This window comes from Panulirus ornatus, chromosome 4 (genome assembly GCF_036320965.1).
Source record: "Panulirus ornatus isolate Po-2019 chromosome 4, ASM3632096v1, whole genome shotgun sequence".
Lineage (NCBI taxonomy): Eukaryota > Metazoa > Arthropoda > Malacostraca > Decapoda > Palinuridae > Panulirus > Panulirus ornatus.
In genome coordinates, this window is record NC_092227.1 from 60,865,904 (window position 1) to 60,926,851 (window position 60,948).

The following is a 60,948-nucleotide window of genomic DNA, read 5'->3' on the forward strand; positions in this document are numbered from 1 at the left end:
ATATATTCACAATGGCTGGGATAGAGCCGCTCTTTTCATGGCCTGCATGAGCTCGGGTGGCGGCTGGATGCGATTGTGGCGCCAAACTGCAGCTCGGGGGAGAGTCCTCTAGCGGCAGGAGCTGACGGTGGTGAAAATAGTGAAGCAGTCCCTTCCCAAGCTGGCAGTCCCTTCCCAAGCTGGCAGTCCCTTCCCAAGCTGGCAGTCCCTTCCCTAGCTGTTTGTGGGGAAGTCTGCTTTGGTGTTCGCCCACACATGTACATACATAGCTATACACTAAAACAGGTAAATAAAAAGACAGACGCACTTAGACTTACACACACACGTGCTTCTGTGGTGTAGTGGTTAGCGTCAATGCCCATGATTGACGCGTGGGTTCGAATCTTGGACGTGCCAGTCAGCCAACAGCTACTCAGACGTTCATTCTCCCCTTGGAGCAGATTGACGAAATGGTACGTGGCTTAGGTTGGTGTGTGTGTGTGTGTGTGTGTGTGTGTGTGTGTGTGTGTGTGTGTATACATAAGATTAAAGACATGTTGAATATATACAAGGTGAAGACGTGGGGATCACAGGTGTAAAACTCTCTCCCCAAACACACAAGTAGTAATCACACAGAGTAATATCACACACTTATGCACAAACACTTCATAATAGTAATTTAATTACATAATTACGCAAAGCATAGAGCTGCTGAGTGCACAGAGTCACCACTCTGCTCAGAGTGGACTGGGGTTAAAACCTAGATAGACAGACTTGGTCCTCTGGTCTGGTCGCCACTGTTACCAAGGCAGAAGTAAACCTATGAGTTTTCCGGCACATTAGCAGACGACATCGCCCAGGGATATTCTCACAGCCATACAAACAACACAACACACCCTCCGTAGCATCACTTCCCTCTGCTGTTTTATGGATGTTATTCTCATAGCCAGAGGTTGGAAAGTTACCGTGAAGTGAGACACACTGTTTATAGGTTAACTTCATTCATTCCTTTACGAGAACAATACAGATTGGTTGGAATTAGATGGGAAAGCTATGTAGTAAGCATGGTGGTTTCAAAGTCCCTGTTTTAGCTGTATTCAAATGTCGATATCTTTATTTTTCTCGGTAACTTAATTTTTCGGCTCGTATTGGCTGCAGCTCACGAACACTAAAAGAAATCGTTTCGTGCCCCCATGTCTCTCGGGTGTCCGGTGTATACACCAAGCATACACCAGCAGTGTCTCAGGAAATGAGAATAGCGTTGATAGGAACCGTATCTTGCCTCACCATCACGGGCCTCCTCACATGGGTAGTGCTATGCAGCTGTCACTCACCTCGACTGGTCTCCCGCACTGCGCGTTAGGAGTGGCCGAACTGAGCGTGTGTGAGGTTGTCCGTCCTTTGCCACACTATTTCTTTTCCCGCCTCTCATCTCAGATTTCATGTTCATCTCCGTTGGTTTCAGTTAAATCTTTACATTTTTTGTTCCCTTTACAAGACTTCAGTTTAAATGATGCTGACTTTCAGCATTTATTTATTTTAGATATTGTATTAGAATTATTTATGATATTCAGATATTTCGAGACTGTCGGTACATAGATGATTAGTAACGTAAGATATGGGATCAAAAATGGTACAATTTACGGATCTGTTGATGATAAAGCTTCATGTTCTGAATCCTAGTGAGGATACATGACTTTCTAAACCAGTAAAATCTGTTGGATAATAAGTACGATAATTAATGGTGTGGGATGTATGATGAGTTCTTACTAGATTAGTGAAAATGGCTAGGCTGTAGTTCATCTATATCAAACGTAAGGTAGTTATAGAGTTCATGACGATCTGATATGCACAAAGGAATCGGAAATCCTTTATTTCTCTTAGATTCTTTTTGGTTACGCTTGTTATACTAAGCCAAGAGCAGTATGATCCTTTTTGAAAATGTTTTCATGCTTCGTCCCGGGTGTTTATTGTTATTGCCATATATACACTCTCTTTCGTAATTCCTCCTAGGCTTTTACTCAACTGCAGTCCTTGACCAACTACAGTATGAGCAGAATGAAGTGATAAAGTTGAAAGTTATTTCTTATATGAATGCACTTACCACACCTTATAATAGGTGACTTCATGTACCTATTAATATGTATGAGAAGGTACAAGATAAAGGACAGAAATCAAATTTATCATACGCTGTTTGTATGACTCAAATGCATCACGTCCCTCAACCTTTCGATCGGACTGGGATGAGCACCATAAACATTTTTACGATCGTCTGTGATCAGAGTAAAGTGGGTATGTGATGCAGCGACGCTGAGCCTTACATCTCTCTGTGCTTGAGCTAGGATGGCTTCGAAATGCATTCCAGATATATGATGGCGACTCGTATGACTATGGGTCGAGTGTTCCTTTTCTTCGCTGGCGGAAGTAGGTATATGGTGACGACTGTATGAGGTCAACACTGGCCAAGAGAGCTGTGTATGGATCATCATTGCCACTGTAAGACTGCTCGAGCAACTTTCCTGTAGGTACGGCCGTAGTATCTATGCTCAAATCGGGTAAAGAGAGAGTTTAATTCCCTCTCAAATTGGAACTGAGTTTCTAGCTTCCATGTTCACTCTGTCAGAGAGGGAAAACTTATATGTGTAAAGACACAAGCCTCAGTCCTCTGGTCCAGGCGCTATCTTTGATGGTAACCCCCGCAGTTGAGCAAAGTTCATACATGCGACATTGAGTTGTCTGAAGACTACCTTCACTTGTAACTAGCGTTGCAGACCACATCACAGTGGTACGCGAGGGTCTTCAAGACGTGTGTACAAGGACGTGTATACGTAGATCATCCCCTCATCTGCGAAGATCAAGTTCTTTGTGCAAAGAATTTCTTGTTTACCCTCTGCTCCCAACACGAATGAAAACCTATCCCACTAACTGAACAGCACGTGTGAAGAGAGAGTTTCGAGTTCAAACTGAAAGAACTTACTCCAAAGGTGGCTGTCAGACAAGAAGTTTGCCGGTAATCTGGGTTTGTGTGTGTTCGTCGAAAATCAGTGAGGAATATGCCAGTGGATCTAACGGTGTTGGACTTCCCAGAGACTCACTACAGCAGTGAGGCGAATTATTCATTGAAGTTGAAACACACTTTAAACAGCATTCAGAGAATTAATGCATTCCAATTTTCATAAATATATTTAGTCATTTGTTGTCAAGATCTAAGGCTGTATTATTTGTTACAAGTGCTATTTTCATTTGTAATGAAGTTATGAGAAAACTCGCTACGGTAAAACACTTTTTTTTTTCTTTCATACGACACTGCATATTATTCATCAATAGATATACAATATACAGATGGAGAGTGTGTTACATGATGACCCATGTAGAGTCCATACTTGCTTCTGTCTTACACGTACGATGACACTACAACATTCAGTTTTATCATTTCATTTGTAACGTTCCCAGGCGCACCGTCCGCTGCTTACCTTATACTGAAATCTCGATCTGGAATGCCTTGTGTATGTTTCTCATAAGCTTGTACTACCGTAGCATACCTTCCGTTGTCTTGTCTTTCTTCCAAGATTCAGTTATTTTGCTCCAACAAACCACTTCCTCCTGTCTTAATGATCATATTCGTATCATAATTGTTATATGTAGAGTGTAATGTGTGACATGTTAAAAATGTCGAACAAATTATATGGAACATACAATATGTTTCATGTCTGATATGGAATATGAGAGGTAATATACACAGAGTTATCTTGTCTAGCATTCTTCCCTTGTGAGACACTTCATCTGTTATATAGTGTCAACCTAGTATACACACTTCCATAATACGTAGCATCATTCGTCTGTCATCTGTACAAATGTGTATCGAGTATCATCATTTCTTTATCAGAGAAATATACGCATAGCTATACATGAGTTTTGAGAAAGACAGATAACAACAGGAGGCCTGACTGACCCACGACTGAGTTGTCTAATAGAAAAAAATCCCTCTCAACTTTGACTTGCGCAGGTGGAGGATGTCGTCCGTATGACACAGGGTTGTGATGGGTGTCAGCGCCTAGTGATGAGAGCGGATGTTCGCGACGGGTGCTGCTCGTGCAGGCCCCTCGCGTCGGAGGTGGTGAATAAGAGGCCACTTGGGAGAGAGCCAGTGATGAGCGGCCCAGCCCGCGGGAGTCACGCTGAGGTCATGTGTAATTTAAGTCTCTGAGGGACGAGTCCTTTAGAAACTTGCTCAGCAAATTTGCTTTGGGAAGCTGGTGTGCATTACTTGATGAGATCATTTCCACACTGACAGGAGGAACTTTATTTTCCCCGTGATTTTACCGTCACGGGAGATATCTCTTAAGTCATAAATACATCGTAAGTTCCTTGTTCATCTCTCATCTCCCGTAATATCACACGAGTTCATAACTGAGTGTTTTGTCCAGTTCCTGAGTTCGTACTCTTGGTCATCTTCGTATGTTTTCTCTCCCAAGACCGGCAGCTTTAACCTCATATTTACTGTTCACCTACATGCAAGCCTTCTGTTGGATGAGATATGAAAAGCACCAACTGTCTGCAGTATTAGAATTTAACATAACATTTACCAGAATTATTACCTCCTTAACGTCTGTGTTTTGTGAGCGGGGGTCAGGGTGGAGGAGAGAAATGGTTTCCAAAGCTTGAAAACATTGCCTTGTGTATGGCTTGGGCTTAAAAGCTTTCGCGATCTTAATTCATTGTATCAAGTCTTCATCTGGATGTAATACGGCGTTACAGTATCACTGTAACAACAGTATTATCAAAAACACAAACACTTAACGTAAGGAGTGAGGTGGCTGGTGTTGGCACGGCAAACAGACGCCAACGGTCGTCACACAGCGAGGGAGGAGGTCCGACACCCACGGCCCAGGAGGGATTAGTGTGAGAATGGATCGTTTCCATATAGAGTGACGAGATGGAGGGGAAGGATGTAAAAACCAGAGAGAGGAATTAGTCGTAGCAAGCGCCGTGGGAGCAGGTCATGGAGGGTGGCGTGAAACCAAGCCTAGCTTGGGTGGGAGGGAGGTTCACAAAATGTCTGGCCCGTTGGAGGTGCGGTATGAGGTCGTGGCTGACTAGCTGGCTGGCTGCTACTGCTGCTGCCGCGCATGTTTTCGTATGACAGAGGTGGCTGGAAGGGTGTAGGAAATGAAAGGTACAACGTGTGTAGTGTTTAGGAACCTACAAGTTAGAGGATATATGTGATGAAATAGCTCCTTGAAGAACGAAAGGATCCGCCGCGAAACGATTAACTTCTGCGCTGCAAAAGGTGGCTTTTCGCTCACACCATAATCACCTGCTGGCAGAGTCCAATAACACCTTATTTTGTTTTTCATACTTGATCGCCACTTCCCATGTCAGCAAGGTAGCCAGTACGGACGAGGAAAGGCCGCATTCGGCCACATACATTCTCCATCTCTCATGTGTAATACACTGAAACCACAGATCCCCATCCACAACCAGGCCCCACAGACCTTTCCATGATTTACCCCAGACGCTTCACATGTCCTGGTTCAGTTCAGTGACAATGTTTCGACCCTTGGATACCACAACCTTCCAATTCACTCTATCCCGTGCACGCCTTTCATTCTCCTGCAAGTTCAGGTCCCTATTACTCTAAATCTTTCTCACTCTATCTCCAATATGGTCTCCTCATTCTCCTAGTTCCCTCTACCTCTGACATATATATCCTCTTTGTTAACCTTTCCTCCCTCATTATCTCCTTATGTCCAGACCATATCAGCACACCCTCTTCAGTTTTCTCTACCACAATCTTTTTAAAACCACATCTCTTTAACATTCTTTTATTACTTACTCTATCAAACAACTTCACACCTCGTATTGTCCTTAAACATCAGATTTCCTCCACATCCACCCTACTCCTCACAGCCTCACCAATAGCCTAGCCCTCGCATCTATTTGATGTTGGGACTACGTGCCACGGTTCAGTCCGTTGACATCACATCGATCCCTATTCAAGACATCGTTCCACTGTACTCTATCATGCGCAATCTTTTCACGCTGCTGCATGTTCAGGCCCCGATCGCATACCAATTATCTCTCTTACCCTTCCTTAACTTAATCGTTCAAACCTCTCACACCACATACCGACCTCAAGCATGTTATTTCCATCACATTCACCCTCCTCACAACCCTATGCCGTGCAACCGTATGATATTGTTGAAATTACCATTCACTCAAACGGACCAATTTTTGTTCTCCGAGATAACGCTATCTCTTCCGACACATTCTTCATCGCTCCCAGAACCTTCGCCCCCTCTCCCACCCTATGACTCACTTCAGCTTCCATGGTTCCATTCGCTGCCAAGTCCATTCCCAGATATCTTAAACACTTCAATTCCTCCAATTTTTTCCATTCAAATTTACATCCCAACTAACCTGTCCCTCAACCCTGTTGAACCCAATAACCTTGTTATTATTCACATTTACTCTCAACTTTCTCGGTTCACACATTTTTCCAGACTCAGTCACCAACTTCTGCAGTTTCTCACTCGAATCAGCCACCAGTGCTGTATCATCGGCAAACAACAACAGACTCACTTCCCAGGCCTTCTTAATCCCAACAGACTGCATACTCGCCCCTCTCTCCAAAACTCTTGCCTTTACCTCCCTTACCACTATCCATAACAAATTCAATAACTATGGTTACGTCGCACTCCATTGTCGCAGACCGACCTTAATTGGGAACCAGTTAATCGTACATATGCCTTGCGTCCTTGATAAAAACTTCTTCCACACCATAAATTCATAAGCCCTTCCACAAAGCATCTCTATCAACCCAATCATAAGCTTCCTCCAGACCCATAAATGCTACATACAAATCCATCTGTTTTTCTAAGTATTTCTCACGCACATTCTTCAATGCAAAAACCTAATCCACATATCCTCTACCACTTCTGAAACCACGCTGCTCCTCCCCAATCTAATGCTCTGTACATACCTTCACTCTCTCAGTCAATACCCTCCCATATAACTTTCCAAGTATACTAAACAAACTTATGCTTCTGTAGTTTGAACACTCACCTTTATCCTCTTTGCCTTTAAACAGTGGCACCACTATACATGCATTCCGTCAATTCTCAAGCACTTCACCATGATCATACATACAATGAATATCCTTACCAGCCAATCAACAACACAGTCACCCCCTTTCTTAATGAATTCAACTGCAGTACTATCCACACCCGCCGCCTTGCTGCATTTCATCTTCCGCAAGGCTTTCGCCACCTTTTCTCTTTTCACCAAACCACTCTACCCGACTCTCTCACATCGCACACCACCCCGACCTAAACCCCCTACATCTGCCACTTTATTATCAAAATACTCACTTCATCTTCTCTTCACTTCATCAATACCTGTTCCCCCTACCTTTAGTCGCTTTCTAGGCCACGCAGGGGAAGTGGGGAATACAGAGGTACAATATGTATATATATATATATATATATATATATATATATATATATATATATATATATATATATATATATATATATATTCGTTAATAATCATTCCACTCGTGATCTATAGATTTTCTGTTACATTTGTCATATAATCCATGATTACGTTTCTTCACCAGAATTCTCTGTATGTAATGTTATCACCAGTGTGATGTGCGCACTCCAGCCTCTTTTTGTCCCGTTGTTAATCCATTTGCGGACTTGAATCCAGGGATTTGTAAAGTCTATCATTTAACGTATTTTATGGTGGTGTTTTCACCCTTTTTTACCGATAAATCATTTCATTTGTGTGTGGTCTTGTTGAAAGATAGAATACTTTGCCTCTTTCGAAGTTAAACGCTGACCTTCGACTTCTATATCACCAGTGAAATCAAAGGTTTGGTTCAAGATTTATCGAACTCGTTGATAAATTATGGTAATACCAGTAATGAATCACCTCTTAACCCTTCTTTTCCTGTCTAGATAAGCTAAGGTCATCCAAACGGATTTCACAGGATTTGTCTCTTAATCCGAGATGTGGTAGTTCGCCACTATAACACTATCTGTTCCATATCTGTCTTCCTACTAACTTAGAACTTATGTCGAACGCTCGACTCATTAGGGGTGAAATTTAGTTCGCCCGTTTTCCTTTTTCTTTACCCTGCTTACTTAGCCTTAGGTCCTGTGTTGTTACTCTATACTTAAGTCTTTTTCTCCATTTATGTTATGAAGCTTAGCATAGTTCACGCTGTGTAGCTTGCCTTTTCATTTTACTGTCGAAGTGTACAACTTTGCACGCATCGATGTGAATTCCACTGCTTGAAAATCAGCCCAGCGAAGAAAGACTCAGAGATCGAGAAGTTCACTAAGAAAGAGCTGACTCTAAGATGTGTTAGTCTGTATGTCTGTCATCATTACTTCGTTCCCAGTTTAGTTGACCAGGTTCATACACTCTCCACAACATCACTCACACACAACCTCAAACTATGTCTAATGTGTTTCAGAGAAACATTAGACTTACTACGTGAACCTCCACGAAACTGCGCCAATTATCCACATCTGTTGGCCCTTATTTTTGAACTATGGTTACCTCTGTGTGTCTATGTAACTCCTCCACACAAGCCTTCTGCGTACTCTGCCCATATTTTCTTTTCTCTTTTTCGCTCACCAAAGCTTTAAGTTCACCTCTGTTTTTTTTTTCTCCCTTGCGTAACTCTACTTTCAACTTAAGCTCCCCCAACACCATTTCCATAAAACTTTGCCTCCAAAGACTTAATCTCATCCACAGTTTCCTCTTTTTCACCGTGGAAACTGATCCTACCGTCTGACCTTCTATCTCTTTCAAAATCTATCACCTTTTTTTATGTATGTTAGCTGAGAGGGCACGGGCAGCTGAGGCCGTGATCAGAGCAATCCCATCAACGATATATATATATATATATATATATATATATATATATATATATATATATATATATATATATATATATTTCAAACCAAACCAGTCGCCATTTCCCGCATTAGCGAGGTAGCGTTAAGAACAGAGGACTGGGCCTTTGAGGGAATACCCTCAACTGGCCCAATTCTCTGTTCCTTCTTTTGGAAAATTAAAAAAAAAAAAACCGAGAGGGGAGGATTTCCAGCCCCCCGCTCCCTCCCCTTTTAGTCGCCTTCTACGACACGCAGGGAATACGTGGGAAGTATTCTTAATCCCCTATCCCCAGGGAATATATATATATATATATATATATATATATATATATATATATATATATATATATATATATATATATATATTTCTATTTATTTTGCTTTGTCGCTGTCTCCCGCGTTAGCGAGGTAGCGCAGGGAAACAGACGAAAGAATGGCCCAACCCACCCACATACACATGTATATGCATACACGTCCACACACGCAAATATACATACCTATACATCTCAACATATACATATATATACACACACATATATATATATATATATATATATATATATATATATATATATATATATATATATATATATATATATATATACCCTAGTTTGAGTCAGGTATCCACTACCTATATTCCAGTCATTTTCAGCAGCCTTTTCCTGTGTCTTCGAAGCAGCCCATCCTTCTACCCTGCTCTTCCTCTGACTTAACTAACAACACAGCATCATCTGCATAAAGCAATTACAGAACCTTCCATTCCGGTTCTCCAGTGTTACGCGCTACACCTCAGTCACCCAGCCTCACTCTCGCCTTACGTATTAGATTACTTTGATGACATCACATAACCATCACACACCCCAACAATTATTTCACATCACTTGTTTATACCACCACTTGCTCCCACACACCATATATTTTTATAACAAAAACTTTAAAAGTATTAAATCGCCTTGCACATACCTTATAGATTCAGAATTTCCTAAATTGCTTTCCTTGTCAAATGCCTTTTCATAATCCATAAATTCTGCAACACTTTCTTTTTCTCGAGTCTGGAGGATGTTTCCAAAATGCATAATGATTGGGACAGTATAATTCAATACAATTTATTCATATTAAGATCGAGATACAATGACCAGAAGTTCGAATCCAGGTTGCAGCAGTCGGTCCACAGTCAACTTATCTGAACACCCTCCCCTTGGTGTCGGTCAATGAAATGGGTACCTGTCTTAGACTAAGGCATATATGTAGAGAGAGAAAACGTCGTTGAGATGGCCTTGATTAGGGCAAACATTTACTCGTGCCGTCTCAGTTAACAAAAATAAAGGACAGTAACAGTCACAGACCATCTGGTGTTCTTTGATATGTCTTTTCCCGACTCATTTCAACTCTTTACCCTTCAACCTGTCTCGCTCAGAGCCAGACGATCCACGTATGTATCATCAAATGTAGCACGTATCTCTCTCTCTCTCTCCCCTTCTTTTCACAGTGGTTACAACCACGAACATTCAGACACTCCAGCCTGGGCTCTCGAGGAAAAATCCTCGCCTGGCTCCATCCTCCTTTTCTTTTAGACCATCATAGAAAATGGAAGGGTTTTCAGCCCCACGCTCCACTCCCTCTCAGTTGCCCTCTACCACACGTAGGAAGTATGTAGGCGGTAACCTTTCTCCTCCATCCCCAGGGATATATAGAAAAATGAACTGATAAAAAGACAAATAAAACTAATCTTTTTTTATATTTGTCATCCTGAGATTCTCGCTGTAGATATTATCTGTCTACGCGCTTTTGGAGAGGCTAAAGCAAATGGCTTGATATTATGCGCTAAATCTTGAGGAGTAACCTGCAGACCAGTTTCTCTAAACATATGACATATCTTCCCGTTGGTATTAAAGTGATTCTACTACTACTTGTGGGATTTGGTTAACAGTATATATATCTTACATCTAACAACGTAAGTACTATCACTGCTTGTAGTGGAGTAGATATTACATATGATCTGTATTGCTTCTAGCGATTACCACACTATTCTACGAGTTTCTTAACATCTATTGCTGTTTGAATTCCTTTGTATTCTTTTGTATATTTGTAAGGTTCCACTGTTATCCTATCATATCCAATAGATTTATTTTTCTCATTTTTTTTTTCAGTTTTAGTTCTTAGTGGATCAAGTTCTCTTAAATTATCATTTTTCTCTCATCCACTGGAATAAGGAAGGTTTCTTTCCTGTTATGTTCATTTGGGAACTCTCGGGACAACATACCCATCGTAGATCGTCTTGACCAAGAGCAGGTTAATTCCAATGCTGTAGTTTAAGTGTCGTCTCCACTCTACGCCACATCATGCTTTCACCACAAGCACTACTGTAATGATTATACTTTGAAAAATTTCATTTACGTTATTCACCAGTGTGTAAGAACAATTGTCACCCCTGCAGTAGTTATTTAAGTGGGTAACAAGATTTCTCACTCGTATCTCTTATTCATTGGAATCGAGAACAATTTACATCCTGTATAACGTCTTCACCAAAGTCTGAGAATATTTCTCAGCCATTTATAGTTTAATTTCTAGATCAGAGGTGGCCAAGAGGCGGCTCTTCAAAAGCTTTTAAATGCGGCTCTTTGAACCACTGAAGAAGCCCACAGCTACCTCCACTGTTATCGTGTAAGGCAAAGCGCTCCACCCTAAGGAATATATGGACGTTTCAGATAACTTCTTGACGATATTCATTCATCATATCCACATGACCCATTTTAGAAAGGGATCTGGTGTTACTCAGGGCTGCTTTTCCAGGGGCTCAGCAACGGAGATAGGACGGACTTCCGTAAGGTGAGAGATTTTTTGACGAGGCTGTGCTCTGATACGTTGTGTGATGCCCATACGACCTCGACAAAGGTGACTTTTCATTTGTGACGTAACATTTAGCAGGCAGAGTCCGAGTTCAGGATATGCAGTGTAATAAGCTCAATTTTTGTTATTCTGGTATGCACAGCAAAATGGCCTTTAAGAAATATCATTCAAAATGAAGTCTGCTAAATGGGACCAACTGTGTGGTTCTTAACGAATTTGGTTCTGGATTCACGCGTCCTGTTCTTGTGTCGACCTGCACCTACCACTGTAGTGGGCTGCCCAAAAAGACTCTAAGTTTAGAGCAGTAGACTCTGTGCTGCTGTAAAAATTCTAAGAGTATGTTCAAATTCTCCAATCTGAAAGTGGAAGGCAAATGTAGAGGAAAGGGAAAGTACGCTGGAGAAAACTTTAGACTTTCGAAGTGAGTGGAGAAAATAAGTACTTTTATATTGACCGTATCAGAAGACGCGAACGTTTCAGATCAAATTTCTAAATCTATGACACCATTCCACTTCCCGAAAGGCTTAGAGTTCTCACCTTAGAAGGTATAAACCTAGAAAAAAAAAAATTACAGGTACAGGTTTTCGCCAGTTTTGCCAAAGTCATCCGAAACGAAGAGCCAAGTTATATTTCATTTTCGAGTTGGATCTAGTGAAATTGTCTCTGGAAGAGAACAGAAACCCAAACTTACAGATCCAGTAATAGTTATAGATTTGACTTCTCTAACAAACATGCTGTTGCTTCATTTCCATAAACTTTGCGTTAAGTTATTGGAGAAAATCAAGGCGTTGTACGAGCGAGTGCATGACATATTTACTGTGGTATATAAACTACGATTGTTTCACAGACAGATGATGAGGCACGGAGAACTCAAACACATACCTTCACTGTCACAGCTTCAAGCCAGAGCCAAACACAATGGCGAGGAGCGCATACCACCGAGCACATACCACGGAGCGCATACCACGGAGCACATACCACGGAGCGTATACCACGGAGCACATACCACGAAGCACATACCACGGAGTGCATACCACGGAGCGCATACTACGTAAGGCATACCATGCAGCTCATACCACGCAGCACATACCACGCAGCTCATACCGCGGAGCTCAGCTAAATATGCTAGTATTCTTAAAGATATTCCGGAGCGTGCTGATGTAACACTCAAAGATTTGTAGCAGAAAAAGACCTCAACAAATCAGACACTTTGACCTGGCCCTTTTAGTGCTGAAGTAGGATGTATGATGCACATACCACGGAGCGCATACCACGGAGCACATACCACGGAGCACATACCACGGAGTGCATACCACGGAGCACATACCACGGAGTGCATACCACGGAGCACATACCACTTAAGGCATACCACGCAGCTCATACCACGGAGCTGCATACCACGCAGCTCATACCGCGGAGCTCAGCTAAATCTCAAATGGATATAAGACAGAGAGAAATCCTTACTTTCTCAAACTTTGTACCATAGGCTAAATACCCCAGTATCAGAAGCGTCGCTCAAAGAGTGATCTCTCTGTAGCGTAACCTGACTTTGCACGTAAAGCTTTTTCAAGATAAAGTAGCTATACTTCTCAGCCCTGTATTGCTTACTCAACAGGAAGTAATGATATTTCTCATCCCTTTACAGCTTATTTGACAGAAAGCAAGAAATTACATTTTCCAAGAAATTACATTTTCTTTGACATGTATATCTAATTCAATACAAAGTGAGAATGTTTCCAGGCTTTGTGGAGCTAACGTAATCAGAAAGTAAGAATATTTCTCATCCCTGCGTAGCTTATTCAGTAGAAAGTAAATATATTTCTCAACACAGCTGATGAAATAGAAAATAATAATAACCCAGCCTTGTATAGCTTATTCAGTGGAAAGTACAGATATTTCTCATAGCTTTTTCAGCAGAAAGTAAATATATTTCCTCACACCCATAACTTCTTCCAACGTACTTCTGAATAGAAGTCTTTCCACATTATCACGCTCAGTTTGTCTCTTATTTCTCCAAGTTCCACGAATTCCTCATAATCTCTGGAGGTCATATCATTTTTCGACAAACTATCTCTCATCTAAATTCCATTTAACTGAGAAATCCTCACATTAGCCTAATTTTCCCCGCCTTTGCGCTCACCAGGAAAGTGCAATTAGGGTTCCACATCTCGCCATTCTCCTCTGTTGCTGAGTGTGTATTCTAGCTCGCCTTGCCACTTATTTCTAGAAACCCACTTAAAGTTTTTACCAGCTTCTTTGTCATCTAAAAAAGTTGTTCTCCAGAATTCCTGAAAAAATTCTAAATTCATACGATTCCACATCAGTTATCACACAGCCAGCCAGTGTCATCCTAGTGTTTTTTTTTTCCGATTTGAACGTAGCAACTGTATTTCTTATATGGTCAAGACGGAATCACTTACTACTACTATACTTGAACAATTCTATCAATAGAAAATCCCTCTTGCTCTGTAATTTGTAGTGAAAACTCAGAGCTTACTATATCATTGCTCAATATGACTTTTTCACTGATCAACTTTGCCATACATTACTCAACAATGCCAAAGTTTATCTTCAATAATCTCTTCAATGATAACAGCTAGGCTGGGACCTCCCTAACCCTTTTGAGCTGGACGGTACGACCGTTGAACACGACGGAACGACCTTTGGATATGAGGTGCGTGACACCTGACCTGACTCGAAAAGGTCAGATCAATGACCAAGCTATCAAACCGAAGGGTCGTTCCTTTGTGTTCAAGGATCGTACCATCGTTCTCAAGAGCTTCACCGAGGAGGTAAAGTTGACGTCAAATACTTGCCTCTCAGGGGAGCTATCTGGGCCAGCTGGGTAGGCAGCAGCCACCACAGGGTTAAGCTGCCCCTGCGTTATCACTCCGGTCATTCCATGAACTGTGGGAGTCACGTCGCCGAGGGTACCAGCCTTAGAAACAGGAAGCCGTAGCTGCTTAATGGTAGTTGACACCCCTACCCCAGATTCGATCACCGTACCTAGTTGACCACAAAGTCAACTCTGACGAGAAATGCACGATGGCATCTTCCTCTTCATTCCTACAGTGATTGTTGAGTCGTCCCTGCCAGCATATTTATCACACTCAAAATCAGTGGTCCTCCTGCTCCACGTATTGGCGTTAGGCTACAACGCGTTCTCCAGCTTTCCCAAATGGCAGTTCAAAATGCGTACACATAGTCATTCGTGCGTAGTAACCTTATCATATTTGCACTCTCAAGATGTTACCTTATTATTTCATTGTCATTTATTTCCATTAAAGGTTTGAAAAAATTTCGACAAATTCATGGTGCAAATATAATCTGTATAATATAATGGCAAATTCTAAGACGAAGTGAAGACAAGTTATGGAATAATTGATATAATAATGATGCGTTGTAGCGTAGGTAGCAGAAACTCATGGTAATATTACCATATTGTTATACAGTAATCAAGATATGGTTATAGAATTCCTTAAGTGTAATGTGTAGTTATGATCGCATGTTGTGATTCTGTACCGGAAAAAAAGATACGCAAACCTGATTATTTGCTCATAAGAATGACATATATGAGTGTTTGATGCAGGGAAAAGAGTAGGTATTATTATTCTATGATTTACATATGCATTCGACAAAGTGGACCTCAGATCATTGCTAGAAAAAGTAGTTCAACAAGATATTAAGGGTAAGATGGGAAGATGGATTACAGAGTTTGTCACTGACCAGAGTTCAAAGTGTGAGCACAAGGAACAATTCCTGAAGATGTCTTGTCTGTGGTGCCACAAGAAACTTTTTCTTTTTACGTTGGAGGCTCCAGTCACGGGGGGGGGGGGGGGGGGAACGAGTCTACATCAAGGCCGAGCCTTAATTGAAATATAGAGAAGTTAATGACACGGAAAATGAGGAGGCCAAAGGGAATTGTTTACGAATTTTGGAGGAAGTGGAAACAAACTCGACCTCGATGCTCTTTGTAAATAATGGTAAACATCGACAGTGAAATAAAGGAAAGCACAGTGAGGAGCTTTGCTAATGACTCTAAAGACAAAAATTCAAGGAAGATGACACTACCAAGCCAAGTGATAAGTGAATTTCGATCACAATTTGATCACAAGAGATAAAAAAAAATCTGTTGAACTAAGATGCCGAAGGAATATATAAGAAGCAAAAGTGAATACTGCTATGTTGTTGTATGGCCACCAACGACACAAAACCTATTAACAGGAACACTTCATGAGCAAAATCGAGGAGATGGAACATACGAACCACCATGGAAGGCTGGAGGAACTGGAACTATATAGTCCAAAAAGAAGACGGAAATTATGTATGATGATCTACGCATGACAACAAATTGAAAGTATAGAATAGAATGTATCAAACCTCTCCACAGGGATGATCTAGAGCTATAGAATATCCAAGAAGACAACGGAATATACTGAAAATAAGTCGGACAAGAATATACGATAAGCCTAAAAATGAACCAGAACGACAGTTCCTTTATACCACCAGATGAAATTGTTTTCTCCATCTCACTCGCTGCTCTCTACATTCAGGTCAACTTCGATCCTGGATGCCATTTCTGTTGCTGCCATCTTGGTCAGGGTAAATCCAGTGTCTCTGTATTTCTTCAGAAACTAAACTAGTCCTTTGATATGTTGGAAAACCACGGCAAGTTATATTTGTCTGGACTGAAGGGTCTCACGATCTATATGGTGACCAGGATGACGCACGACAATAACTTCTTCCAAGAATAATAATTCAGAATGTGGGAGTTCGTAACAGGCTGATATATCCTGGTCACTTTTGACCTTTTGAGTCGTCCCATTCTTCAGCAGGTCTGAGTAAGGTGATCTTGATATCAGGTGTCTGGTAAGGGAACGCTTTCTCACTCTCTAATCGACATTCCCCACCAACTTCTGACAGTAGTTTTGGCGTCAGGGTGGGAGCATTCTTTCCCGGCATTTATCATCTATATATGAAAGAAAAAAATACAAATTTGCTCTGCAGCTCCAAAGTATGGCATAGCTTTTTACCTTGCACTTCGTCGTGCCTCCCAGAACAAGTTGTGGCAGGCTAACGGAATGATAAAGGCTGATGGGTTTAAATCCGATGGATGCGCGCGTCTAAACTTTACTTTTGGCCCTTCATACCTACGTCATGATTGAAGCCTCGTCTCCTGTAATTATTAGGGTGGAGGCTGATTCTATCCAGCGCAGCTGTAAGAGATTATGGTAATCCTTATCCACGTTTGTCCTGAAATAGAAGAAAGTTTGTGAACTTCCCCTTTCCATTCACATCTCCAGAGCCCATGTGAACACTGAATAGCAAGAGAGGCGTTTCCACTTGGCGCTTCTGATCAGCGTTATGGTCGAGTGCGCGCGATATTATCACTCACCAAGAGTTGCTCATTTTCATTGCGATATTTAAGATGGTAGTGATGGATTTCTTCATCTTTGGTTCATCTGACATGCTCTTGTACCATAAAGGAAGAAATTTAACTTTGAAGTTAGTTAACCGCTGAAAACTGCTATTGTACCTCACAACTATTGTGATAAGTATCATTAATGGTCGCTAATATTCTTATCTTGTTTATTCCACGTCGATTGCATCATATAAGCTAATTTCTTGTTCTTTTTTTCTATGCGGTAATTTTTGGAGTCACAGTTGCTAGAATCCTCACTAGTTGTTGAAGCTTCTACAATCTTGGATTTTTCCAGGGGAACCTTTTACTGCCTTCTGAGCTTCTCTCCGTTTTCTTAAGCCTTTTCTCCTCCGTGTAACGGACTGCCTCTGGAAAACAGAGGACTGGAACGCATTAACGATTTTCTTTTTGTACTTCGTGAGCTGCGCCGCGACATTGCTACTTAAATAGAAGGAACCGTACTTAGAGAAACCACAGATCGCTGGTGATTTTACCAGACAATACAGAGAAGAATGACTTGAGTGTAGGAAGGGTAGACTCAACTCCAAGGACAGTCGTCTTATCCCCGGCACCAGGTAATGACCTGATCCTGAATACAAACAAGCTCATTATGAGTCTGAGTGTAAACATTACCTTCAGCAGATTCGATTACTTTTGATGACTTTTTTTTTCTACTCTCTAGTCGTATTCTTTCCGTTAACTTCAAAGTTTAACGGGAAAATAATGGCTTCTTAATTTTTGTTTTAAAGACATCTTCGTGATGACTATTAAGCATTGTCCTAGTTCTACAGCATTTAACGTCTTTCAGCATCTGGTACAGGCAGTCAGTAAGCAGAGGTGACCATAGTAGTGTCCAGGAAAATGATCACTGTGTAGACCTTTACAGTCCAGTCATGTACAGTTGCCGCAAGTAGTCACAAAATCTAGTGAATTTCACTTCATGGCGACATCTGGCATGTTGCTCGATTAGAAAGATTTCTCCTTGTATTTTATCAAGTGAATGACAATTAATTGAAATGAAAACTAAATACATGTTAGTGTTTTGAGTGAAGAATATTGCCTTAATCCCCAAACAAAATAGTTCTCATTCCGAAGACTGAAATATTTGGAATAATCCTTCTATGAATAACATATGTTCTGGAAATGGAATTCTGGGGTTGTGAAAAACAAGGAAAAATTATTACTGCACGTCTTTGACACATGGGAAACTTGAAGAGAGGTAAATATATGCAAATCTTGTGTCATCATTGCCAAACCGACTCGGTTGTGTGACGTATTTTTTTGTTTTATAATTCCAAAGCTTGGCGTGAGTGTAATGGTAATCATCATCATCATCATCATCATCACAATAATGATAATAATAATTATAATGATAATGATAATAATAATAATGATAATGATAATAATGATAATAATATGATTAATCAATTTCCAGAGAGAGGAATAAAGTCTAAGGGTGGGCGACACGCGCTGAAGGCAGGTGGAACAAAGGGTGGCTGGCATGGGAGGGAGCTGAGTGGAGGAATACAAACAAAATCAAAGCTTTCCAGCTAAGCTTCAACACTGGTTGCAAACATATGGGCATTTAACAGTTTTCAAGGTCTCGGTGGGTTAGTGGGTGTTGCCATATTGGAAAAATTAATTATAAAAGCACGTCATGGCATTGCATAACGGAAACAAACGTTACATGAGTAGCAAACAATTTGCTCAGTAATTTAGGATACTATGAAATAAGGTATTGTTTCAATTAGTGATTGCAACTGACCACCTGATCGTAGTCGTGGCACTGTGGTTTCTTTCCCAGTCCCTCCCGCCCACCCTTACTCTTTCATACCCACTTAGCTGAAGTTCGGTCACAGCAAATTTGTAAGCTGTCAATAGATTCTTTCCAGAATAACATAACATTTTGCAAGTGTTTCTGGAAACATCTAAAATAAGCAAGGCACTGACTGTGGGGTTATAAAAGTTTCATTAATTTGGTATCACAGGTGTCAACGTCTGCTAAGTACATCCACCTCGATTCGCCAAAGGAAGTAGATTATTTTACAATTATTGGAATGCATTCATGTCTATAAGTTGAATAAATTTAAGATTTGGACTTATGAATTGCTTTTTATTAAGAGAAGTTCTGCAAAGACAAACAAGACCTGGAGACGCGAGAGGTGGAGGTAGTTGCCAGATACCACATTTTTTGTCCGAAACATTTTGCAAGATATGACATCACTACTTGGGGCAATGTACCGTTCACCAGATTATGTTACTCGTAATGTCATCAAATCTGTCTTTATTGCTAGTATTGATAACTCTACATCTCATCATCAACCATGTCACTATGAATGAACTATCAAGACAGGATAGCATAAGGAAATCAACTAAACACACATATGGCTACCCAGGTCAGCCGCCTCGTCCAACTCCACCCACCCACTCCTGGCTCAACTCCGCCACCCCCACACCTACTCCCTTCAACGGTTATGTCACTGATATCCCTCAGTTTATGCTCAGACATGGTGGCAGGGTGACCTATAGGCCTGTGTTCGTGTTGGGAATTAAACTGTGCATTGTATACACCTGATGAAGCGGGTTTCTTTTGTGAAACATGGAGGGTATATATATATATATATATATATATATATATATATATATATATATATATATATATATACCAATAATTGTTCATGTTTATGATTTCTCCTCCTCTTTACAACAGTTAGATAACGAGGAAGAGTATTTCATGTGGGACATTCCCCTCTGTAATGATTCTCACACGCGAATAATTTATACCAGGCGAGAATAACGTTCATAACGGCTCGTCTCTTTGTGCGTTCAAACCAACAGGAAACGTTGTAGCTATTTTTCTTATCCTGGTGTGTCGGTCAAAGCCGATGCTGTTCGTGGGATGATGTGACGGCATCCATGATAAAGCGCCAACAGCTGCGGAAGGTAAAACTGTTGGTTGCCACAGCCTCGAGATGACCAGGACTGCTTGGTGGGTGGGGAGCTGATGGTGTTGGACGGAGGGTGTGTGTGTAGGTGTTTGTGTGGGGTGGTGGGTTAAGTACACAGAGAAACTATGACGAGGAATGATAAACAGGCGCCGCTGCTATACAAGGGATAAAGAGAGTGCAAAAATAACATTTAGTGATCTTGTGCGGTTAGTAAATTGCTACAACCTACTCATTATACATCACTTTCCAGTGTGAAAAAGATATCCAAAAATCAAAACTATCCATATGGAATTTACATAGTACTGGTGTCCTTTAAGAAAATCATTAGTCTATTTACATTAACATTGTCGTGCAGATAACAGAAGAGATTTCAACAGCCAGTAGGATTGCTATACACACGACTGACACCTTCATGCCAAACACTTGACCCCTGCATATAATATCCCTGGCTTATGGATATGTTTGCGTCACACACGGTTCTGAAACCATTGGATTTCGAGATATCTGCATGAAAACGAATGAGTGTGTTATCGTGGACTGTCACCACAAATTATTTTCTTTCCCTATGATGTCTTAAAACCTCTTGATCTATACTAATTGTTTACGATCTCTCCGTCAAGAGTATTGTTTGATATAAAGATTTTTGAGAAATGTTACGAATGATGATATTAATAGTATTCTGTTTTTCCCTCTAGTAGCAGCTTATCATTAATCTATTTATTGGTCTTCAAGCAATACGTGGAAAGTGATAAAGTAGATTAGAATATTTCATGTGTACAGTGTTGACCAGTAAGGTGAAATTATAGTTAAATTCTGTGAGTGGTGAGCAGATTGGTGGCAATATATGATAACTGTGAATGGCTTGAATGCAATATAACCCTCAGGAAGTATATAAATATATATATATATATATATATATATATATATATATATATATATATATATATATATATATATATATATATTGGAAAGGATCACAATTTTGCGCGTGATCATGTCCACGGGGAAAATGAAACACGAAAAGTTCCCAAGTGCACTTTCGTGTAATAATCACATCATCAGGGGAGACACAAGAGAGAAATATAACGTCTCTTCGATGTATATCAACTGACTGTTATATTTCTCTCTTGTGTCTCCCCTGATGATGTGATTATTACACGAAAGTGCACTTGGGAACTTTTCGTGTTTCATTTTCCCCGTAGACTCATAGGAATATATATATATATATATATATATATATATATATATATATATATATATATATATATATATATATATATATATATAGTGTCATTACTGAGAAAGCTTGTGAAGTGAGGAGTATCCTGAAAGTATACGTCACTTCCATCCTTACGTCTGCTAGCTAAAGGTTAGGACATGATTATTCATTTATTAACATGGTTGATTGTCTAAATAGCCCTGTAACGCTGTTAGCTTTGAGACTTGACTGATTGTGTTTTGTAACGCTAGTGTAATGTTCAGCCTTTATAATCATAGTTGCGGAGCATGAGTTGAAGTTGTATATTCTGCTGAAAAATAGTTAATGAGTCTGTAAAGGTTATATATATATATATATATATATATATTAAGAAAAATGTGATGTATATATAAAAGTAGGTAACATATAAATAAGATATCAACAGAATGTGTAAAACTTTGCCTAATCTCACGTAGTAGCCAAACTGATTGTAGAAATTTTTTTTCCATACTTGATTGCAGTTTCCAGCGTTAGCGAATTGGTGCTAGGAACAGACGAAGAAATGCATCTGCTCGCACCCATTTTCTAGCTTACATGTGTAATGAAGCGAAATCACAGCTCCATATCCGCAACTGGTCTCATAGAACTCTGCGTGCTTTAACCCGGACACTTCGCATACCCTAGTTCAGTGTATTAACAGCGCGTCGACCCCAGTACACTACATCGTTCCAATTCACTCTATCCCGCACGTCTTTCACCCTCCTGCATGTTCAGGCCCCAGTCGCTCAAAAATTTTTAGCAATATATCCTTACATCTCCAATTTGATCTCCCCGTTCTTCTTGCTCCCTCTACTTCTAAAACATATAATCTCTTTGTCAATCACCTTTCCTCACTTTTCTCTCCATATATGTCCAAAACATTTCAGCACACCCTCTTCAGCTCTCGGCCACACTTTTTATTACCACACATCTCTTACCTTGTTATTACTTACTCGATCAAAACACCTCACACCACGTATTGTCCTCCTCACTGCTTGGCTCCTGTTCCTCTAGAAATTAAAATACAAGAAGGGAGTTGGCTGTCATTTCCATCCCTACACCAAGATGAAGTGTGAGGATTAAACTCTTCAATCCAACTTCTTTAGTGTTGATTCACTTCACTTCACTACATCTTCTTCAGCCACTGGTTACAACCGATATGCCACAGGCATATCGGGGGTTGCAGCCCCCAGCTCAAGCCCCCTTAAGTCGCTTTCTCCGACATGCAGAGATAACGGAGAAATATATTGACATTAGATTCTTCAGCTGCAGGGTATCGTATGCGTCGTTCTGTGAGTCATTTGTTCCTGCCTCGCTTGGGTTAAGAAGTGACGTATCTTAAAGGATGAATAGATCCCTCCTTTTATTTTTCATAGAAATACATAAAAAGTTGTGATCCAAGATCACTTAATCACCGTGCGTGTATGATTTATATCACATTACTTATTTATATCGTTTTGTATCAAATCAGGATAATCAGGGAGGAGTACATATGTATTAAACATCATATTTCCGCGTCCAGTAATTCTCTGTTGTGTAGTAACCACTCGTCTCTGTTGTCGGCTATGGAGGACCAATCGTTCTCCGGGAAGAACTGAGGGATTGGGAGGAATGCGTTGAGGAAGATGGCACTAGCGACGAGGACCAGTAGTAGGGTGAGGGAGGCCCACCAGCAGTAGCCTTCCCACTTCACCTCACGGAGGTTCTTCAGCGCCACAAGCCCCACCAGGACCCCGGCCACGGCGCCTCCTAGGTGAGCCATGTGGCCAGTCTGTAGAAGTGGGAGACACGTGAATGACTTGCTGTCAGCATCATTGAAGAAACAGACATCCCCCCACTCTCTCTCTCTCTCTCTCTCTCTCTCTCTCTCTCTCTCTCTCTCTCTCTCTCTCTCTCTCTCTCTCTCTCGAAATAGAGGAATCAAACTTGCAGTAATACTTGGGAACATACAAGTGGGTATACAAAAATATACGGTAGCCCATGTAGGAAGATGAAAAAGGTTATTCATTGTTTAACCAAGTGAAATATATCTACGTGGAATAATCACAAACATTCCAAAGATGCCTTGATGAAATGCTGAAGAAAGTCCAGATAAGTCTGGATAAATATCTCGGTATATAAACAGATCATACGACAGAGATGTTCCTGTCTTAAAAAGAAAGGGAGAAAAATTTAAGAACACTTGGAATAAATAAGACATTAAGGTTATGGACATTTCACTGTTCCCAGATGAATAGATTTAATATTAGCAAGATAAAAAAAAAAAGACCTGGTGTTGCGAGGCATATGTGAGCGTGAAGTACTCAAGAGATGCTTTAGACCATTTTCGGTTCGAGGAAATGTAGAATATTGCTTCTTGGATGTAAGGCTCGTGTGTACGAACTAGTGTTGTCATCTGTGAATTTGTTGTTCTCTTACTTGGTTTAGAGTGACGCTGTTTACCACCAAATGTTTAGGGATGTGAACTATGGGACCTCGGCCACAACAGACTGAACTGGTTATGTAAAGTTGACGAGGCTTGTTGTCAAGTGCTAATCCCTGCGTTCATGATTATCTCGCCCCTAATCCAATGTCTACATATCCTCTCGAAACAAGGAACTCCTAATCCAGCTGCAACAGCTGAATCACATTGTTTGCAATCTCATGTAAACAATAAAAGAGCCTACTCTACAATTGTTATGATATGTTACATAAGTGTTATGTAACTTCCTGGTCAGTTATATTGCCAATAATGCTATCTGTCTGCCTGAGGCCATATAATCATCAGAGAGAGTAACACTTATGATACAGAGATTAATCTTAACGAAGGATTGCTCTTACGAGAGAAAAGTACATAACAACGTAGCCATTGTAGCGTCATGGCATTCTTGTTTTGTTTTACCGTGTGACGATTCTTAGCAAAATGATATTTGTTGATGTAAGAATATCTGTTGTTGTTTGTAATATACTCTTACTACCTCCACCTGCCAAGTGGGTCAAGCCTCATGGCGTGGCACGGACCATATCGTAGTCAACATGGGGAGAGTGTTACATATCGTCAGTCCACACGGCGTTTGTGCTCCAGATTTCCTGCCTGGAACCCTCCCTTTAGCATACAAGGGGTCATCCAGGCCCCCTTCTCTTTCAGTCAGCAGAGGTTGCAGGTTCGCAGCAGCAAGGAATGGCAGTAAGCTGTTTGTACATAGTTACCCTGGAATATCCAAAGGCTGAGAACCCAAAATGTGTTGGGTGTCCTCATCATTTCTCCATTTTGTTTGATAATGTGATCAGCTGTTCCTAACTAATTCCTGGCATATGCTCTGTTAGAATGTGTCCTGTTTGTTAAGTAGTTCGTGCCTATGGTTATTATATATGTCACTGTGTATACTCCACATGTAACACTAATCTAATAATTCTTGTAACGTATAGTACTTCTTTCTTAGCCTGTGTTGATTCAATTTCTTAAGTCCTTTGATTGTTCTACATCTCATTGTATCTTACATGTCTACGTTTCAAACACCCCTTGCAAACCTCAGTGTACCAACTGACACAATTTAGAAATGATATCAAGTAATAGTAAAAGAAAAAAAGGGCCAGTCACCATATCTCAAAAGTTTTACGTAATATTACGTGAACATGAGCCGTCCCCAGAGATAGGCAGTACTCACGGTAGTCTCAGGGTTGGTGTAGGTGTCCCAGACGGCGTAGCCCAAATCTAACCCCATGATGAACATGATCATCAGCAGCTGCAACCACGGCATCTCCATCTCGGACCAGTTCTGCCGAGATGCAAGTCTTACAACATCGTTTTCCAAAGTTACTTCATCAGCAGTTTATTGAAACTTTACCATACAATCCTGTTTCACGAAAGAAGTCGGTGTTATCAGGTGTATACAGTTCACAGAGTTACAACACCCAGCACAGACACACGGATCTGTAGAGCCTCATGTCGCTGTTTCAGAACAGAAGCTAAAAGATATCACTGACAAGGCTGTCACGTTTCTATCGCTGATATCTCAGTTTCTGCGCAGACTTGACGGCAAGAGGGTCTTCTAGAGGTCTATGTGTTTGTGTTGGGTGCTGAAATTTTGTGAACTACACTGTATAATCCTGATGAGGCGAATTTCTTCCGTGAAACATATAGTGCACTGTAATGTTTCCAAGAACCATCATCATTCCTGCTGAGGTGCGATTATCCGTATGTGGAAATAAGTATGTGAACATCACAGACTAACGTGATCGTCATATATATATATATATATATATATATATATATATATATATATATATATATATATATATATATATATATATATATATATATTCTTTTTTTTTCTTTCAAACTGTTTGCCATTTCCCGCGTTAGCGAGGTAGCATTAAGAACAGAGGACTGGGCCTTTGAGGGAATATCCTCACCTGGCCCCCTTCTCTGTTCCTTCTTTTGGAAAATTAAAAAAAAAGAAAAGAGAGGGGAGGATTTCCAGCCCCACGCTCCCTCCCCTTTTAGTCGCCTTCTACGACACGCAGGGAATACGTGGGAAGTATTCTTTCTCCCCTATCCCCAGGGATAATCTTAGTTCATGTGCCATCATTTTTTACTATACACCAAAATGAAATGGTATCAATCAGCTGAAAAAGTCCCCTATTAAATTGAAAATCTGTAAAGACCAGAGTCTTTTAATATGAATCAACAGTGGATTAATTACTCCTCTGCAAGCAATTTTTAGAATTTAAGACACACATGACTGTGGCTAAGAGGTAACTAATGTCTATACAGAAGTAAATTTACTCCTCGGTCAACCAGAATCAAACCTATTGAAAACATTATTTTATATCTAGTTTTGCACTTCATGACCATTACTAAATGTATCTATCTCTTGAAAAGTTGAGCTTGAACTTTATATAATACATACAATCATACAATACAATCAAATGATTATACAGCATAAAGCATACATACACAGTAAGTATAAATATTAAACAAGTCTTTGTTTTGATAAAAAAAAAAAAAAACTTTTTTCAAAATAAAATTCCATTTGTTCATCAGAGGTAAGGCTTCTATTTTGTTGGAATTCTTTAGTTATTCGTCTGTAAAAATATATATATATATATATATATATATATATATATATATATATATATATATATTGGAAAGGATCACAATTGAGCTAGAAATCAAGTATATTCCCTATGAGTCCACGGGGAAATGAAACACGATAAGTTCCCAAGTGCACTTTCGTGTAATAACCCCATCATCAGTGGAGATACAAGAAAGAAATATAACAGTCGATTGACATACAACGAAGAGACATGATTAAACAAGGCATATGCTTCTTGTCCTGTTCTGATACTATATTTATGTTGCTTAAGTCTAACAGAAAGATCCTTACCAGTCTGCCCAACATAAAACTCTATAGATGCATCCAGCAGAACGTTCTGGTGAGTTCCTGATTAAGATATTCTTTATGATATTGTTTCTGCTGAAGGCAGCAGTTACATTAAAGGATTTAAGCAACATGGGAAGTAAGGTAGAATCATTACTGAAAGGGAGAACTAAAAGGTTCTTGGTGTCGATGGGAGGTTTGGGTTCAACTCTATAAAGTGATTTCTTTACCAACTTAAGGGATTCATCAGTGAAAGATCTAGGATACTTATATATATATATATATATATATATATATATATATATATATATATATATATATATATATATATATATATATTGCAATACGTAAGAGCCACTTAGCTCTTTGACAATGTTGTTGCGGAGTCATTAATAGATATTGATATTATACATCTCCAGCGCACCTTTCTTAAGGCTCCTGCAAGTTCGAGGCTGAACTGCACGCGGGATCAGTAGTATGATCGACTGACTCCTTTGGAACGAAAAGGTCCTCAACGAGACTGTGCTCCTTTCCGTTTATTCACGATGATACAGCCTTGCTTGCGATGTAAACACTCGTATGTGGAGTACGGTAACACTGCATGGATGAACGTGAATATATGGTAATCTTAAGGGTCCTTTTCAGCTTTCACTGGTTATGTAAATAGAGATCTTACAGGACGTTGAAGCTTGCTACTCTTGTAGACTTTTACCTGCAGTCATTCCACGGTGCTGACACGAACTGAGGTCATTTCCGAGAGAACTTTTTAACCTCTTCAGCACGATGGTGCGACACTTGAGCACGACGCTGTTACGACACTTGAGCGCAGCGCTTCTATGACCCTTGAGTATGACGGCCTGGCCTCTAGATTCGACCATATAAAGACGGATCAAAGAGTCACGCTATCATGTGGTTCGTCTCCCTTCATCCCCACGTCCAGTGTGACGCTAGGTTGAGTTCTCGAGATCCCACCACATGAGTCAAATTTTGCTTTTCACTGCACTTCATGTTCACCATCGTAGGACATGTGACATCACCAAACCTTACGAATGTTTACATATATATTGACGTCAGTGATCCATAATTTTCTTTCTTCTCTCACTGTTTCTTCCATTATCAATTTTCCCTGTTTGAAGTTAAATTCATCTGTTGTCATCTGGGTAAAGCTTTTCGTTACAGTGACACAAATGGCAGATAACCACATCTCATTTTCATGCCTTATTTTGTGTAAGATTCATTGCAATATTGCAGTAACATGAATAGTAAATGATTATGTAGTATTCAGACATTATTCCACGCTTATGAAATTCTATAGCCAATCCTCTGTCTGTTGTTGGAGTAGCCTAAACACCTTTTAACTCTCCAAGATGTACAGAGGCGAGTGCACCTTTGTTGTTCTCCAGATATGGAGATACACCATCCACCCTGCACAGGACAATTCATCGTGGCCTTCCGGTGTCACATCTTGACTCACTCCAAACCTCAGTGTGTGTGAAGGTTCGCCATTACTAAGACAGTCCCCTCTCAGCTGTATCGTTGCTGACACAGGTTGAGTGTGTGTGTGTGTGTGTGTTCTCGGGTTGCCATTAAAGGCGTAGGTTGGCCGTGTGTTACGGTGTGTGAAGTGGGATTTTTAAGAACGTATCTCTGTGGTTATATACGTTTTCCCTGGTGGGAAGCCTTGTTTCAGGTTGATCTAAGCTGGACAAGTTCCCATGGCCTTGTGATACTAGACACTGATTCAAGAGAACCTACACCTCTTTTCACATAATTTTCCCACATCACCTCACTGTCTTCTACAGTAATCCTTTTCTGTCTCCATAAAGCCATCTGTACCTAAGAAAACTGTGTCGTCGTGCTCAAGGATTGTACCGTTCCTCTCAATGGATCATGTAGTTGTGCTAAAGTAACAAAGTGTTACTAAAGGGTCAACTTTTGATACTAGGTGAGTAGCTATTAGTAAATATCATTAAGTTTGACATATGGCAACGTTCATAACGAGATGGTGTTCTGTATCTCATCATTCCTTGGCCCCAGACTCTGTTCTGTCCAACGTTAACGCTGAGCTGGCCACCGTCAGCGTCTCTGTCATGAGCGGGTGGGTTCGTACACGACAGCACATCTGAACGTAGTTCTACAATCATCATCCGAGAAGGACTGAACTACAGCATATCAGGGATGACCTATGATGCAATGTCAACACTAAGAAGGTAAGACACCCTTCGGGACTCACCAGGATGAGGTTGCCTAGGTGTGCGTACTCCACGGCATACACTCCACCAGAGGCGCCAGCTAGGAAGAAGGTTGGGGTGTAGAGGGAGTGAGCGAGGGATCCGGCGAGCACGCCAACCATGTACACGATGATGACGCGCCACATGTGCACCATCTCCAGCAGCAACCCCAGCAGCGTCTGCACCAGCAGGTTGTTCACAAGGTGCACCCACCTGGACGCCCGGCCGCCCGGCAGCCCATGGAAACAGACGAGGTTAGTGATCGACAAAGCTGAAATGAATTGCATATCCAGAACAACGGATTAGTATTGCTCAACACACTGAAACTTACTACAGGAAATCCAACAGCTAACCGGATAGAATCCTTAAGCTTTCCTTTCTATTTTTACTAGACGGTAAAATAGTGTTATACACCCAAGAGTAGGAAGGGCACGCCTTCGGGTGTGATGACTTAGCCTTTCAGATGAACCATAAGTTTGAGGTCGTCATACCCAAGGATCGTACCATTCTGTTCATAGGTGTAGTAGTAGCCTACCCTGGGTGCCTGAGCACAGAATGGCCTACCCTGGGTGTCGTGGATGTAGCAGTGACCTACCCTGGGTGTCTGGGTACAGCAGTGGCCTACCCTGAGTGTTATTGGTGTAGCAGTGAACTACCCTGGGTGTCTGGGTATAGCAATGACCTACCCTGGGTGTCTGGGTACAGCAGTGACTTATCCTGGGTGTCTGAGTACAGCAGTGACCTACCCTGAGTGTCTGGGTACAGCAGTGACCTACCCTGGGTGTCTGGGTACAGCAGTGACCTACCCTGGGTGTCTGGGTACAGCAGTGACCTACCCTGGGTGTCTGGGTACAGCAGCGACCTACCCTGGGTGTCTGGGTACAGCAGCGACCTACCCTGAGTGTATGAGGGCGTAGGAGAGGAAGCGCCAGGCTTCGTAGCGTCGCCTGGGGTTGAACACCAGAGGGGAGTAGGTGGGGCACGGACCACTACCGGTGATGGGCAGCTTCATGTCAACCACGTAGAAGATGAAGGTGGCGATCTGGTCGAGGGAGATGTACAGTTACGTGAGGGAGATGAACAGTGTGGTGTGGAAGATAAGCAATGTGGTGAGGGGGATGAACAGTGAGGGGAGGGAGTTGAACAGTTTGGTGAGGGCGATGAGCAATGAGGAAACTGAACAGTCTGGTGAGGAAGATGAATTGTTTGGTGATGGAGATTAATAGTTAAGCGAAGGAGATGCTCTCTGTGGTGAAGGATATAGACAGTGTGATGAGAGAGATGAACATTGTGGTGAGGAAGATGAACAGTGTATTGAGGGAGCTGAACACTGGAGTAATGAGATGAGGAAACTGAACAGTCTGGTGAGGAAGATGAATTGTTTGGTGATGGAGATTAATAGTTAAGCGAAGGAGATGCTCTCTGTGGTGAAGGATATAGACAGTGTGATGAGAGAGATGAACATTGTGGTGAGGAAGATGAACAGTGTATTGAGGGAGCTGAACACTGGAGTAAGGTAGACAGTTCGTGTGGCAGGGAAGACAGACAACGAGGGAGATGAATATTCAAGTCCAGGGGTGTTAGCTCACCCAGCACTGTGCTCCTCTCATAAGGTCAACTTTGTTCCAATTATGCATTCCAATCTTACCTATAGATACAAGGTCTCTACAGGTTATATATACCATCGTACCAGGTTGAGAGCTGAAGAGAAATGAATATATGTAAACCAAAGGGTGTTACCGGACTCAGCCTGCTGGAGATTACACCGCGAAAGAAAAGTCGCCTTTGATGAGACTGTATCACTGGGAGAATATCCCCATGAAAGAAGTTCTCACTCCAAAGGAGTCTACATTTACTTACTACTGGAAGTGGCGAAGATGTGAGCTTGCAGGACCCTTTGGAGAGGTCTTGGGTCATACCAGGACTCTCTCACAGAAATTAGTCTTGGGGGAATTATAAAAGAATGAATGATGTGTAAACCAAATATGTAAGGCAATTCCTTTATCATATCTGTAAGAATCAGAAGGATTGTCTTGGTACTGGAAGCTTGGTCACTGTAGGCTGTATGAAATCTAGAGGCTCTTTACGGGAAACATGAATAAAAAACATGACAGAAGCGTAATAAAGAGATGTATTCATAATGATAAACTTAACACCTGTAGCATGGACGCGGGCTCATTATAGCAAAGAGAGGGAAAGGGATCACGATAGCAAACAAAAATAGGATCATAAGAGCAAACAGAAGAATGTGATTACAAGAGCAACCAGAAGGATGGGATTACTACAGCAAACAGAAAGATGGGATCATTATAGCAAACAGAAGGATGGGCATAGTATAAGCCACAGAGGGGTGGTCTTACTACAGTAAACAAGTGTGCCATAGGGCCCATGAGAATAGGATCCTTATAGAAAACGGCGAAGACAAAAGAGGGAAAACAGGTTCACAACTCGGAACACGTAGATATTCAGCATTTTACTACTAATCTATGAATCTGCTATGACAAGATTATTTCATCCAGTAAGACTAACACACAAGACAGATTGAAATCTTCAGTACATGTTAATAGAATAGAAAGAGAAATAGACGTTATGTATTCACGTGAGAAGTAGAAATAGGAACTCAGAATCTGTACCGTAGGGATCAACTCAATGTAGAGGGCAGCAGTATATGTTCACAGCGGAGAAATTAATACCTTACATTACCAAAAAACGATTCAGTATTGACGATAAAGATACATTGAGTAAAACCAGCCATTGTCTACGCCAGTGATAGTGTTAACTCTCATGAGATTAGCCCCCCTTGCAATAATGGTTCTATGAGACGACCGCATGAGCCTAGATGTCTAATTGCAGAAGCCGAGATGACAGACTGCAGGGGGCTTAGGTGACTAACTGCAGGAGCCGAGATCATTAACAGTAAGAGCCAGTAATGAAATAAATCCTATTGGTAAGTCGAGGTAAACTACGTTATGACCATCGACACGACTCCCAGCTATCATCGGGATACTGACTACAAAACTGGAGGACAAGATGACCCACTATCAATTATGGACGATAGATACGGGAAATGCGAGGGACCAGCGTCTTGGTCACATCAACAACAACGAAGAGAAACGATCGTGATCAAGAACCATGGCTTTGGCTACCCCAAAGGTGGTCGTAGGGTCATAGATATGAGCGAGAACACTGCCTTGGTTACGTCAGAGAGAGTCAAGAAACGTGGCAGTGAGAGAGAGAGAGAGAGAGAGTAAAGGCTTGATTACCTGAACGACAATCGAGGGACGTGACAGTGAGATAGTAATGGCATGGTTACCTCAACAAGAGTCAAGAGAGAGAGAGGAGACGAAGGCCTTGGTTACCTCAGCGACTGTGATGAGAATCATGAAGAGTGGAGGCGGGCAGCAGGAGTACTCCTCGATGTACCTCCTGGTCTCTAGCGTCCGCTCCCTGCGAGGCAGCACCGCCAGTGCCCCGCGTCGTAGGGCAGCGCTCCCACGGAACACAGCGCTCTTCATCCTCACCTGGGGACATGAGTTGCTGCTGTAGGTGCCACTTGACACGTACCAGGAAACAAAGAAATTAATTATAGACTAAAACTCTGTTTCATCACATCCGACATCGAACATTGGCAAATGGAAAAAGAAATATTCCATTTGAAATATCTGAAAGTTGTGAAAAAAAAAAATCGCATCAGTTGATATTAACAGTTGCACTTATGTCTATAGATGACCGTCATTGATTAAAACATACAACAATCATGATTATCATGAAGTGCCAACTTAATGTCAGGCCTTAACGTTGTAAAGTACAGACTTTGATATTCTTTAATATGAAAAAGCCATGTTCCTATTTGCTTACATTTGAGACTCTGAGGCATAATAGTTACCACTGAAAAGAAAAGTTACGTTTTCTTTCAATCCGACTACAGAAACGCAGGGGGAACGGTCCCATTTTTAACTGTACTTCGCCTTCGCTATTTGGTTTCTTATCTTTCGACGTCATTTACCATCCGCACAGCTCTTGCATGCCGTCGAATGGCCATTTCTTGCTGCTTCCTTCAACAACTACCTCAAGCTCCAATGAAGTAAAAGTAATTGACTAATTTCTCTAGTTTTCTATTCATTAATTTCTCTCTTACTTTTTTCCAGATTATTTCCTTCACGTCAGGCACCTGGCACACAGTCACACATAAAAGGGAACAAAACCTGTCGATAAAAAATTGTGCATCCAGGTGACATGAATTTTACAGCTTAATTTTCTATTCGTCTTCTGTGATTTCATTAGTGTTTAGGAATTTTTTTTTTTAAGTTTTCAGTTAATGAGATATATCAAGACTTGGAAAATATGGATAATGTACCATTTACTGATAGAAAAGAGTCTGATCCTGTGTATAATATGTGTTAGTCAGTATAAAGTGCACTGATGTTTGCAGTTAAACCAAGATACTTTTATAAGTACGTTCAACCCCTGTGTCACTGTAGATGTGGCTCATCCTTACATTTTCCTGTACAATGTACGGCAATCACGTGCTGCTTACTGAGAGTTTCCTACAAATTGAATGACAAAAAAAACAAAACTGCAGTTTATTGAAACTTGACTTACGAAACGTAGGAATTCCTCGTACTCGACGTATCCGTCTCTGTTGACGTCAGCGTCCCGGAAGGCGCCCCTGCACTTCTCCAGCAGGTTGATCACCGCCTGGTTGGGCAGGTTGTCCACTTCTTTGGTTGTCATGAGCCACTCCCTCAGCCTCCTCGGGTGAACCAGTTCGCTCTTGTAGAAGACGAAGTGGAGAAGTCGGGAGCGTTTGTAGTCAGCTGGTGTGATCCACTCCCAGTTGAAGTCTTCCTTGGAAGGGTGGTTGTGTACATAGTCCACCAGGGCCATCCATACTCGACACAGAGGCTGGGAAATAATGATGGTAACATTGAACGTTTCATGGCTCGTACCGCCACCTAACCTTAACATAAACTGACAAGTGTATAGATTTTACGCAAAAATATTTTATATCAATAGAGAAACCAGTATAAGGACTTGAATAAAAAAAGAAAAAAAGAAACGCTAAATTACATTGATTCCTTCTTTAGTGTTGACCTAATTCTTAAAGGATATGAGATGCTACATATCGCGCAAGAATATAGCTTTGCGCTGCTCATTTGTATAAGGTACACAGAGAGGAGGAAAATATAAACTGGATAAAGGTCTCAATGTGTAGCTGTGTGCCAGTAGATGTACGTCGCAGACTCCAGAACGAATAAAATACCATCCTATGAGGTAATCGGATCTAAAATCTAAGATTTCAAAACGATGGCTTTTAATATTAACTGTCATGATAACTGATCACTTTGTCGTGGAGGGTTGGGAAATAATACTGTGCAAACATACTTACGCTGTAATATGTATACAGTAATGTAAAAAGTAATGGCTCCCTGTTAGTTAAGCTTTAGGCTTATCGACTTCCTGGGCCATTCCAAAGCCGTGTAGTCAAAACAACGAATCGAAAATTCCTGAACACCTTCAGCTGTTACGGATATTTCTCAAACCCCTTACTCTCTCAGTATGTGCATGGTCACTGCCTATGGGGACTTGGAGACTTTAGGAAAGGTGTTCTCCCGAATTTCATGGCGGAAATACTAATTGAATACTAAGCTTGTACCTTGCAAAATTAAAGGCATCATTAATAATGACAATTCAGGCTTTTTTCGCAAAGAATTGACCATATTTGATAATAACCTGTATGAAATTGATATATATATATATATATATATATATATATATATATATATATATATATATATATATATATATATATCACCCCTAGGGATAGAGGAGAATGAATACTTCCCACGTATTCCCTGCGTGTCGCAGAAAGCGACTAAAATGGAAGGGAGCGGGGAGCTGGAAATCCTCCCCTCTCGTTTTTACTTTTCCTAAAGAGGGAACAGAGGAAGGGGTCAAGTGAAGATATTCCTTCAAAGGCTCAGTCCTTTGTTCTTAACGCTACCTCGCTAATGTGGGAAATGGCGAATTATTAAAGAGGAACAGATTACTCATCAGATAGACTGATTATTATGAAACTATGACGAAAAATATTTGTTTCTGGGTAGTGAACAAAAGATACTTTACATGGAGGAGGGGAAACCCCTATCATTATGACTGGCAGATGTGTCGACGAGCAGACAAATGTATGTACACTACGGGCTGGATTCGAACCCTGGGCAGGGTGCCTGGCTTCCTCTGCCACTTGGAGGTTAAGAGCTCTGTACACACTTAAAATCAAATGTTTCTACCCGTGGCCCATCCTCAATCCAGTGGGCGTACCATGATGGAACCATCGCGGCTCAGATGGTGTGACAAAAATATGTCGATGAACGGACAAATGTTTATACACCAGGGTCGGATTCGACGTATTTGTCATTTCATCGGTGTATTCTTTAGACTCCATGTAGCCATGGTAACCAGGCGCCTTTGCCCAAGGTTCGAATCCGACACTGTTTGATGTGTTGCGTCTGACAGACAAATTTGTATTTACATTCTGATCTGCATTTCTTGTTTATCTTTAATCAGACACATTTATTCTGAGTTCGATTTCGATAACTGACACCGCTATGTTTAACAAAGTAAATTGGCAGTTATCAGTAAAAAGTGAATAAAGCTATGGTTAAGGTTAAGGCTTCAAAATACTTTCAAATGGAGGTTCTAAGCGGAAAACCTAGCGAGGAAGATGACTAAGAAGTAAATCAAATTTTTCATCGACTTACTAAGGCAGTAAAACATTAGAGCCTAACTTGAAGTGTTCATCACTGTTGTAGCAGGCAGCAATAATTGCCTCTCCCTCAGACACCAAAAGAACTACCAGGTTAATTATTCTGAAGGTTTATGGAAAGTAATTGATGCTGAAAGATCCCGTAAGTAAGCATTAAACAAACACGTTTGTAGACGATAACGTTAACGTCAAATCAGTGAATACAGACGTAGCAGATTCCTGAAAATTATTTATGGGTACGACATAAAACAGAAAAGGAAAAGAACGGTGAGAATGAGGAGGAATTCAGTGCCACTGCCATAGATTTTCGGATTTGAATACATCTGGAGGCATCAAACTCTTTTACTTACAGGTCCTCGTAAGCTCTTATGCCTACAGGCCTTCGTAAGCTCATATATCTACAGGCCCTGGTAAGTTCTTATACCTACAGGCCCTCGTAAGCTCTTATACCTACAGATTCTAGTAAGTCAGAGGATTAGTGCACACTAGAAGTATACATGTTTTTAATAAGACTCTGACTATCATTGATTAACTTTCGGAATGGTACATTTTTGCAAAACAATTCAGTGACTTCGAAAGTTCATAATTTTTTCCCTAATTAATCAAGGGAGGATTAAATAGCATGACTTTAATATATACTCTAATGAATTTTGAAACGTTTTTGCCTACGCGTAACGTGACCCCAGTTAAGAAGTATGCAAAGGCGTTAATTAATTTGAATACAGTGTATAGAATATACAGCATTTTGCAATCTTTTCACTGAACCTGATTCGATGATGAACCACCTTTTGTTTCCTATAGACTCTGTGAAATCATAAATATAATATTGGTAATTTTTTTACTAGAAAAGGTGATTAATTCTAAGCATGAAGGCTATTTGAAGATCAAAGCTAACCCTGACACTTTGATGTGAGACACCCACATCAAGAGGGATTAACTCGGAACTGATTTGAGTCAGGGAAGATAACCAAATCATCTTTCCAGTCCTATATTTCAATCTTTTGGGGGCAGGTACCCATAAGGTTATAAATTCCTTTCATTTGCCTTTATGTGAATTAGTTTTCGTCCATTTACCTTCTGGTTATTGGATAGAAAAGAAATTAATCAAAGCTTATATCTTTTTCTCTTACGCTTACCGACCAGAGAAACCATTACTTTTTAACTAATGAAAATAGTTTTATAAAATAAGTGAAATTTTCTGTCTTCAAGCAGGTGTGAATCAGGAGCGAAATCAACGTAGGAAAATCACAAGTACCTCGATAACCTGAACTATTTTTCCCGATTAATTGAGCACGTTCAAGAGTTCTACGTTGTCAGAGAAAGCTCTCCAGGTCGATGAACTGCGAGAAAAATTTAAATGTTAGAGATACAAACCTCAAGCTACCGTAACAGACCTGAATACAATTCTGAATATTCGGTGGTTGTTCTAGTTTATTCCCCAGCCGTCTGAAAGTTATGTGTATTACAAAAGTTATTCAAAGAAAAAATCGATATGGAGACAAGTGATTATGCTGTTAATATTAATAATAGCGATAACAATAATAATGATAATGATAAGAAATTACTACAAGGACGAAAATGTACTCTACTTCTGTAAAGATTTGTTTTAATTTACCCTTAGACCTACATTGATAGTCGTCATTTATGTCTAAGCCAACAAAGCAGTTGATCAAAGTAGTCATGGCTTCACGACAGACAAAACTTCCGGTTCAACTGTGGTGTCTGTGCTTACTCCAACATCAACACAACAGTCGCACGGCTCAAGGACCTTGAGTCCCCAAACTTTAATGTTATCTGGCTCAAGGTCTGTCTGCTAACTACCACACTTTTCCCCTGTTTTGCTAACTGCTCTACTACTTCTCTCTCTCTCTCTCTCTCTCTCTCTCTCTCTCTCTCTCTCTCTCTCTCTCTCTCTCTCTCTCTCTCTCTCTCTCTCTCTCTCTCTCTCTCTGTATATGTATATATATATATATATATATATATATATATATATATATATATATATATATATATATGTATATTAATCCCAACGCTGTTATAAGATGCTGTAGACTACAATATACTGCAGTGGGTGAATGTGCTGGATATGAGATGCTTGAGGGCAATATGTGGGTGAGGAGGGTTGTTCAGTTAAGAAATGATAGGGTAAGAGAAATGCACGGTAGTAAGACGAGTATGTTTGAGAGAGCTGAAGAAGATAAACTGAGAGGGTTTGGACATATGGAGATGATGAGTCAGTTGCAGCTGAAAAAGGGTGGCATACACCAAGACTTTTCCTTCATTTTAAAAGAAAACAGTGTCATAGCCTATTACAAACAGCGAGACCGTTCTAACCGCTCCAATCACCGTCTTGACTTATAGTCTTCTGTCTGATATCGATGACTTTTAGTTTGAATGATATGATAGTAATACCTTCCTCTTTTTCGACTTGATTATACTGTAGCTAACTCTCCTACTGGTAAAGCCATATATATCCACAGGGGTTCTATTCGCATATCTGAAGCGACTTATCTTCCACCTCTCACGGAAACATTAACTCTTCCTAATTATTACCTCGTCAGCGAGCCTTTTTCATGTTTCACTTTTCCTCATGGTTACACACACACACACACACACACACACACACACACACACATATATATATATGGGCCATTGGAGTGAATTGGATCGAGGTGGTATACCGGGGTTGACGTGCTGTCAGTGGATTGAATCAAGGCATGTGTATGGGGGTGGGTTGGGCCATTTCTTTCGTCTGTTTCCTTGCGCTACCTCGCAAACGCGGGAGACAGCGACAAAAAAGAAAAAAGAATATATATATATATATATATATATATATATATATGAATGGAAAGTAACTTTTCTTTAGATTCCGTCTTGTGAAATCTATTCCCATCATTTCTATTCAAAGAAAAATTCAATACTATACGAACATAAAAGGTTTCATCAGATACAGAACTTAAAACATTGTACTTAAAGTGTTTTATTGAAGTTACTCAAATAAAACAAGATATTCTAGATTACGGAACATCATAAACTCGCAGAAAAGAAATATATCTGATGAAATAAGCCAACAGACTACACACACTAATTTACAAAGCGGGTTATGTTAGTAAATACGAGAGCCTCACTTATCTCTGGCTCCCCCTGTTACCGGTAACTGGCTAGGATCTTAAACTCAGAATCACATATCGGGCCGTCTAAGCACATGTACGTGCTCTCCTATGACAGAGAGGGTGAATGTGACGTAGAATCTGGTCAGTTCTGAACGACCTACTTTGTTTGTTATTCAGTGGATGGAGCCTGAAATGCTTAATAGTTTTCCGAATGAATCTGAAACTTAATCTCCTTCACGTATATTAATGCACAGGAACACAGGCAGACAGCTGCAGGCTAATCGAAATCGTATCTTTGAATCTGAATCACTTCTCAATATTAACTAAACGTTATTTCATCTGCAATCTGACAATCTCTCCCTGGCAGTAAGATTTATTAACAACGAATATATATATATATATATATATATATATATATATATATATATATATATATATATATATATATATATATATATACCACGCATAAAGTGTGCGTTCACATGCATGTATATAAATCATGCGCTCAGTTATGATCTTTTCCAATATATATATATATATATATATATATATATATATATATATATATATATATATATATATATATTGGAAAGGATCACAATTGAGCGCGTGATCAAGCATATTCATATGAGCCCGCGGGGAAACAAAACACGATAAGTTCCCAAGTACACTTTCGTGTAATAATCACATCATCAGGGGAGATACAATTGAGGAAATATATAACAGTCATTTAAATACAACGAAGAGACGTAGCTAGGGCGCTATTTGGTAAACAAGCGAATGTCCCAATATACTTGATCAAGCGCACAACTGTGATCCTTTCCATGGGGAAATGAAACACGATAGGTTCCCAAGTGCACTTTCGTGTAATAATCACATCAATAAAGGAAAAATATATCAGTCAGTTGATATACAACGAAGAGACGTATCTAGGACGCCATTCGGTAAACAAGTGAATGTCCGAATATACTTGATCACCCGCTCAATTGTGATCCTTTCCAATATATATATATATATATATATATATATATATATATATATATATATATATATATATATATATATATATATCCCTGGGGATAGGGGAGAAAGAATACTTCACACGTATTCCCTGCGTGTCGTAGAAGGCGACTAAAAGGGGAGGGAGCGGGGGCTGGAAATCCTCCCCTCCCGTTTTTTTTTTTTTTTTAAATTTTCCAAAAAAAAAAAAAGGAAGAGAAGGGGGCCAGTTGAGGATGTTCCCTCAAAGGCCCAGCCCTCTGTTCTTAACGCTACCTCGCTAACGCGGGAAGTGGCGAATAGTTTGGAAAAAAAAAAAGTGTTTTAGATATCTGGGAGTGGATCTGGCAGCGGATGGAACCATGGAAGCGGAAGTGGATCATAGGGTGGGGGAGGGGGCGAAAATCCTGGGGGCCTTGAAGAATGTGTGGAAGTCGAGAACATTATCTCGGAAAGCAAAAATGGGTATGTTTGAAGGAATAGTGGTTCCAACAATGTTGTATGGTTGCGAGGCGTGGGCTATGGATAGAGTTGTGCGCAGGAGGATGGATGTGCTGGAAATGAGATGTTTGAGGACAATGTGTGGTGTGAGGTGGTTTGATCGAGTGAGTAACGTAAGGGTAAGAGAGATGTGTGGAAATAAAAAGAGCGTGGTTGAGAGAGCAGAAGAGGGTGTTTTGAAGTGGTTTGGGCACATGGAGAGGATGAGTGAGGAGAGATTGACCAAGAAGATATATGTGTCGGAGGTGGAGGGAACAAGGAGAAGAGGGAGACCAAATTGGAGGTGGAAGGATGGAGTGAAAAGGATTTTTGTGTGATCGGGGCCTGAACATGCAGGAGGGTGAAAGGAGGGCAAGGAATAGAGTGAATTGGAGCGATGTGGTATACCGGGGTTGACGTGCTGTCAGTGGATTGAATCGGGGCATGTGAAGCGTCTGGGGTAAACCATGGAAAGCTGTGTAGGTATATATATTTGCGTGTGTGGACGTATATATATACATGTGTATGGGGGGGGGGGCCATTTCTTTCGTCTGTTTCCTTGCGCTACCTCGCAAACGCGGGAGACAGCGACAAAGTATAATATAAATATATAAATATAAAATATATATATATATATATATATATATATATATATATATATATATATATATGTATGTATGTATGTATGTATGTATGTATATATATATATATATATATATATATATATATATATATATATATATATATATATATATGTATATATATATATTTTTTTTTTTCATACTATTCGCTATTTCCCGCGATAGCGAGGTAGCGTTAAGAACAGAGGACGGGGCCTTTGAGGGAATATCCTCACCTGGACCTCTTCTCTGTTCCTTCTTTTGGAAAAAAAAAGAAAAAAAAAGAAAAAACGAGAGGGGAGGATTTCCAGCCCCCCGCTCCCTTCCCTTTTAGTCGCCTTCTACGACACGCAGGGAATACGTGGGAAGTATTCTTTCTCCCCTATCCCCAGGGAAATACCATAAATATGCCATAAATAAAATGCCATAAATACCCTTATTAATAATTGGGGCTGGAACACTCGATTTTGAAGGTTATAGCTTACAAAAAATTACATACATTACTGAGGTGAAGTTAATCTACAATATAACAAGGATGAAACCCAAATAATCTACCATTAAAACTCTGTTCTGGGCTCTAAGTTCCATAACTGACAAATTGCCTAAAACACTTAGTTCCATAAAACTGAGCTATCTGAAAAATGATACTGTCAAGGTAAAAAGATTCACACAATGCTAAGGAAAACCCCACCTATCCTACCATTTAAACTCTTTTCTGGGCTCCAAACATCATTACTGATAAATCACACATATATATATATATATATATATATATATATATATATATATATATATATATATATATATATATATATATATATATATGTATGTATAGTATATATTGTTGCCTTCTTATATGTTAGTATTGTAGTCAAGAAGGTTCAACATGTTTACATAGCTGTTTACTAACATGCGAACCTCATCTCCAATCAGCATCACTCATAATCTACCTCAGCCAGCCATCTACATCATCATCATCAACATCACCATCACCATCATCATCATGTCATCAACATCATCACCCAGAAGTCACAACACTCACAAGACGAACACAGTGTGGGCCACAGCGATCACCAGCCAGTTGCACTACCTCTGACCCCGGCGTCCACTGTGGCCATGCAGGTAGCCAGCCTTACCTCCTCCTCGGGGGTGGGCGTCAGATCGCGCACGTCCAGGGATACCCGCATGAGCACACCTCGCTCCCACGAGCTGTCTGGCAACACTGTGTTGTACTGTTGAGGGAGAGTAGTGAACACGATTACTGGCGCTCTCGTTGTAGATTTAATGAGTGTATTAGCTGAAGGTGGGTGTATTTACTGGAAACAGGGGGTGGTGTTGGGTGTATAACTGGAGCTGAAGGTATTATCTTACAGATGCAGTCGATGTATTCACGAGAATTGTGTGTTAACAGATACTGGGGACGTATTTATTGGTGTTCTGAGTGTGTTTAGTGGTGTGTTTAGTGTGTTGTGGATGAGTTTATTGGCGTTGTGTGGTTGAGTTTGTCGGTATCGTGTGGATGTGTTTACTGGCGCTGTGTGGATCATTTTATAGTGTCGTGTGGATGAGTTTGTTGGTGTCGTGTGGATGACTTTACTGGTGTTGTGCGGATGCGTGTATTGGCGCTGTGGTATATTACAGCATGTGTTTATTGTTGCCGTGGTTACTGTAACTTGTGTTGTGAGCGTATTTACAGGTGCAGTGGCTGTATTCGTTAATACAACGAGTTTAATGCGTTTCTAATGATAGTGGTTTTGTTGTTGCTGTGAGTGTATTTCCAGGTGTTTTTGGTGTATTTTATGTTGCTTTGTATGTGTGTATGTTCCTTTGGATGTGTGTATGTTGCTATGGATGTATGTACGGTGCTCTGGATGTATGTATGCTGTTATGGATGTATGTATATTATGGAAGTATGTGTCGTGCTTTGGATGTATGTGAGTTGCTATGGACGTATATATTTTGGTATAGATGTATGTACGGTGTTATGGTCGTACATAAGCTGTTACGAATGCGGTTACTCTATTGTGTATATTGTTGTTATGACACTTCCCAATATCCTACGGGTATTTACTGAGACTGTCAATGTGATTTCTGTTGTCGTGTGTCCATTGTAGCTGTGGTGGATATGAATACTAGTGGCGGCGTTGAGCGGGGTTAATGGTAATTTGGGGTTGTGTTTTAATGATTTTGTTCCTCGCGTGCTGTGTTGTATTCAGTGGCGCTGTTGATATATGTCTTGACGATGAGGATATGTTCACTGGTGATATAGATGTGTCTTGTGATGTGGTTGCATTTGGTCTTGAGGTTATGTTTAGTAGTGACGGGGGAGTGTCTGTGGTGTTGTGGTGTGTTGAAACGGAATGTTGCTCTGTTTACTTGTTTTGCGAGTGTTTCTGGTGGAGTGTTTAGAGTGGATGTGTTGAGTGATATTCTAGTGTGTCTGATATTCTTAGCGTGGTTAGCAGTGCTAAAGTTGCGTTTAATGGTGCTGCTGAATGTTTTTTATTGTTCGTACAGAACGAGGTTTTCTGCAGTGGTGTTGATATGTCTGATAGCACTGTGGCTGTGTTCATTTGTGGTGTACATTCGTCTCGGTAGAGCTGTGGTATCTTTAATTGTGCTGCGGTTGTGGTTCGTGAAGGTCTGCGGTAGTTCATAGTGCTGTGGCTCTTTAGTGGGTGGTGCTGTGGTGGTGTCCAGCGATGCTGTGGTAGGTTTAGAGTCTGTAGTTGATAATCCTTTAGTCGTGCTGTGGTGTACTGAATGGTCATGGGGTTAAGTTTAGTGTTTACTGTGGATTGGTCTTGTTATGTGGGTGTGTCTAGTGTATCTATAGATACTGTTATGTCTAGTGTACCAATAGATACTATTATATCTAGTGCATCTGCAGATAGTGGCAGTGCCATACAAAAGATATTATTACCTTTTGTTTTCCCAAGCACTGAAAAGAACTGTGAGCAGTGCTTAGATTTCAAAACAATGCCATGATGTTCATTAAGAATAATTTCTTATGAATTTTCTCTACACTGGGCCTATATCTTAAAGAGATGGCACTGTTTCCAAAATACACGTATAATTCATAGAGAATATTGAACATTTTATCTAGAACTCAAGATGAAGTATAAATCTATCAATAGCCAAGCCAGACAAAATTCTATAAAAATCTGTTTTTTTATATCATAAATAATCAGCTTAGGCTATGAATATATTGTATGTCTATCTAGCTATTCATGAGGCCAAATTTTTGGCCATCAGTCTATCTATATGGAAGTTATATACGATTAAGTTCGAAATATATCTACTTATCTAATTGTTTATTCACCGTCTAAATCACTGATCTCCCTATCTCTTCATGAGCTTACATCTGTCTGTACACAATCTGGACCTGTACACCTGAGGAACTGGGAGAACATATACCAAAGGAAGACACTGGGCTGGACTTACGTAATGTTGGAACTCAGCGTAGTCGACGTAGCCTTTCTGTTGCTTGTCTACCTCTCTCAGAAGTTTGAGGGCCTGGGGTATTGCCTGCGCGTTGTTGGTGCTCCGTATAATACGTTCCTCGAATCCCTCAAGGTTTATCCTGCCTCGGCCCTCCTCCAGGCGATACCAGACGTCTTTCCACTCACAAGATCCTCGACCTGTGGCGTCGGTTTGTGCTGGGTTCTGTGGACGGGATAAAACAGTGGAATGATTCCAAATCTTTGAATCTGTCATCAAATCTCCGGAAGTTAAGACAATTTATGTAAGATTGTTTATAAAGATGATTGTTTTTACCTCTTTTGGGATGATCCGCATTACAGAACAAAATGATTTCTGTGCTCTGGTAGATGACATAAGTTCTCTTGAACATCTGTCTGAACAGTCGTTTCTAAATGCAGTGATGATAGACTCACCAAACCTATTGCCTCTGCTACCCGGCGGTATCATGGGCTGCTAAGAATATCTGGGTATCTGCTTGACTTTACTGTCAGTGAGAAGGAAGGCATAGACGGTAGTAGTACCGGCTCATCCCACGACATTTCCCTCTCTCATGTGCCACTTTTTCTACTCACCATACCGACATTCGTGATCACTCTAGTAACCTCTCTTCCGTTGAACACCATCTGTCCAGTACCCCTTCAAATATCTTATTTCTCACTGGGACCCAATTTTCTAATAATTTTCTCACTGGCCCCTTTTCATATCCAACCATAATCTCCACTCACGATTCCGGTTCAAAGGTGATGTTTGTGCTTACTCCAACGTCAACACACTTGTGGCACGCCTCATGAACTGTGAGTCCCCAAACTTTGATATTTGCTCGCTCAAGGTCTGTCTCCCAAATACCACACTTTTCCTCTGTTTCATCTACTGCTTTCCAAATTCTTCAAATTATATTTTTTATACGACTCTCCTCATCATCCACTGACAGATCTTTCTGGTCTATAGCTAAGGGCACATCTAACAACTTCTGTCGCCCTACGTTTCCTTTACCTTTCCGTTTTGACAGTATTATACCTGTCTCTCCCGTAGACCAAGCAACTCTTCTGATACCCGTTTCTCCTCTAACTCTACCTTGGATGACTCTAACATTCCTTCACCTCCTGATGCTCTTTTTACTTATCCCCTTTCCTGTAATATCATTTCGAAATGTCCGAAAATCGCTTCTCCTGTACACAAGCAAGGTTTATGGTCCTGATGGCATCCATTCCAGTGTACTAAAATAGTGTCCCTCTGAACTCGCACCTGTGCTTGCTCGTTTGTTCCGTCTGTGTTTAAAGATCAAACTTTTCCTTCTCCTTGGAAGCAAGCATTGATACATCCCATCCCTAAGAAGGGTAACTGCTCTGACCTCTCTAACTATTGTCGTGTTGCTTTGACATCTACCATTTCCAAAGTCTTTGAATCCCTCCTCAACTCCCATATCCTCAGACGTCTTGATCTCTCAGTCTTCTCTCTGATCAACAGTATGGCTTCCGTTAGGCCAGATCCACTGGTGATATTTTTCCCAGTCTTTCTAAAGCCTGGTCATCAATCCTGTAAGATTTGGGGGAATCCTATGCAGTTGCCATTGCTATATATCTGAAAGCTTTTGACGTCTATGTCCATGGCACCAGTTGTCATCACCCGTGTACATGCAGCTCACTACGCGGGTGGTGGGCTCCCCGGCCCTCGGGTGGACGTGTCCAACTGCCAGCAGCAACAAGTCTCGACTTCGTTCCCAACTTACTGATGCTCGCCTGTATTCACAGCTCAAGGCTGCTGCAGCTCAGTCATTTGCTCCGTACTTTTGATGCAGTCGTTCACACTTAGAGATGCCAAGTGCCAGGGGGCAGCTGTACCAGCAAAGCCTCAAGTCCTAGAGGAACGAAATGTAGACGCCCTTTCCTTCTACTCTCTCTCTTCTTTTCTTCGCTATATTTTTCCTTGCTGTGACAGATTGCCGGGTCACTTGACGTACTTGTAAAGAAAAATCAAAACAGATATAAATACAATCGCAAAATATATATTAACGTCGAGTCACAAATTGCATAAGCTCCCTTAACTTAGGTGTGGTTAAGATTCATTTTGTTTTAGGGATTAATGGCCCGTCCTAACTGTCAAGACAAAGTTGATCTTCACCAGACCCATGTTAAGGTGTTTATGTTTTACTTTACGTTAACATTACTTATTGCGATTGAATTTGTCTATTTCACTTTTTATTCACACATAAGTAACCCGGCAATCTATGCCACAGCAAGGAAAAGGAAATTGAAGAAAAGTGATTTGAACAATTTTCTTTCTTCTGCAAATAGCCAAATGTACTCATACGCTGACGATTCAACACTGCATTCCTCCACATCCTTCAATTCTGCTCCCTCTTCTTTCTCTTGATCTGCATCTCGTCTCGATACAAGTCCCTCAATGAACTCAGACAGGATATCCCAGTCGGCTACACTAAATCTGGTTAAGTTTGATGCCTCCATGACCCAGTTTCTGCCCATCTTTCTATCCAAAATTCTCAACTCTCTTCTCTACTTTGACGGTTGTGTAAGTCCAGCTCTTTACTCAATGAACATACTTGTTATTGCTGTAACATCCAATCTATCTTGGAAACTCTCGCATTTCAGAAGTAGCTAAGTCTGCCTCTAAGAAACTGGGAGTCCTGCTTAGATGTCGAAATAGTTTATCTATCGAAAGTTGCTCTTTTTATACAAAGGAGCAACTCGTTCTTGTATGGAGTACAACTCTCACATTTGGGGTCGTTCTAGCTTTGCATCCTTACATGACAGTGTTGAGTCGAAAGCGGTCCGGCACATAAACTGTCCCTGGCTAACTCCCAAACTTGACCCGCTTACCCTACGCCGCAATGTTGGTTCACTTTCTCTCTTTTATAGGTATTACTTTGGTTTTTGCTCCCGAAAGTTGGCTGCTCGTGTGCCCCCACCACTAGCTAGACACACAAAACTCGGCAAGCTGCTGCGTCACATGATTACTCTGTGGCCGTTGGTAACTCAGGGGTGGGCCATTTTGACAACCGTTTCTTTCCCTACTCCTCGAAGCTTTGCGACTGCCTACTCTATCATGTTTTTCCAAATAACTATTACCTAGCATAATTAAAATGACATATTTTCACTTCCTCTAAATTTTGTAAATACTTCTCATTTACCTTTCATTTTTCCCTTTCATTAACTTCTCCATATTTCAATAAGGCTCATCCTTGATTTGAAGTACTGCCCGTGAGTGGAGCCTCCAGCGTAATAAAGAAGATAACCATTAGATTCAACAACTGACATTCCAGTATCACAAGGAAATGGTCAAGGAATCTCTCTAGAATAAAATTTGTTTCTTTATAGTTTTCTAAAAAAGAAAAAAAAAGAACATCTATTTAACTGTGTCCTGGAGAACTACCTGCACGCTGTCAATCTTTACGTGTGACACAAAAATAAAAAGTAGTTGTTTGAGCGAAGATGTTACCGAACATCAAGCGATTATTCCTTTTTGTTGGAGTGAGGTGTGTGGCTAACACGACTAGGCTGCGGTCTAAAATTGATCTGATACGCCACCCGGGCGGCTGTTGTTGCGCTCACTCTTCTTCCCCGACAATTAACATAATCTGACGCGGACCTAACCTGACCTGACCTAACCTAACTTGACCTGACCTAAGCCAAGAGTGGGAAATTATGGGGAATAAACGGAAGTAGAGAGAGGGAGGACCGCAATTTTTCAAATGAGGAACATTCGTATGCTTCTTGCTGAGTACAAGAGTTTGGGAACTTGTTTATCTCTTCAGACAATCAAATCCTTCAATGATAACCACGAAATAATCAGTATATTTCTATCTTGTCATAAGAATAGGCGAAAACAAATATTTCTTTTATCATTATCTTTGACACTTTCAGTATTTTTTTATAGATGTTTGAGTGAAGCTAAATAAGCCTTGAGCTTCATATTAACATTTTCTTTGCATAAAAAAGAGAATAAGACATCATATTCTTCGTCAGTCAAGTTTGTAATATTTCCTGTGTCTGATCATGATACTAAGGAAGGTTTATGGCTTACTTTTACGCCTTGAGAACTTCAAGTGTTACTTCTTCCTCCCTTGCCCTTTAGCAACCATGTGTAAGTAGCTGAAATGTCAGGGTCATCAATCATGAATAATTTTCCTCTCAAAAGACTTGACGACTTTGTATACTCCTCCTTACAGGACTTGACAGCCGTGTATTTTCCTGACCCTTTAAGCTTGACAGACAAGTGTACTCATACTTTAGGCCTGATAACCGTCCTCATTCCTTCCTGTTTCAGACTTGACAACACTGTAAAGTCCTCTGCAGACTTGGCACATGTGTTCTGTCTCTTTAGACGTGATAACTATGTACACATCTCCTCCTCAGACTTCACAACAATGTGATCTCCAATTTCAGACTCAGAATATGTACTCTTAAACCTGACGACCACATCCCATGTGTACTCCTCCCGGTCAAGACTTCACAGTCGTGTATACTGCTATCGATTTAAGTTTGAAAAGCACGTGACTTTCTTCTTTCTAAGATTCTTTGAAGTTTAGAAATGCGTGTGTTCTTCTCCCAGTCTGAGTCCAGCAGCCATGTTTATAACCACTCGCATGACATGATATGACAGTGAGCAGACCTCCTTCTGTAGACTTAACAGCCATGTATATTCGTATCACCGCAAACTTGACAGTCATGTATTTGCTTCCCTCTTTAGACTTGACACAATGTATATTCCTCCCTCTTTTAGACCTGACAATCATGTATATTCCTCCCTCTTTAGACTTGACAACCATGTATTTCTTCCCTCTTTAGACTTGACAACCATGTATATTCCTCCCTCTTTAGACTTGACAACCATGTATTTCTTCCCTCTTTAGACTTGACAACCATGTATATTCCTCCCTCTGTAGACCTGACAACCATGTATATTCCTCCCTCTTTAGACCTGACAACCATGTACATTCCTCTCTTTTTAGACTTGACAACCATGTATATTCCTCTCTTTTTAGACTTGACAACCATGTATATTCCTCTCTTTTTAGACTTGACAACCATGTATATTCCTCCCTCTTTAGACTTGACACCATGTATATTCCTCCCTCTTTAGACTTGACAACCATGTATATTCCTCCCTATTTAGACTTTAAATCCACGTATACACCTCAGTATTTAGACTTGACAATCATGTACTCTACCCGTTTTAAAAATCAAACTTCCTAGAATAACAGCCACGCGTATGGCTCCAGATACATCCCTGGCTCCTAGCTTTTCCCTTTTAAGCCATACTGTATAATTCTTCTATAATATGCAACCAAGTTACCCTAGTGTCTCTTAACTGAACAGCGTTACAGGTAATATCTGTACTTGTAATGATTATGGCATAATCTGCAATATTCGGTGCCAACAGCCGTGTCTACTTTGGTATAAAGATAAGCATGTATATTCTGATCCTTTGGAAAAGTATAGTCCTCGTACTTTGATATTTTTAAACTTAATGAGCATGCGTTCTTTATTTCGTCTAAACAGTGGCATGTACTTTAATATCTGGAGAGTATATTTACCCTTTCCTTTTAGAATTAGAAATGCAGTAGAGAGACATGTCAGATTTTCATATTAATCATGCATACGTATTCTGTTATTTACATAAATGACAAGCATATGTACTTCATTTATCTAGATATCTGAGGCGTTCAGAATTTATTTAGTTAATCCGAGTGCTAGTTAATACCAGCGCTAGTTCATTTCATCGCTAGTTGAATCTGTTATCGATTACCGTCATCATCTGAGGGAATCGTTGTGGATATGTAGTTTCACATGTATGAGTATGAGTTGCTCTGTGCACAAAGCTCTTGACAAGTATATCGTGTGGAAACTCCATCCCTCAGTGTCATGTCCCCCCAAACTCCCTCCCAGATATGCTCATGTGGCGTCTAGGAGAACTACTTTTCCCTGGTCTTAAAGCCCCATTTCAGTTCTTCCAGTTATAACTTTAAACCGGATACATGACGAAGGCCGACAGTCGGCGGTGCCCTGTGAGACATACGACCGAATAAAGATAATCAGGGATTTGCCACCAGGTTAAGCTATTCCCACGAGGAACTCGAACCCCAGTCCTGAGGCTTCACTCAGTAGGCCCGGTGCATCTAGATCACGAGAGGGTACGTCGATACGAGGCGCTTATGTGATAATGTATAGGATGATGCTTTATCCAGTCACTACATCTGTCAGCGTGCAGTGTGAGACAGCATCATACAAACAAATCAGACTGCTTGTACGTGACAGGCACAGATCTCACAAGAGTTTGCAGAAGGACGGGTACGATCCCTGAGCCCGAGGGCACGACCCTATGATGGCTAGGTCTCTGACCTGACCCTTAGAGGTCAGGTCAAAGGCCAGCTCGTCATACTCAAGGGACGTATGCCCGTCGTACTCTAGGAATTAGTATCAGGCCGAGTGCACGGAATTAGTGGTAGAACTTGATGTAATGAATAGAATGGAAATAATCAACACATATATCACAGCCACTTACCATTTGTCTCAGTGGGTGAAGTGGGATCTCCTCCCAAGAGTTCTCCATCCTGTTCGAGCTTTAGCGTCCACTGTTTTCTCTCTGTTCTTATCTTCCACAATAGATGTTTTATCTCAGATTACTCTTTTTTTTTTTTTCTGTATCTCACTTTTCATTATGTCCTCTTGATTCCTGCCTTACCCACGGCAACACACGTCGGTCACATTCTCTTTTTCAGTCAATCGATAATCAAATGCATAATACTGAATACCCTTGTGAGGTTCAGATCACCCCAGCAGTGAGTTCGACTTCGACGTCCAATGGCTCCTCGCCACAGTGCGCGCGTCAGTTCGATACTCCTCACCGCTGCTCCTCAGAGTTACCATCCCCGCTCTTGTGTACCTCTTATTAAGGTTTACAGTGATGGGGCTTGCTCCTGTGTAGAACTATAAAGAGTTTTTGTTCAGATGTTACATGAACTGTCAAAATCATATTTAGGTTCTACAAAATGAAATATTTTCGCGTACATATACGTCCACAAGAATTATTCATATATATATATATATATATATATATATATATATATATATATATATATATATATATATATATATATATATCCCTGGGGATAGGGGAGAAAGAATACTTCCCACGTATTCCCTGCGTGTCGTAGAAGGCGACTAAAAGGGGAGGGAGCGGGGGGCTGGAAATCCTCCCCTCTCGTTTTTTTTTTTAGTTTTCCAAAAGAAGGAACAGAGAATTGGGCCAGGTGAGGGTATTCCCTCAAGGCCCAGTCCTCTGTTCTTAACGCTACCTCGCTAATGCGGGAAATGGCGAATATTTTGAAAGAAAAAGAAATATATATATATATATATATATATATATATATATATATATATATATATATATATATATATATATATATATGTATGTATGTATGCATTTCATTTTTTTTTTCCAAAAGAAGGAACAGAGCAGGGGGCCAGGTGTTCTTAACGCTACCTCGCTAACACGGAAAATGGCGAATAGTTTGAAAGAAAAGAAATATATGTATTTCCCTGGGGACAGGGGATAAAGAATACTTCCCACGCATTCCCTGCGTGTCGTAGAAGGCGACTAAAAGGGAAGGAAGCAGGGGGCTGGAAAATCTGCCCTCCCGTTTTCTTAATTATCCAAAAGAAGGAACAGAGAAGGGGGCACAGTGAGGATATTCTCTCTCTCTCTCTCTCTCTCTCTCTCTCTCTCTCTCTCTCTCTCTCTCTCTCTCTCTCTCTCTCTCTCTCTCTGTTTGTGTGTGTCTCTCTCTCTCTCTCTCTCTCTCTCTCTCTCTCTCTCTCTCTCTCTCTCTCTCTCTCTCTCTCTCTCTCTCTCTCTCTGTGCGTGTGTGGTGTGTCTGTGTACGTTGGAAAGATACCTGACGTTACTTGATATATAAAAAATGGTGACCTATCGTAGCCACAATACGGCCTTCAAGGCCCACTTGTGCAGGTGTAATCTATTACCTAGATCTTGAAATACCTATGACCAAAATTTGGAGCCGCCAAAGAATAACAAACAAATGCACAAACAGTTCTTCTCGAAGTCCTCTCCAGTTCGTCCCTTAGTCTTCCTCAAATCTTCTCCAGGTCCTTACCAAATTTTCCTCCGTTTCTCATCAGGTCTTCCCAAAGTCTTCCCCCAGTCCTCCCAAAATCTTTTCTTACGTCCTCCCAGGTGTTCCCCCACGTCCTTCGACGAACCTATCGCAATTCATTCTCTGGTCTACTCGAGTCTTCAGCTTTTCCCAGGTCTTCTCTTGGTCTTCCCGAAGTCCTCCCAGGTTTTCCCAAGGAACACAGCTTGTTAACCACTCCTTTTTGTTTACAGCCACTCAACCAGTTCTCTAGATACCGACGCACAACCCCTGTCTGAACACTGAGACAAGCTTTTGTTAATAACCTTTTCTGTGGGACTTATCCAATCCCATCTAAAAATCTAAATAGATGATATCAACTGGTTTACACTCATCAGACATGTAATCTCATAAAAACAGATTAGTCAAACAAGAACATTATTTTTTTTCATTTCTATGTTGAGAATTATTTACTGTGGTGATCCTATATACGCTCTCAAGAATAAAATAGATTTGTAAGACATGAAAAGTTTTGTCAAATCAGTGCTGAAAATCGCTCATTAAGTGGTGATCCTCTGTGTGATTTACAAATTTGTCTTGTTTGCTTAACAAATATGAACTTGAAACTAATTTGTCGATAATTTCCCGGCTAGAACTTATTACCACCCTCTTGTATATCAGTATTAGATTATTGATCTTCCAGTCCTCTGGCACTTTTACCATCGCAAATGAATTTATCAGACAGAGTAGACACTAGCTTGACACATTTTTCGCTACTTTCATTGTCCTCTGATAAAACGCATTTGGTCCTGCGGCTTTGTTTACTTTCATCCCATTTATCCCTCCTAGTGTATCTTGAGTGTGTACGTCAGTACGTTGTACAATATTTTCCAGCAACGGGACTGGATCCAGGACATGAGCTAAGTCTTCAGTACCAATTGGTTGGTTAGCGACTCTTGCTTGCAACATAACTATGAAGTTCTTTATGGTTTCTTTTGCTATTTCTAGCAATATATGTTCCATACTGACGTTTCCTTTGACGTATATGTCTCTCAATTTTTATGCACAAATTCTCATTACTTTAACATGATGGTTATATTTCTCTTTGCGTTTCTTATATGTTACTACTACAAACAACAGGAAGTTCTTGATATCATTGTTCCACAATTGTGGCTTAGTTCTGGAAACGGACCATCTGTTGTGTATCGCTGGTCCCTCCACTTTCTCGTGTCGGACGCAAGTTTTGCCAAGGTAGCTCCATATTATTTTCATTCATAATATCACCCCAGCTTTACCTGTTAAGATCAATGCGAATATCACTACATCTAGTCCATAATTTGTTATCTTTGTATAACTTCTATGCTGACCAGCATTACAAGTAATGTTGAAAGTTAGCTAATAAATGAATAGTCGATAACCAAACTTTTCCCCAGCTAGGATTCTCACTTACAGGTCGAACTAAGTCCAGTATGTTCACGTCGCGGGGATTGCATGAGGGGCACTATCTAGCCCAGAGATGCTGGAAAAGGATTCTAAACACTTTTAAAGAGAGGCTTTCCACATCTAATGATGGAGTGAGCCCATTAGGTCATGACTCTAGAGCCTCATGCTTTACAATTCTGCTGTTTTAAAGGTGTCTTTCCCGCTTTCCTTTCCTCTAACGCCTTTGTATCTATAGTGAGGAAGAGAAGATGGTGCATCTTCAATTCTTCGCTGACCTCTCTCTGCTGCACCGTCAACCAATACATTATTCTTATCCTTAATCATTCTTGTCTTCACACATCCCCACTGTTAGATCACAGTCTCTTTTACCACTCCTGACTCATGACACCGTAATTATCTCCTACAACCTCGTTCTTGAATCATCTAAGCATCTTCCAACTGGTTTTGTCAAACTATATCTTAATTAGTGTTCGTTAACTACGTTGATTTCAAGTAACTTAGCTTCTAAACCAGATTTTAAACCACATCTACTTTCCGTCTGTTAAAACTTGTACTGTGAGTTTCCAATACAATTTCACCTCTCTCTTAGTTTACGTGTCAAGTATCAGTAATCCAGTAATTCATTTTTGGCATATGTTTCCATCTTTCAAGTTCTTTTTTCCTCAGTATGCAAAGCATTTTTTTTCTTATATCTGCAATCAAGTCCATTGTCTTGGAAATATTTAGATTTATTGTTATTACTATATAATCTTTTTTTTTCTTTTAAATAAGTTCGTATGAAAGAGCTGTTGTGCAGAGCAAAGTATCAATGAAACTATTTCCTCAACACAAACGTCTGTATATACGTTAACTTACAACCAAAAACTTTCAATGAAGCCAGATTTTCTAATCCGTATTTATAAGAACAACAATTTATGAGGTTGATCTTTGTTCCAGGGTTTATGAATCACAAAGTAGCAATGCGTCATTAATCCGCTGAAGTATATTCAGGATTTGCTTGAACTCATTAACCTCGAATTTTCTCTCAGATACATTTTCGAAAAAAAAAAAAGAATATCGCTCTGTTCCGGTTTGTCCCTTACATCCTGTTCTTGCTCCTAGGATCCTGGTTGCCAGGTTGATACATATATGCTCCGTCACGGAGATGGGGTGTGACCACATCACCAGGCTCCCTACCACACACAACACCGGCCAGCGACGGCGCTGGTAGGGATGTGGTCCGCCACCGATATCTGGCCGGTATTTTGCACCTTCCTCCGTGCTTGTGTACCAACGGGCGTCTGCGTTTGTATGTATGTGTGTATGTATGTAACTTTGAGCGTTAGTGTATATGTGAAAGTTTCCTCACGTATATATATATATATATATATATATATATATATATATATATATATATATATATATATATTTATACTTTGTCGCTGTCTCCCGCGTTTGCGAGGTAGCGCAAGGAAACAAACGAAAGAAATGGCCCAACCCCCCCCCCCCTACACATGTATATACATACGTCCACACACGCAAATATACATACCTACACAGCTTTCCATGGTTTACCCCAGACGCTTCACATGCCTTGATTCAATCCACTGACAGCACGTCAACCCCGGTATACCACATCGCTCCAATTCACTCTATTCCTTGCCCTCCTTTCACCCTCCTGCATGTTCAGGCCCCGATCACACAAAATCTTTTTCACTCCATCTTTCCACCTCCAATTTGGTCTCCCTCTTCTCCTTGCTCCCTCCACCTCCGACACATATATCCTCTTGGTCAATCTTTCCTCACTCATCCTCTCCATGTGCCCAAACCACTTCAAAACACCCTCTTCTGCTCTCTCAACCACGCTCTTTTTATTTCCACACATCTCTCTTACCCTTACGTTACTCACTCGATCAAACCACCTCACACCACACATTGTCCTCAAACATCTCATTTCCAGCACATCCATCCTCCTGCGCACAACTCTATCCATAGCCCACGCCTCGCAACCATACAACATTGTTGGAACCACTATTCCTTCAAACATACCCATTTTTGCTTTCCGAGATAATGTTCTCGACTTCCACACATTCTTCAAGGCCCCCAGAATTTTCGCCCCCTCCCCCACCCTATGATCCACTTCCGCTTCCATGGTTCCATCCGCTGACAGATCCACTCCCAGATATCTAAAACACTTCACTTCCTCCAGTTTTTCTCCATTCAAACTCACCTCCCAATTGACTTGACCCTCAACCCTACTGTACCTAATAACCTTGCTCTTATTCACATTTACTCTTAACTTTCTTCTTCCACACACTTTACCAAACTCAGTCACCAGCTTCTGCAGTTTCTCACATGAATCAGCCACCAGCGCTGTATCATCAGCGAACAACAACTGACTCACCTCCCAAGCTCTCTCATCCCCAACAGACTTCATACTTGCCCCTCTTTCCAAAACTCTTGCATTTACCTCCCTAACAACCCCATCCATAAACAAATTAAACAACCATGGAGACATCACACACCCCTGCCGCAAACCTACATTCACTGAGAACCAATCACTTTCCTCTCTTCCTACACGTACACATGCCTTACATCCTCGATAAAAACTTTTCACTGCTTCTAACAACTTGCCTCCCACACCATATATTCTTAATACCTTCCACAGAGCATCTCTATCAACTCTATCATATGCCTTCTCCAGATCCATAAATGCTACATACAAATCCATTTGCTTTTCTAAGTATTTCTCACATACATTCTTCAAAGCAAACACCTGATCCACACATCCTCTACCACTTCTGAAACCACACTGCTCTTCCCCAATCTGATGCTCTGTACATGCCTTCACCATCTCAATCAATACCCTCCCATATAATTTACCAGGAATACTCAACAAACTTATACCTCTGTAATTTGAGCACTCACTCTTATCCCCTTTGCCTTTGTACAATGGCACTATGCACGCATTCCGCCAATCCTCAGGCACCTCACCATGAGTCATACATACATTAAATAACCTTACCAACCAGTCAACAATACAGTCACCCCCTTTTTTAATAAATTCCACTGCAATACCATCCAAACCTGCTGCCTTGCCGGCTTTCATCTTTCAAACTATTCGCCATTTCCCGCGTTAGCGAGGTAGCGTTAAGAACAGAGGACTGGGACTTTAAGGGAATATCCTCATCTGGCCCCCTTCTCTGTTCCTTCTTGGAAAATCAAAAAAAAAAAAAAAAGAGAGAGGGGAGGATTTCCAGCCACCCGCTCCCTCCCCTTTTAGTCGCCTTCTACGACTGCGGTTTCGGTGCATTATACACGACAGCTAGAGACTGAGTTTGAACGAATGTGGCCTTTGTTTTCTTTTCCTAGCGCTACCTCGCATGCGTGCAGGGGGAAGGGTGTTGTCATTTCATGTGTGGCGGGGTGGCGACGAGAATGAATAAAGGCAGCAAGTATAAATTATGTACGTGTATATGTACATAACTGTATACGTTGAAATGTATAGGTATATATATGTGCGTGTGTGGACATGTATGTATATACATGTGTATGTGGGTGGGTTGGGCCATTCTTTCGTCTGTTTCCTTGCGCTTTAATTAACGCGGGAGACAGCGACAAAGTATGATAATAGTAATAGAATAAATATAAATGTATATATATATATATATATATATATATATATATATATATATATATATATATATATAATCCCTGAGGATAGGGGAGAAAGAATACTTCCCACGTATTCCCTGCGTCTCGTAGAAGGCGACTAAAAGGGGAGGGAGCGGGGGGGGGGGGGGGGGGGGGGGACTGGAAGTCCTCCCCTCTCGTTTTTAATTTTCCAATAGAAGGAACAAAGAAGTGGGCCAAGTGAGGGTTTCCCTCAAAGGCTCAGTCCTCCGTTCTTAACGCTACCTCGCTGGTGCGGGAAATGGCGAATAGTATGGAAAAAAAAAAAGATATATATATATATATATATATATATATATATATATATATATATATATATATATATATATGTGTGTGTGTGTGTGTGTGTGTGTGTGTGTGTGTGTCCCCTTTCACACTTTTCCAAACTCAGTCACCAACTTCTGCAGTTTCTCACACGAATCAGCCACTAGAGCTGTATCATCGGCGAACTGACTCACTTCCCAAGCCCTCTCATCCCCATCCGACTGCATACTCGCTCCTTTCTCCGAAACTCTTGCATTCACCTCACTAAGTACCCCATTCATAGAAAATCAAATAACCATGGGGACATCACACACACCTGCCGCAAACCGACATTCACTGGGAACCAGTGACTCTCCTCTCTTCCTACTCGTACACATGACTTACATCCTTGGTAAAAACATTTCACTGCTTCTAGCAACTTACCTCCCACACGATGAACTCTTAAGCCCTTCCACAAACCATCTCTATCAACCCTATCATATGCCTTCTCCAGATCCATAAATACTGCATACAAATCCATCAGTTTTTCTAAACATTTCCCACTCGTACATTCAAAGCAAACACCTGATCCACACGTCCTCTACCGATTCTGAAACCACACCGCTCTTCCCCAATCTGATGCTCTGTACATGTCTTCGCCCTCTCGTATAATTTCCCAGGAAACTCAACAAACATATGCCCCTGTAATTTGAACACTCACCTTTATCCTTTTCCCTTTGTTCATTGGCGATATGTATGCATTCCGCCAATCCTCAGGCACTTCACCATGGTCCATACATACATAATATCCTTACCAACCTATCAACGACACAGTCACCCCCTTTTCCAAGAAATTCCACTGCAATACCATCCAAACACGCCGCCGTGCCGGATTTCATCTTCCGCAAAGCTTTCGCTACCTCTTCTCTTTTAAGAGCAAGGTTATTAGATTCATTAGGATTGAAGGACAAGTTAATTGGGACGTAAGTTTGAATGGAGAAAAATTGGAGGAAGTGGAGTGCTATAGATATCTGGGAATGGGCTTAGCAGCGGAGGGAACAACTGAAGCGGAAGTGAGTCATAGGGTGGGGTAGCGATGAAGAATGTGTGGAAGGATAGAACGTTATCTCTGAGAGCAAAAATGGGTATGTTTGAAGGAATAGTAGTTTCAACAATGTTATATGGTTGCGAGGCATGGACTATAGATAGGGTTGTACGGAGGAGGGTGGATGTATCGGAAATGAAATGCTTGAGGACATTATGTGAAACGTTTGGGGTAAACCATGGAAAGGTCTGTGGGGCCTGGATGTGGAGAGGGAGCTCTGGTTTCTGTGCATTACACATGACAGCTAGAGACTAAGTGTGAACGAATTTGGGATTTTTTGTCTGTTTACCTGGCGCTACCTTGCTGAAGCGGGGGTAGCGATGCTGTTTCCTGTGAGGCGAGTTAGCGATAGGGATGGATGAAGACAAGCAAGTATGAATGTGTACATGTGTATATATGTACATGTCTGTGTATGTGTATTTATATGTATGTGTATAGGTATATGTTGATATGTATATGTGTATGTAGAGGCGTTTATGTGTATATATGTGTGTGTGAGTGGATGGGCCATTCTTCGTCTGCTTCCTGGCGCTTCCTCGCTGACGCGGGAAACGGAGATCAAGTAAGTATAATAGAATATATATATTTTTTCTTCATACTGTTCGCCATTTCCCGCAATAGCGAGGTAGCGTTAAGAACAGAGGACTGGGCCTTTGAGGGAATATCCTCACCTGGCCCTCTTCTCTCTTCCTTCTTTTGGAAAATTAAAAAAAAAAAAACGAGAGGGGAGGATTTCCAGCCCCCCGCTCCCTTCCCTTTTAGTCGCCTTGTACGACACGCAGGGAATACGTATATATATATATATATATATATATATATATATATATATATATATATATATATATATATATATATATATATATATGTGTGTGTGTGTGTGTGTGTGTGTGTGTGTGTGTGTGTGTGTGTGTGTACTTGTTATAAACCTGTTACTGAATCTCTTTTTTTCGTATCTGATAATGGCATCACACACACACACACACACACACTCACCCACACACACACACACACACACACACACACACACACACACACACACACACACACAATTTTAAATACAAGTTATCGTACCTCTGGTAGTGCCGGGACTTCCATATCCCTAAGATAACAGTTTTCTGAGACAATCTCTTGAGAAAGTGTTTCAAACATAATTTTGAAATTTGAAATAATAATGAAATATTCAGATATCGCAGAAAATACTTTACCAAATAACGTTTATATTATTTCAAGCCTCTCAGGCGTTTGTATTGGCAGGTGCATCATGATCGTGGAGCAGCATTTAATGTCGTTAAGACTTAGTAGTCTTACCACCGTATACAGAGAGTTTACTTGTATAACCGACCATCAGTCCTTCCTTGGTCATACAATAAATTTTTCAAAACAGACGCCACTACGGGTAATTCACAGCAACAGGTGTCGTCCCACCACTAACACACTTGTGCCGCATAGCAGGTTGTTTGGGGGAACTTGGTGCAGCACAGAGTTCCGTAAATACTCACACCAACATTTCTTTCTTCCCTTTCCTCCACTCAGGCAACTTGAGGAAGAACTTAGAAATCCTTTAGTATCCTGGGAAAGCACTTCATATCACTCCCGCACTGGTTAATACACGGAGGAAATAGCTAGAGCATAAAAATGACGAATCGGTTAGATTCTACCAGAGGCGCGCTGCGGGCAGTGTTACTAGTCCGACGCTGTGCAGTCAACTGAGCTACTGCACTATCTTATCTTCATTAACTTTCAAACGGCTGATGAAGTAATTGGTCCAAATACGTTATCAGTAAGGCCAGATGATAACTGTTTTATGTTCATATAGTACGATTATTCATTACTGTGTTATAGTTCATTGCTGAACGGTGTCGTCTTGGAAGAGCTGTGAAAAAGGCGAAGATATGTGTTATCTACGAGACATGAGTGCATGTCAGTAAATAATGAGGAAAAAGCTTCAGTGATCTTCTTGAGTCTCCCCAGT

The 60,948-nt window shown here is 40.7% G+C and overlaps 1 protein-coding gene across 4 annotated transcripts; it reads right to left on the bottom strand.

Moving 5' to 3' along the window:
* Positions 1 to 22,683: 22,683 nt before the first annotated feature.
* On the bottom strand, positions 22,684 to 60,684 carry LOC139766539 (inactive rhomboid-related protein 2-like). 4 transcript variants are annotated; one of them, XM_071695354.1, is made up of 10 exons: positions 60,635 to 60,684; positions 50,923 to 51,337; positions 44,362 to 44,583; positions 42,054 to 42,149; positions 33,542 to 33,844; positions 32,299 to 32,460; positions 29,836 to 29,981; positions 28,942 to 29,152; positions 24,993 to 25,103; positions 22,684 to 23,116 (listed from the first exon to the last, which is right to left on the bottom strand). In XM_071695354.1, the coding sequence occupies exons 2-10, from the start codon at positions 50,968 to 50,970 to the stop codon at positions 22,850 to 22,852; spliced, it is 1,566 nt and encodes a 521-aa protein (XP_071551455.1). In that variant the 5' UTR covers positions 50,971 to 51,337; positions 60,635 to 60,684; the 3' UTR covers positions 22,684 to 22,849. The 4 variants fall into 4 exon arrangements, with proteins under 4 accessions (XP_071551455.1, XP_071551427.1, XP_071551437.1 ...); XM_071695326.1 differs by having other exon boundaries at positions 50,923 to 51,347; XM_071695336.1 differs by having other exon boundaries at positions 50,923 to 51,380; positions 60,635 to 60,663.
* Between the last annotated feature and the right edge of the window lie 264 nt (positions 60,685 to 60,948).

What these genes read in the sequence shown, in the direction of transcription:
- LOC139766539 (XM_071695354.1), bottom strand. Translation starts at nt 50,970, where the DNA reads ATGGAGAACTCTTGGGAGGAGATCCCACTTCACCCACTGAGACAAATG. An exon ending in TACGCCCTCATACACTCAGG is followed by an intron (nt 29,153 to 29,835) that starts GTAGGTCGCTGC and finishes CCGGGCGTCCAG; the next exon opens with GTGGGTGCACCTTGTGAACA. An exon ending in ACACCAACCCTGAGACTACC is followed by an intron (nt 23,117 to 24,992) that starts GTGAGTACTGCC and finishes CCACTTCTACAG; the next exon opens with ACTGGCCACATGGCTCACCT.